The 65,893-nt window shown below is 39.7% G+C and overlaps 2 protein-coding genes across 3 annotated transcripts in view; one reads left to right on the top strand and one right to left on the bottom strand.

Annotated features, from left to right (window-relative positions):
* Positions 1-7,434: 7,434 nt before the first annotated feature.
* On the top strand, positions 7,435-33,982 carry prkcq (protein kinase C, theta). The gene is made up of 17 exons (XM_053314154.1): positions 7,435-7,762; positions 13,878-14,077; positions 15,799-15,859; positions 19,044-19,224; positions 19,314-19,345; positions 20,225-20,310; positions 20,715-20,844; positions 23,677-23,786; positions 24,547-24,682; positions 24,777-24,937; positions 25,652-25,825; positions 25,926-26,017; positions 27,152-27,214; positions 27,351-27,489; positions 29,354-29,542; positions 30,438-30,566; positions 33,452-33,982. Exons 1-17 carry the CDS (start codon positions 7,645-7,647, stop codon positions 33,608-33,610), a joined length of 2,160 nt encoding a protein of 719 aa, XP_053170129.1. The 5' UTR covers positions 7,435-7,644; the 3' UTR covers positions 33,611-33,982.
* A 14,442-nt stretch (positions 33,983-48,424) lies between these two features.
* tbc1d30 (TBC1 domain family, member 30) overlaps positions 48,425-65,893 on the bottom strand; it is a 29,267-nt gene continuing 11,798 nt past the window's right edge. The window contains exons 3-15 of one of the 2 annotated variants that reach the window (XM_053314147.1): positions 61,308-61,369; positions 60,626-60,691; positions 59,708-59,833; positions 58,205-58,390; positions 57,934-58,003; positions 57,557-57,655; positions 56,646-56,814; positions 56,275-56,380; positions 55,375-55,481; positions 55,152-55,291; positions 53,361-53,600; positions 52,754-52,840; positions 48,425-50,638 (exon numbers count right to left, since the gene is read on the bottom strand). In XM_053314147.1, the coding sequence (XP_053170122.1) occupies positions 49,335-50,638; positions 52,754-52,840; positions 53,361-53,600; positions 55,152-55,291; positions 55,375-55,481; positions 56,275-56,380; positions 56,646-56,814; positions 57,557-57,655; positions 57,934-58,003; positions 58,205-58,390; positions 59,708-59,833; positions 60,626-60,691; positions 61,308-61,369 (2,762 nt within the window). In that variant the 3' untranslated portion in view covers positions 48,425-49,334. The remainder of the gene's footprint in view (positions 50,639-52,753; positions 52,841-53,360; positions 53,601-55,151; positions 55,292-55,374; positions 55,482-56,274; positions 56,381-56,645; positions 56,815-57,556; positions 57,656-57,933; positions 58,004-58,204; positions 58,391-59,707; positions 59,834-60,625; positions 60,692-61,307; positions 61,370-65,893) is intronic. The other variant, XM_053314148.1, reaches the window with a different exon arrangement.

Raw genomic sequence — 65,893 nt, 5'->3', positions numbered from 1 at the left:
ACTGCATTTTTATTCAAAGTCATGCTTAAAATATTAAAAGCAAAATGCACTTAAAGTATGAGAAGTAATACTCACTATGCAGCAGAATGGGCTCTGTGTGTTTGTGTTTATGTGTGTTTGTATGTGTTTATATGTGTGTGTGTTTATGTGTGTGTTATTTTATAAGAGTACATTAATGGATTATCGCCACTGATGCATTAAGACTTTAATGTAGTAGCTAGTTCAAGGAAAGGATTTGTGTATGTGGTAAGTACAATAAGGCACATCTTATGACATTTATTTACGTAACTAGGCCAGCAACTTAATCTAATGATCATTTTCATATCATTATCATTATCATATCAAAAAAATGCATGTTATAATTTCTTTAAATAGCATGTCGATGTCTTGTTTTGTCTGATTGACTGTTTAAAATCCAAAGAAATTCAGTTTATTATCATGTAAGAAACAGACGCTTGCATTAGAGAAGCTGCAACCAGCAAATATTTGGCTTTTCTGCTTTTAAAGAATGACATTTAAATAACTTTAAAGCATAGCAGTCCAATAAATATTGCGGATTTAAACATATAATATGTCCATCTGAATTATAGTGGAGTATAACTATAAAGTAGCATATATGGAAATACTATACTTCTAAATACAGTAGTTGATTACACGCACGGCCGCCCACAAATAAACACAACCTGTTGATATAGAAATAATCACATCATTTGAGGTGAATTACCCCTTTCCGCTACCTTAAACTTGTTCCTCTTTTCATTAAGTATTACTTGTAGGTTTTAATACTGTAGCAAGATAATTCATTGGGCGGGAGGAGGAGGAGGGAGGGAGGGAGGGAGGGGGGGGGGGTCACATCTTTGTTTACTACGATCTGTCTTTGAATGAGTGACCACTTCAGGTTCACGTTGAGTGCTTTGGCTTTTTGTCAAAGCCACAGCTGTAGTCAAAGGCTTCTGTCACACACATGGACCTCCTGTCAATAACAACAAAGATACCCCCTTCATCTCTTGGCTATTTCAAAAAAGCTCACACACACACACACACACACACACACACACACACACACACACACACACACACACACACACACACACACACACACACACACACACACACACACACACACACACACACACACACACACACTGGGCTTTGATGGTGCTTGGGTGCAAAGAGTCAGGTGGGAGGCTCGTTTGACTTTACCCAGCCTCATGAAAGGTTTGTGAAAGGTCTCAGGCGTTGGCACACTGATATGTGACCTTCCTGTATCTCCACATGTGTGTGTGTGGGTGTTTATGTGTGGGTGGGTGTGTGTGTGTGTGGGGTTAGGGTGGCATTTGACTGCCCAAGGGTGGTTGCAGTACAGTGAATCCACCGCCTCAGATGGCATCCATAAAAAAATCTATTTATTCTTTCTGTCGGCTGCAGTTGAGGAACAGATAGACGCCTACAGTACCACCGGAGCCGAAAACAGAGATTTGAGTGACTGAAGAATGAAAAAATATGATTACGAAAGCTTGTGTTTACCACCTTACGTGTGGTAAAGCGCTTAAGACTTCATCAGCGGCTTTATTACAGATTTACAGAGTTTGAGCTGCTGTTTATTCCAACAGCAATATAAAGATTAACAGCTCGTTTTAACAATGACCCCCGTGTGTTAGTCGTGTCTAAATCCACTTACACCCTAGTGTATGCTTACAGTGTGAGGAAGAAAGAGGGCATAGACGGTGTAATCCCATTAGGACGTCACCGTGGGCCAGATACTTATCATTACATCAGTTCAAAAGTTTTGCAACCTGTCAAACTTCATGACCTTTTCTTAGCATCACATCAGAAACTGCCAAGATGAATTAAAAAAAAAGGTTTCTACTATACTTCAAACCTGCAGAAGAATGCTGTTAATCTAATATGATCTGTCAGCTAGTAAATGTATTAAAGAATTTATTAGATTGTGCTTAATAGGTTAATTGGTATTAATTAGGTTAATTGCTGAGGTCTGGGGAGTAATATTGGCATCACTATGACGATTAATTGATTAATTGAGTAATTGATTGACCACAAAAATGTACTATTTTGATAATTAGTCCATTGTTTGAGTCATTATTTAAGACAAAAAGTCACAATTCTGTAATTTCAGTTCCTCAAATGTGAATATTTAAACTGAATATATTTGGTTGTGGATTGTTGGTTGGGATGAAAGACGACATTTTTGGACATTTTATAGACTAAACGACTCCTTGGTTTATGACCGATAATGAAAATAATAATTACTTCCAGACTTCAACATCACTACAACAAAAGTCAGACAAGCTATGAAACACGAGAGGCTGAAAACAAGCAGAACAGTCAAATCTTTACCCACGCTGTCTTTTGGAAACATTACTCACAATATGATATAACTTTTGACCTACCGAGGTTACAGTAGCTGCTTTATTTAGGTTTTTACCTCTAAATCAAAGTGGTTTATAACATCTGACTAAACTGTTGGTTTCCTAAGCTGTGTGATATAAGGAGGACAGCTTCTGTTTTTTTTTTTTTTTTTAACCTGTGTGACTTTTGAACAACGTAACAGTTTCTAGTTTAGTCAGCCGTGACAGCATATGAAATTATCCATAAGAAGATTAAGTGTACTTTAGGTGTATCCAATCATGGCTTAGCCTCAGTTTTTATCTTTTATATTTAAGTTAAGGCTTAAGTAACATGTGTCGGACTGTGTGCTCCCACCTTTACACAACATGATTGAGCAAAAAGTCAGAATGGGAAGTGTTTTCTTAAAAAGGTACAATCTGTGAATTACGGGTCATTCAATGCAGAAAATAGACAAGAACTTAATTATAAAGTTATTAAAGCTACTGGAAACCCAAAATCAACAATAACCTTCTAACTATGTAATTTAGTCTCTTATCTATTTAATACTAAGCATCAAAAAAAAGTATGAGTACTTGGTTTCAATCCAAATTTGAAATATTGTAAGTTTTTGTAAACTTTCCCGATACTGGGTTTGAACTGGGCAGGGTTACGTTCGGACATTACGTCATAAATTCCACCAATGAATCATAAATGGTGTGATGTGTTGCGGTAAGAGTGCTGTCTCACTTGTTAGTTGTGTGTGTGTCATCAGTAATATTTCTGCATCTCAACCAGGCGGGGAGTTCTGGTCCTCTGAAATGAGGCCGACGCGGAAGTAACTTAGAGCTGCATTCTATCAAAAGGCCACCAGGGGGCGACCGTTTTTGTGTCAAAAGGACTTCCGTCTCTATACAAGTCAATGGAGAATTCACCAACTTCTCACTTGATTTCTAACCTCAGTAAACGTTTTCAAAATGTGTTTATGGTCTCAATCGCTAGTTTAAAGCCTTCTTCAATGCAGTATGATGTTCATTTGTGAAATTTTAGCCTCCTTGATTTTATATGTGACGATAAAGCAGGGTATGCATTAGGGCGTGGCAACGTCGTGATTGACAGGTTGATTGACCAATGTCCTCGAGATCCAGCCCTCGCAACCATAGCAACCTCTCCACTCCGTCCATGGCCCTTCCTCATGCCCATATAAGTAGAATCTGTGTTTTTATTTTTCCCAGCATGCACCTGAAATTTTCAAGATGGCGCTGCCCAGATTAGAAACTATTGGCTTCCGAGCAGCAGTCCACAAACCAATGGGTGACGTCACGGATGTTACGTCCATTTCTTTTATACAGTCTATGATCTCAACCCAGTTTATTTAGTCAATTTTACTATATTCCTAATTACAGCGCCTAATTACCCACTCTACAATTAAATTACTACTCTAAGCCATCTCCTCCTTTAATGACTTTCTTGCTATAATCACACACACACACTTGCTCACACACTTTTCAAACATGCTGGTTACTTATATTTAGCTGTTACCGATGGCTTCCCTTTCACTCCCCTGCTCGAGTGTGTCATGTTATAGCTATAAATAAATGCAGTATAGTTACCATGTTGGAGATGAGGCTCATTTCCTCACCATGGAAACCCAGTTGTTAGCTACAGCAGTCAGCCAACGCCCTGTATCCTGTGATGGCTATTAAATTAAAACGTGATAAGCCACACCTACAGTCCACAGTCTTGAAAAATGGTCAAAACAGCCAAAATGAGCCAGAACTAGTTATGAATATTTATTTTCAATTTTTCATATAACACATGCAGTTTTACTACGACAAGCCAAATTTCAAGAGGATTTAATGTTTTGGAGGATTTTAATGGTCTGCGTGTGAAATTTTAATGTCTATTTAGTGCTGAGTATGTATATATTAGATGCTTTTTACCTTCACACTACTGTATCTGAAATCTGTTCCTCGTCTCATAGACTAACCTGAATACTGTCAGGCTTTGGCAGTGTTTTCGCATCTCTCTGCCCACCTTTTCAAAGAGCAGCCGTGTTTTGTGTTTGGTGTTTGGTGGTGTGTTTTTCAATCTCTTGTCAGCAACAGTCCCACCTGTGAAGCTTCAAAATGAAAAAAAAACACCCAGATAGAGAGAGAGAGAGAGAGAGAGAGAGAGAGAGAGAGAGAGAGAGAGAGAGAGAGAGAGAGAGAGAGAGAGAGAGAGAGAGAGAGAGAGAGAGAGAGAGAGAGAGAGAGAGAGAGAAGAGAGGAAGTGTGGTTTCATCGTCGTGACTGAGGCACAGGAAGTTTTACTCCTGCATCGACCCAGCTTATTGTATAACAGGTTCAAACTGCAGAAGAGGCTGCAGATCTGCACATTTGAGACGTATGAATCTGTGTTGGGGGCGTGTGTTGGTTTAAGATTGTGCACAATTATATCCTGAAGAAGAGATTGACGATATTTCAATTTAAATATATGAACAGACATTTATATATAGACAAAAAGGTGGTAACTACATATCAACTTAAAGAAACTATTAATCCTATTATATTTGTTTATTTAAATGGGACATTATTTAGTTGTTAATGGAAAAAGCAACAAAAGCAAAACAGCAAAAATAACAACAAAAACCAGATTATAGAAGTGTCCCAGTTGTAAAACCACATGTGGCTATGATGTTGTGGTTATTGGTATGTAGGACATTACCAAATGATACTACTAACATGCTAACATGCTAACACGCTAACAGACAGACAAAAAAATGTGACGCATCACATAACAAAAATAGAGGAGCGACTCACAGCTGGAAAAAGCTAATAAACTGTGAGAGATTACGCAGCAACTCATAAAACAAAACAAATAGAGGAACAAAGAAGTTGGAAGTAACTACGTCAGTTTATTCCAGTACTATTACTTTGGTACTCAACCTGATTTATGCTTAAACTCCACACTTCAGTCAGAAATAATGTTTTTTTTTTTTACATTAATCCAATAAAAGTAGGTATGATTTCATTCATAGCTCATAAAATATTGTTGAAGTGTAATCTACCTAACAGCATAATAACAGTAATCAGACCTAAATAGTCTCCATACATCACATATATATACATTTATGCCTCTTCATACAGGCCCATTTATACATATATAGCTATGTCCATATTCCCCAATACAATACAAACGCATACTTATCCATAGTGTAGCACCTACAACATTAAAATACTTACAATTTAACACATTTATTAACTCTAAATTTTAATTTTCTTTATGAATCTACATTACCAAACTCAGTCTAGGGGTAACATCAAGTTAAATCACTTAGTCCTCCAATATATTAAAGGGGACCTAACACACTTTTTGTGATTTTCTCTTATTTTTATACTGTTATGATGTTGGATGTATGTTAAAAAAAGCTCCAAAATGTCTGCCTCCCTCCCGAGGCTCTTCTACCTCTTCTTTCTCCTCACGATGACGTCAGATTATTCACTCATGTCTCGTCTTTCTGTAGCCTTCGTTGCTGGAACATGTACACGTGTTTGAGAAGTTTTCATTTTGAGTCACTGGTCATTTGTCGCCTGCTCTGAAGTTGTTGTGTGGGAGCGAATGTTGTTGTTTCCTGTCTGTTTATGTGAAGTTGGGCTCGTAGAAACTGAATTGCCCCTCGGGGATAAATAAAGCTGAATCTGAAATCTGAATCTGAAGAAAGAGAAATCCAATGACTAGGTGTTTATTTATGAAACCTACCGAGCTGTTTGAAGTCTGTGGATGGGCGGCATTCAGAAGCTGAGGGGGGGGGGCTTAAAGAGACAAGAGCTAAAACGGCTTGTTAAAAGACAGAGGCTGAACTGAGGGACTGCATAAGGAGCCAGTATAAGATAAATAAGGAGTTTTTAACCCTAAAACATGCAGTCAATAAATTACAGACTGACACAGAAAGAAATATCTCCGTTAAATACATCAAGACCACACATCTAATAAAGTCTTCACCTAAATTTCATAAATAACCTGTCACCTTGTAATCTATATAAGCACTGACTGACCTCTGAAAGTAGGTTAGTATTAGAAAAAGAGGCTTCTGTCTGCATGAAAGGGAGACATCCTCGTCATATGTACTTTCACTTCTCATACTTTAAGGGCTGTAAAATACCTCAAGTTCACGTTTTCCTGTCATCTGTATAGGAAGGAACAACTAGAATCTGACAAGAATCATCTCTGAGTTACGAAATGTTGTCTGAAATATCTCCTACTGTCTGCGTTTCTATGTCTGTCTCTCCACATGACACCACTGACTCAGGGTCAGTAAGGTTTACAGTAAAGAAGGTGACTCGTGCCAATTTCTGACAACAACGACAATGATCATGATGAGTTGTGCGGACTCGGGCACATGCGGTCGCGTATTCCTGTTCTGCGTTTAGTATTTCAGCTCTATTAATAGTCAACCCTCGGGCCACTGGGACTCTCTTCTCTTTCACACACACACACACACACACACACACACACACACACACACACGCACAAACGCGCATACAGCTCTCTCCAACAGGCCTCAAATATCACATCGACCGTCACTAAGTTGAAGACTCTTGCAATCAGAAATGCAGCAGTATAGAAGCAGGAGTTTCTTCTTGTGGTTGATCACATGAAGCGAGTTGAAGAGATTTTTTTTTTAGATTTCTTTGTTTTTACAAGGTGCTCAAAGCTTCTTCTGAGTAACAGCTGGTGTTTACAAGTCCTAAAAAAAGGTATGGGTGGTTTTATTTTAGTTGTGCTGAGGTTCAGAGTATCCTTCTGTCTCCACAAAATAAATACTTGGATCAATTTTTCTTCATCCAGGGAGTCCATACGGGGAAATGATCTGTTGTTTGATTTAGTTTCAAACCTTGCTTTGACAGCCAGCTGGAACACAAAGAGTTTTGAGTGTGCAGGGAAACTCGTTTTTCTCAGCCCGCTCTTGTGGTTATGGTGTCACGGGTGATGAAATACACCTCTCTCTCTCCCTTCTTCGTCTCTGTCTGTGTCTCTGTCTCTTCCTCTCACAGGTTGTTTAAAGCGTCGAGGGCGGAAAACAACAGCAAGCCTCCAAGTTGCCAGCCCATCTTTCCTCTGGAGGAAAAAGGGCAGTCGGATCGTACCGCGGTGGAGGAAGGAAGGTAGCCGTGGTGACAGTGACAGTGACAGTGACATCTCCAAAATCTGAGAAATCTCATCATTGTGAATCGACGTCATCATCAAAGAGTCTTTCTGGATTTTGTTTGGATATCTGCGCCGGGGCTCGGAGAAGTTGAAAAAGCTGCAGCCATGTCGCCTTTCCTGAGGATCGGGTTCTCCCAGTTTGAGATTGATCCCGGTTTGGCGTACCATGAAGAGGTGCTGAACCCGTACTGTGCCGTCCACATGAAGGAGGCCATCGACACAGGTTAGTGAAGGCTTGGGTTGCAACTTATTATCATCAGTCTGTTGATAATTCTGCCTAGGAAATATCAGAAAATGGTGACAATGCCCATCAGGGTTTCCTAAAGCTCTAGGTGTTGAAAAGAACAGATCCTCAAATTTAAGAAGATGGAACCACTAAATGTCTGGTGCTTGCTATCTGGCCTTAACGATTAATCAATCAGAATTGTTGGTGATTAACTTCCTGTTGGTTGACTCATCCTTTAATTGATCAACCAGTGATACCACTAGAGTTAGACCAGCCTCTGTGGTTTGGGTGTTGGGTCAGTGTCATCATATCCCAATATGGTGGTAACTGATTACTTGTTTCCAAAACATCTTTAATGCTGAAATGATCAAGACAGTGCTCGGTTTGTGTATGACGAAACGTAAACCTAAAATAAATGAACTGTACTTCAGCTTCTTTACATCAGCACCAAGCTATTTTTGGTATGTCCTGGTTTGAACTATTCAACAATGAATGAATGAAAACGAATGAGCAACTATTTGGGTAATCAGTCGTCTGAGTCACCTTTCAAGCAAAAATGCCAAACAGTCATTGGTCTCAGGTTTAAACGTGATGTTTAACATATTTTCTTTGATTTATATGATAATAAACTTCCTTTTTGGGGGTTTTTAGACTGTTGGTAAGACAAAAAAAGCTATTTGAATATGACACTTTGGGCTCTGTAATGTAAACCTAAAATAAGTGAAATGCAGCATTTCTGTACTTCAGCTTCTTTACGTCATATCTTGATGAAGATGTTTTTGTGAATATTTGTGGTTTGTCCTGGTTTGAACTACGAATGAATCAGCAACTATTTGGATAATCAGTCGTCTGAGTCACCTTTCAAGCAAAAATGACAAACAGTCATTGGTCTTAGCTTTAAACATGTGATGTTTTACATATTTTCTTTGATTTATATGATAGTAAACTTCCCTTTAGAGGTTTTTTAGACTGTTGGTAAGACATTAAAGCTATTTGAATATGACACTTTGGGCTGTGGGAATTCTGATAATCTCATTTTTATAATCAGTTGTTGGAGAAAATAATCAATAGCTGCATCCTGAATAAATACAGTCAACTTCTAACACCTTAGAGTCTTTGAGCATCAAAATATACAAACATTAAAACAAGTAACTCTACTACTTCTTACTACCTTTGACATACTAATAACTCGACTGCCATTCAGCTTAAAATCCAGTTCATGGAAACTTTTCTATCTGTTCTTGTGAGAAACACATGATCACTGGGTCTTTCCTACAATCAAGAAATTCTTCAGTCAGTCATCCAGGAAATGATGCATTGTGCGTTCAGGAAATCAACCGGGAATAAATATAGAAATGTAGAAGTAGTATCTTTATTTTTGGAGTATTATTTGACAGTAGGTTCAAGGGACAAAATGCATGTATAAAAGAGTTTTCATTATGTGTTTACTTCTCTGCTTTAAATGCTGCTTTGTTACAGAATCAGCTATTTTCACTTTCGTTTTTTAAGCAAACCTCAATGCTGGCAGTTGTATTGTTGCTATAGTAACTGTTCAAATTGATTGATTGGCTCTATTTAATGTATCTAATTATGAGCATTTGATAATCTGAAGTGTTGCCTTCATACAGCTGGACTAGTAGGTGTTGATGAACTCATTATAGCATTTGTGAGTATTTCCATTATATGCTGTTGTTTTTTTTTGAATAAGCCTTAAAATAGTTCAGTTTTTAAGTTCACGCATTGCGGTTGTTGATTCACGTCCAACGTCACTACTTTTGGGCAACTTCCCAGAGCGATAAAGGACTCACACCAGATATCTTTGCTCTGCATCTGGCTATGTTTAACCACTGGGTGAATATGAGGGCAGGATAGAGCTAAAAACAGTGCTACTGCGGGGGAAAGAGGAGGGTTCAGATGTTTCTTTTCCTCTTCTGTAAAAACCACCACACCAGCGCTATGAGGGGGCAGAGTGTGTGTTTTTCTATGTCACTTAGTTTCATTATACTTTACCTTTGTTAAAAAATATTTTTCAAGCATTTCTCAAGCCCTATATTGCAAAACTCATCATTACTGGGCGTTGATATGTCCTCATTGAAGCTGTCTTGACACATAAATGTGATAAACATCTCCAATAATTTAGCATTTATAAGTGAAATATTACTTATTTTCCATTTATTTCTCCTTATTAATAGTGCACAATTCTACATTACATAAGATAAGCTTTGGTGGTTCCAGCGTTTATGATGGATACGATGCTCAGCTTGTGAAATTCAGATCTGATGAAGAGAAACTCTCAAGCTAGTTAAATCAATTTTAATATATATATTTTTTAAAAAAAAGGAAAAGATAGCTCCCACTAGGCACTTTGGCTCAGAGGGGCTGATTTCTGCTTCAAAAGGAAAAGCTGTTTAACAAGGCTTCCATTACTCCATTACATTTATTTGAAGTAGTCTACAAAGTTGAGTGTTCAGGCTCTTTTGGGGTTGTTTTTTTTTTGACTCTGCCAAGCTCAAGTCGTATACTGTACAGAACTGCAGCATTAAAGGGCCAGCGTCATTTCAGGCATAAAGGCATCGAACTTGGAGGAAGGCCAAGTAAACTTACTTCCAGTGCAAATCATATATTTTCCTCTCTATTTCTCTAAATCAATAAAATAATATATAAAATATGGAGCATTGCACTGTGGGAATGTGAGTATAAAGTAGTAAACAAGCCATGAACTTGGAGCCATTTGAGACATTATTCATGCCTTTATGAAATTTATGAGGTAAATATTTACACACTCAGCATTCGGGCATTCAAATGAAACTGTAGAGGGCAGATATAGTGCACTATATAGTAAATATACAAGGCCCTTTAGTTCTGTAGCTACATTTAGAGCATTTAGGTCTAGGGCTACACTTATGAATTGGCTCGGGCAATATTTCAGATGATAAGTGCAGAAACTTGTGTATCTGAAATCTCAGTTCAGAAAGATCAAAGCTAGTAAACAGATTTTATAAACAGTTACAAGTTTTTCTAACTGTAAAATGTAACACTTAGTACATCCTTATCAAACATGTTGCCATATCATATCATTATAAATACATTTTCAAACACTTAAACAATGTTATCGACCTCAAAAGTCAGTTATGTGCTAATTGACAACTTTTAGCCTGGTTGGAAAATAACTATAGTCATTAAACATAGTGATGGATGGATGTGGATGTAAAATAGCTGATTGTACCTGACTGTTCTAAGTAGAAGTATAGTCATAATGTAAATTGATATAAATCCGAGATTGTGATGAAAGACATTATGAAAATGAACTTTTACTAGAAACAGCTACAGGAGCTTCAGTACTGACCTAAAATGACATCTGAGAGACAAATACTTAGCTTGCTACAGATGAGTTAGGTTGAGCCAAACCAAACTAAAATCAGCTTACATGCTACATACATTTCAATCGGATTATCAGACCACTGTAACACAAACCTGTGCATGAGCCTGTGAGCTAAAAGTTACTACTGAACTGCTTGTTTCCTTTTTTTGTTGGTTTTGTTCTGGTAATATGAGATATGTCCTCTTATATATCCTGCAGTCAAACAGGTTAAATTCCACTTTTATAAAATTGTATTCAAATGAGACAAAAACTATGCTGAGTAAAGGTTTTTCTCGTGTTCAGGGACCGCAAACCATGATTCTATGTCAATGCTTTCATCTAAACTGCTGTAAAAACTGCAATAACTAACTAAAATATCTCCACTGAACATATATATGAAGGAAATGTAAGCACCCTCAAAAAGCAATGACAACTCACAGCACTGAGGTCTAAATGCCACATTGGTACTTTTTTCACAGAACAACACAGGAACTCACCAAAACCAAAAACATAGCACCTCTAGAGCTCTGCACAACGCAGCTATAGGAAATGGCTTAACAAACCTGCACAGTGTGATGATGCAGTCTGTGCATTCTGGGGGGAGAAAGACATATTTTTCCTCTCTGTGTGCTTTTAAATCGGCACATACAGCAGCTGGCAGGGTCGACGGACAGGCAGGCGATGAGCCCATGATGGAGAAGATCACTCTGGGAGTAAAAAGCTTAGTGGGTTTTATTGTTGAAGCAGCAGGATGGCATGTGGCTGTTATGTAAGTGGATATATGGGATGTTACTGCAGAGAAAAATCAGCAGATGTCAATTTATGAAAGCCAAGGGGAAGGGTTGTTCTTCTTTTTCTGAGAATGTGAGGCGATCGAAAAAATCACTGTAAGATGATAATCATAAAGATCTGCTATAGCCAGGTTGTCAATATTGAATCTGTAGAGCAGGGGTGTCAAACATGAGGCCCATGGGCCAGAACCGGCCCGCCGAGGGGTGCGATCTGGCCCACTTTCCTTCCTGTGTTCCATACTTCCTCCCTTTCTTCCTTCCTTCCTTCCATCTGTCCTTCCTTCTTTCCTTCCTTCCTTCCGTCCTTCCTTCTTTCCTTCCTTCCTCCCTTCCTTCCATCTGTCCTTCCTTCCGTCCTTCTTTCCGTCCGTCCTTCTTTCCTTCCGTCCTTCCATCTGTCCTTTCTTCCTTCCATCTGTCCTTCCTTCCTTCTGTCTGTCCTACCTTTCTTCCCTCCTTCCTTTTGCCTGACTTTCCTTCCTTCCCTTCTTATTTCCTTCCTTTCTTCCTTCTTCCCTTCCTTCTCTTTAATAATCTGGCCCACATGAGATCAAATTGGTCTGTATGTGGCCCTTGAATGAATATGAGTTTGACACCCCCGCTGTAGAGGAAAGAAAATAGTATCGAACACTTGACCATGACCGTGGTGTAAGATTAACATACTTTCACAGAGAGGAGTCGGGCATATCAGCTTCACATGACAGCTTGAGGCAGTTAAAGAGCATCTAATCTGCTGCGAGTGATACACAATACATTCATCCTATTTGACCAGATTAATACTCGGTGTCGGTTTTCATCACAGGCAGGAAATCTTCCCCATTATCCGATCGTTATTAAATCAGGATAAGGTGGATATCCGCTCTATATTTTTGTTGGTGTCATACAATCTCATGAAAACAAAAACAAACAACATGATGGTCCGACTCTTAAGCCTCCTGTTGTCCTCGAGTCAAGGAAGGAAGGGAGGAAGAAGGAAGGATGGAAGGGAGGAGGGAAGGAGGAAGGAAAGGAGGAGGGAAGAAGGAGGGAAGGACGGAAGGTAGGAGGGAGGGAGGAAGGAAGGAAGGATGGAGGGAGGGAGGGAAGAAGGAAGGAAGGAAGGTAGGAGGGCGGGAGGAAAGAAGGAAGGAGGGAGGGAGGAAAGAAGGAAGGAAGGAGGGAGAAAGGAAAAGGGGAAGGGAGGAAGGAAGGAAGGAAGGATGGAAGGTAGGAGGAAGGGAGGGAGGAAAGAAGGAAGGAAGGAGGGAGAAAGGAAAAGGGGAAGGGAGGAAGGAAGGAAGGAAGGATGGAAGGTAGGAGGAAGGGAGGGAGGAAAGAAGGAAGGAGGGAGGGAGGAAGGCAGGTAGGAGGGAGGGAGAAAGGAAAAGAGGAAGGGAGGAAAGAAGGAAGGGAGGAAGGGAGGGGGAGGAAGGAAAGGAAGGGAGAAAGGACAGAAGGAAGGAAAGGAGGAAAGGAAGGAAGGGAGGACGGAAAGGAGGAAGAAGGAAGGAAAGGAGGGAGGAAGGAAGGGAAGAAAGGACAGAAGGAAGGTAGGAGGGAGGGAGAAAGGAAGGAAGTGAGGACGGAAAGGAGGAAAAAGGAAGGAAAGGAAGGAAGAAGGATGGGAGGAAAGAAGGAACAGTCAAAACAGACGGGGTCAGTTTGACCCGGGAGGACGACAGGAATCCAGAATTAAGCATATTTCTCTTGAATAGACGAACAGATCATGAACATATGGCTTCATTATTTTCTACCATAACTGTGTTCTATAAAAAACCTAAGTTCTCTATCCAGGTAAAAAATGCAAACGGCGGTTTTGATTTATATCTAATTTGCTGACGCAGAGGATTTCTAGGTATTGAAGTGAAAGTCAAAGTGAAAATTGCCCACTGATGGTTTAGTTTCATCTCTGCCAGTAAACCAAAGAGTATCTTCTCATCGTTTCCTGTGGGTGTTTTTTTTTTTTATTAACGCTCTCTAGAGAAAGGCCAAGTCTACAAGCAGAAGAAGCCCACCATGTATCCTCCGTGGAGCACCACGTTCGACGCCCACGTCCACCGCGGCCGTATCATGCACGTGATGGTGAAGGACCGGACGGCAGAGCTGAAGTCTGAAGCCACGGTTGCTCTGGATACGCTAGCCACGCGATGCAAGAAGGAGAACGGCAAGCTGGAGATCTGGGTTAGTGCAGTGCGGACAGGCTGTTTGATATCCAGATGGTCTGACTCACTTTTAGGTTAACATGTTTGAAGTGGTAATCCTCCTTTTAGCACTTTCCCTATTCCTACACCCAGAAAATTCACTAAAAGTCCCTCTGATGTAGACGGTAGACCATAATCCTGCAACTGTGAAATCATTTCTACATAATCATGAAAAACTATATTAGTTATGATGAGATTACAAAATAATTATTTGAGATTTTGCTGGATTACAAGAACATTGGCACACATACTGATGATCTTTGGGATGAAATTGGATGTTTTAAATGAAAAATATGGCACTCTTGTTATTAGTTTACAAGGTACTGACATCATTAAAAAAAAAATTTAACTAAAATTCACTCTGATGTCGACCAGATACGAGTCTTTATCACGGTAGACCAGTGAATTTTTATCCAATTATCACAACAGTATTAGTCATATAATACAACCGTGAAATAATTTCTACATAATCATGAAAAACTAAATTAGTTATGATGAGATTACAAAATAATTATTTGTGATTAAAGTATAATTTTGTGGGATTACATGAACATTTACATTGGCTACGTAAAGGCAAGGCAAGCCAGTTTTTATTGATATAGCGTATTTCATACACAATGGCAACTCAATGTGCTTTACATAAAACAGAAAAACATACAATTAACCCCCCACCCCACACTAATAATAAAAAGAAAGTACAGAAAAATAGAAAGACAGAAATAAAATGCTAGAATAGAGCATTAAATATAAGATTGCAGTATAAAATAATGATTAGCTTTAAAATCATTAAAAGGACATAGAGTGCAAATGAAAAATGTAAAGTGCTTTAAAAGAGCTCAATCATAAGCGCAGGAGAAGAGAAGTGAAGAAGAAGTGTTTTTAACCTGGATTCATAAATGACCTTTATACTCATGATCTTTGGTATGAAATCGGATGTTTTGAATGAAAAACATGGCACTCTTGTTAGTTTACAAGGTACCAACATCATTAAAAAAAAAACCCAAACCTTCTGTTTTCATCTTGAAGTGCACAAAAATGCCTCATTTGCATATTAAAATCAAGAACTGGGGCGTCCTGGTAACCCACGTAGGAGTTGAAAAGGACCAGACCATGCAGGGGAACTTTATTAAGCAATCCTCTCTATATATATACCCTCTAATTTCCTGTTTTCTCTTTTCAGTATGCCATTTGATAGAGGCAACAATACCCTAAAAAGCAACAAACCACAAATGTGTAAATGTATTCTGATGGCAGGGAGCCCACAATCCTCCTCCTACTGAACTTTCAGATCTCGACGCCTTTGTCTTTCCACCTGAATGATATCTATATTATAAAGAGGTCATCGCTGCTCATGCTGATTAAAGTCTTCTTCCTTCATATATTTCTGAACGTTTTGGATCTGTTTCATGCAGATTTACTCTCCTAAACAAATGAAGGGGATGTTTGAACCAAATTAAAACCCATTCTGGGACTAGTCTGTTTTGGTTATGAGCCAGACAGTCTGCCACTTCCACTCCAGCCAAACAATAAGATGTGCATCACCTCTCTGTTTTTACACTTCATGCATCCACATCCTTCCCTTTTCTATCTTACTGTTGTTTTTTTTGTTTTTAAATGAGGTTCTCATTAATATCTGTCGTAATAAATTGCTTTTGTTCCTGTTTTTCTTTCTTTTCGTCCATCTGCGTCATTCTGTCTCAGCTGGACCTGAAGCCACAGGGACGCCTGCTGATGGAGGCCAGATATTATCTAGAGAAAAGTGGTGAGTGGTTTAAACCTTCGTAACCCAACCTGCTGCCTGTTGTAGTTACAGAAATCCACAACATGCTATAGAGTTACACAGCGGGCATCACAGTTATCAAGCACATCAAGCTCTTTGTGAAAACCTCGACCGAAGGAAATAAACTGTACTGACAGAGTTTTTTAAGACTATTCACAAATGTATTCATCTTATCTTTTACATTTCTGCATCTCCAGAAGGTTATTAATCTATCAAATCCTGTTTTATTTATTACAATCTAAAATCTGTTGCAGCCAAAATGAGAAATCGCATCACTCAACATGCACTATAACGTATTTTATGATGAAAATTGTCTGAAATGGCCAGTTAAAAAAGGTTTTTTGCAATATACTTTATGAACATTAAATCACTATTATGTTAGGGAAAGTACTTGTACTATAGGTTTAGCCACTTTGAGTCCAGTCTTCTTCCATTGAACTGCTTTTAAATGCTCTTCTGGCTTGTAATGTGGGATGTTATTGGATTTTTTGTTAAATCTGTGGGGTTAGAAAAGGTCAAATATTGCATAAAGACGCTGAGTACAATTATAAAATACTTGCCATAATTAGTTTCCATCCCAGACTGTTGGCTCACTCTTTCAAAATCCTGTATCGCTGCCACCCTTGTTTGCTTTAATGAGTCTTAATCTACCCGACCTAATTACGTTTTCTTCCAACTGAAAATAAGAGATTTGACCCTTTGCACCCCCCTCCCTCCCTTCCTCCCCTTCTTGCTGATGCTTAAGTGCTGCAAGTGGATATTTGTGGGTATTGTGTTAAGATCCCTTTCACTGGTGCTTTCCTGGCATTAACACCGTGCCAAAGGCCTGAGATGTCACAGAGAACTAATAGCTAGAAACCTTCTCATGTTTCTATAAATACACCTGGCAAATAGGAAATCACTGCTCCGAACAACAGGTGGCACAGCGGCTGGTGCAACTTCCTCCATGACACACTTACAAACACAGAGACATGCATTATTTACTGTGCATGAACGAGCTTAACAATACAACACAATTAATTTATCATTTTAAAGTGAGCAGGCACACACACCTTTAACCCTCCTGTCGTCCTCAAGTCAAGGAAGGAAGTTAGGAAGGAAGTTAGGAAGAAGGAAGGAAAGGAGGGAGGAAGGAAGGAAAGGAGGGAAGGAAGGAGGGGGGAAAGAAGGAAGGAGGGAGGGAGTGAGGGAGGAAAGAAGGAAGGAAGGAAAGAAGGACAGGAGAAAGGAAGGAAGGAGGGAAGGAAAGAAGAAAAGAAGGAAGGAAGGAAGGAAGGAAGGAAGGAAGGGAGGGAGGAAGGGAGGGAGGAAGGGAAGGAAAGAAGGACAGGAGAAAGGAAGGAAGGAGGGAAGGAAAGAAGAACAGAAGGAAGGAAGGAAGGAAGGAAGGGAGGAATGAAGGGGAGGAAGGGAAGAAACAAGGAACAGTCAAAACAGATGGGGTCAATTTGACCCGGGAGGACGACACAAGGGTTAAAGGAATGGCTTGTTGTTTTCCTTCTCTTCAGTAGTTAAATGAGAGGACTTCTATCCGTCTATGCGTGTGAAAATGCAGCTGAAATTCAAATTTGTGGTATTAGCTACGGTTATTTGTTTGTCCTCTGTAGCAACCAAAACCAAAATGAGTGCTCAGTGACTGTGCAGTATCGAGATAGAAGTGTTAACATGTGGATCAACTTAACTTCTGTATCTCAATAAACACCTTTTAACAAACAACACTCTCTATAAAAAAAACCCACCACAAACTGTCACTTGAATTTCTGTTCCTGTACGGGTTAAACAAATGAGTTACACTGTATTAATTAGTGAGCTTTAGAGGTAATGAGGTAGTGAGGTAGTGGTTGTGGCCTATTTTTTAAAGCTGTTTGCACCTGCCGCCAGTCTTTTTATTTGCTTATTGACAGCTCATACATCTCATCAGGTCTCATCAATGAAACATATTCAGACAGAAAATAGGTTAAAAAAGGAAAGACTAGAGAAGAGGGGAAAAAAGAAGACAGTCACATCATTACAAAAGCACCTACACTCTCGATCACAGCCCTCCTGAGCAGGTATACTACCTAAACGTATAGGTAACGTGAATATCCGAAAAATGGGAAATGATAATAATTATAAAATGACAAGACTAGTAATAGTGGGTTTACCTGCTGCCAGTCTTGATGGTAAATCAGGCTAAACTTGTCCTGACTCTATCTCTGTATGTAAAGCACTAACATAAGATTAATATTGATCTTCTCATCTCACAAGCCAGAAAAAAGCAAATGTGTATTTCCAAAGATGTTCCTATTGCTATAATTTAATGCAGATGTTTCCAATTGGTCAATCAACAAAAAGGAATTTCTTTTAGGGGCATTTGTTTTGCTTTTATTAGACAGTAGCTGGCAGGGAATGACCTGCAGCAAAGGTTCATTACTGGATTTGAACTGGTGACGCTGTGTTAATCAGGCATGAGCTCGGCTACCAGGGCTCCAACAAAAAGAAACTTACCATTTAACCCTTGTGTCGTCCTCCCGGGTCAAATTGACCCCATCTGTTTTGACTGGTCCTGGTTTCTTCCCTTCCTCCCTTCCTTCCTTCCCTCCTTCTTTCCTCCCTCCCTACCTCTTTCTCTCTTTCTTTCCTTCCTTCCCTCCCTCCCTCCCTCCCTCCACCCCTTCTTCCTTCTGTCCTTCCATCCTTCCTTCCTTCCTTCCTTCTTTCTCCCTCCTTTCCTTCCTTCTTCCTAACCTCCTTCCTTGACTCGAGGACGACAGGAGGGTTAAAAAAAAAAAAAAAAAAAGATAAAAGTTAGAGTTGCATTTTCTCACAGTTGAAGTATTTCCGCAGTATGCTGAAGCCAGCGAGCGATTTACTGGTAACGCATGGATTTACTCATCATTTCATGATTAATTACGTTTGTTTTTTAAAAAAAATGCAAAATGCAAAGCTCGTAAACTTGAGTGCATCTTCAAAAGAAACAAGTGTTCAATTCCTGCTAGCTGAGCTGGTATAGATGATCACTTTCATCAAAATGAAACTACCAGATGTACAAAGGGTGAAATCGAAACTGAGTGAAATTCAATCCATCTGCAGAGTAATGAGCGATCAATTCTGTCCAAAAAAGAAGAAAAAAAGCATCTTTTGCCTCGACTCTTCTTTTGGTTTAAAAGTGTAATATATATTTCAGACGCCACCGGACAGACTGAGGGAGACCAAGAACCTGAGCAGGAGAGGGAGGGTCTGTTTGCTCTCCACCAACGACGCGGTGCCATCAAACAGGCCAAAGTTCACGTCGTCAAGTGTCATGAGTTCAGCGCCACGTTCTTCCCTCAGCCGACCTTCTGCTCCGTCTGTAAAGAGTTTGTCTGGTACGCAAACCCGACTGACATGTTTTAAAACACCAAATTAGTCATTTGTTTCCAATTACTCACCTGTTTTTTTTTCTCCTCCTCTGCAGGGGTCTAAACAAGCAGGGTTACCAGTGCAGACGTGAGTGTCAGATTATTTTCCATTGATAATATGAACGGCCAAGTCTGAAACCATCTTTATTTATTTTAGAAATGTATTATTCAGTGTTTTTCTAAAGGCTTGTGGTAAAAATCTGGCACCCAAACCTCTGATTGCCATTCTAGGGGCCACACGTGTCCTTTCTTCTGTTAATACATTTGAAAGAAAGGCAGATCAATTTGGTTCAATTTGGGATGGTGATTGCTATAAAAAGCTGATTTTACGAGTGTGGAAAACGGACTCTGTGCCTACTGATAACTTATGGTTGGGAGAATTGTTAAACACTTTACATCTGGAGAGACTGAGATTCTACAGTGAAGATAGAGGGGATACATTTGATAAAACATGGGACCCCCCCCCCAGTACTGAATTACCTTAAAAATGTGAGCCCATAGACTCTGGCTATTGTACAAAGCCTCACGGTGCAAACCGACCTATTTATTCTACTATTATTATTATTATTATTTATTTATTTTTCTCTGCTTTTATATTCTGTCTATAGTAGATACTCATTTTATGACCATGAAATATCATTGTAATGCTTGATGCTTCTTTTTCTTTTTTCTCTTTTTCCTTTTTTCTCTAAATCAATAAAACCTTTTTTGTTTTTATTCTTATTATAGTTTTTAAATTGAGCTCCTACTATTCCTTTATTGTTTTTATTTATTATTATATTGTGTGTGATTACATTGTATTTTAATAACTGTGCAGCACTTTGGTTCAACTGAGGTTGTTTTTAAATGTGCTTTATAAATAAACTTGACTTAAATAAACATATTTCTTAAAAAAAAAAAAAGTCTGAAACCATCGTCCCCAACCATTTTCCCCGTCTCACACTGTCCCTCTTTGTGTCTTTTTCAGAGTGCAATGCAGCTATCCACAAAAAATGCATAGACAAAGTTATTGCCAAATGCACTGGTTCGGCCATTAATAGCAAAGAAACAATGGTAAGTTCTCACTGACTCATTGATTCACATAAACCGCTCCATGACGGGGCATCATTTCTTTCACAGCAGACGTTGCGTTGCGGTCATAAATGCTTACTAATCAACTAGTCACCTCACACACAAAAGTAGTATCATTACTCCTAAAATGTTCTCGTCTCATTTATTGCTTTTATCTTTTTGCTCTTGTTTCACTTCCTCCTCAGCAAAATCATCATGTGCTTGAAAATGTAAAAAACCTCATGTTGAAATAGTATAAAGTGCACACCTGACACCCACTGTTTGGATCCAGGAAGTGTTTTTACTACGAGTGTTTCTACAGAAGTGTTTCCTTGATAAGCTGTGTGATGTGTCCTCTGTGTGTGTGTGTGTGTGTGTGTGTGTGTGTGTGTGTGTGTGTGTTTCAGATCCACAAAGAACGCTTCAAGATCGACATGCCTCACAGGTTCAAAGTCTACAACTACAAAAGCCCCACCTTCTGTGAACACTGTGGGACTCTGCTGTGGGGGTTAGCCAAGCAGGGGCTCAAATGTGAGGGTGAGAAGGGAAAGTTTTACAATTTCTGTGGTTTGACGCGTCTTGTGGTTGGAAGAAATTTGCCTTGTGTTATATGCAGTTTTTACGCTTACACCTCGTAAAACACTAATTTCGTGTTAATACGGCTGACGTAAGAAATTTAAAAGGTGATATAGCATGCTTTTTGAGGTTTTCTGTTATTTTAACCCTTTCACACATAGCGGTCACTGCAGTGGAAAGCTGTTTAAAAGCGGTTTTCTTATGTATGAAAGGATTTTGATGGCATAGTTACACTAGTGCAGGGGAGTCAAACTCATTTTCATTCAAGGGCTACATACAGACCAATTTGATCTCATATGGGCCGGATCATTAAAAAGAAGGAAGGGAGGAAGGAGGGAGGGAAGAAAGGAAGGATAGAATGAAGGAAGGAAGAAAGGACAGGCAGAACGAAGGAAGGAAGAAAGGGAGGAGGGAAAGATGGAAGGAAGGAGGGAAGAAAAGAAGGAAGAAAGGGAGGAGAGAAAACAGGAAGGAAAGATGGAAGGACAGAAGGAAGAATGGGAGAAAGGAAAGATGGAAGGAAGAAAGGGATGAAGGACAGAAGGAAGGAAGGAAGGAAGAAAGGGAAGAAAGGGAGGAAGGAAGGAGGGAAGAAAGGGAGGAAGGAAAGAAGGAAGGACAGACAGAATGAAGGAAGGAAGAAAGGGAGGAAGGAAACAAACACAGGAAGGAAAGTGGGCCGGATCACACCCTTTGGCGGGCCGAACCTCCCCCCCGGGCCGCCTGTTTGACCCCCCCTGCACTAGTGCATCATCCCATACATCACCACTAAACCTGCAGTAATGTCTCTGGTTGTAGATCAGTTGATTTATGTTATTATAATAATGTCATAGTATTTTCATCATTTGGTGGAAGAAAAAATGAAGATCAAATTTTTTTTTCATGCCTAAAGAGAAATGAGAAAACTCCTGATTGAGGTTATCATAATTCATGCATGAAAGGGTTAATGCTGTTATGATATTTATATTACTATATTAAACATAGTCAAAGTTCAACCTCCAAGTCAGAAGTCAGGGTTTTGGGCCTGTTTGCAAAGTTACCTTTAATTCCTTCTCAAGCTTTTCCTAGTGAAACCTTTGTTGCTTAGATTGCTGATTTTGTCCAGTCACATTTTTTTGGATCAGATACAGACTCCAACACATATGGATGTATTTGAGAAGTTTATATTTCAAGTAAAGAAACAGGAAAAAGAGGTGAAAAGCTACAAATACTGTTTATTTATGCAAGCCTCCCAAGCCAGCAGAAGTCTACCGAGGGGCAGCTTCCCGGGGGAGCTAACCAATCAAGGGCTGCATAAAGGGCCAGTGCAAGACAAACAAGGAGGTTTTTTTTTTTTTTTTTTTTTAACTGTAAATCATGCAAAGATATTCCAGTAGAGATCCAGAACATGAATATTAGACCTGGAAATGTGAATGTTATATCCCCTGTGAGTAGAATAAAGTAACATGGTCTAAAAGAAACTGTTGCCATGGGGGACAAGCTCTGGATTTTGCTAGTACGGCTGAGCTTATGTGCAAAATTAAAATGAATACAGCAGATGGTTGCAGCCATGTAAAATCACTGGCTACGAACGGCTACACACAACAAGTATAGTATCAGATATTTGAAATAGTAGTTAATCTACAACATGACATGATATACGACACCATGACAGCTGCAGATATTGAGACATTTCCTGTTAGTGATCGTATTTATTGCATGTGTTAGACCCCTCTACCCAAAACAAACTGCAGCTGCCACAGCTGGAGGCAAATGCAGCATTCCACATCGAATGGATGAAATTTCCGATGCGAGCCCACATACTGATGCAGTCGATGTCTATGGGTCTAAAGCAGGGGAGTCAAACTCATTTTCATTCGAGGGCCACATACAGACCAACTTGATCTCATGTGGGCCGGATCATTAAAAAGATGGAGGGAAAGAAGGAAGGAAGGAAGGAAATAAGAAGGGAAGGAAGGAAAGACAGGCAAAAGGAAAGAAGGAAGAAAGGTAGGAAGGACAGACAGAAGGAAGGAAGGAAGGAAAGAAGGACAGATGGAAGAAACGGAAGAAGGAAGGAAGGAAGGAAGGGAGGAAGGACAGATGGAAGGAAGAAAGGAAAAAAGGAAGGTAAGAAGGACAGATGGAAGGAATGAAAAAAGGAAGGTAGGGAGGAAGGACAGATGGAAGGAAGGACAGAAGGAAGAAAGGAAGGAAGAAATGGAGGAAGGACAGATGGAAGAAACGGAGGAAGGAAGGAAGGAAGGAATGGAGGAAGGAAGGAAGGACAGATGGAAGAAACGGAGGAAGGAAGGAAGGAAGGAAGGAAGGAAGGAAGGAAGGAAGAAAGAAAGGGAGGAAGGACAGATGGAAGGAATGAAAAAAGGAAGGTAGGGAGGAAGGACAGATGGAAGGAAGGACAGAAGGAAGAAAGGTAGGAAGGAAAAGAATACAGGATGGCAAGTGGGCCAGATTGGACCCCTCAGCGGGCCGTATCTGGCCCACGGGCCGCATGTTTGACACCCCTGGTCTAAAGTGTCTAGGTGTCATTGCTGTTACGGACTCTATGTGATGAGTACATGCAACAACACACAACCAAAAATCTCTTTAAAAAAAAAAAAAAAAAAAAATTATTAACAGTAACAACAACAGCCAAATCATTATCTTGCGTTATCTTGCACACACATATCTTAACATCCTGTTTTCAAAGCAGTGTTGCGTTATCTGGTGTGAAAATATGTGAATGTACAGTCAGTGTGAAGTTGTTTCATGGTAAACGGTGGTGGTAACGCTGTGTGTGTGTGTTTCATGCAGAATGCAGCATGAACGTCCACCACAAATGCCAGAAGAAAGTAGCCAACCTCTGTGGGGTCAACCAAAAACTGATGGCTGAAGCTTTGGCCATCATCGAGAGCAAACAGCAGGTCAGAAAATCAATGTTCTCTGTATATATCTTTGAGAAACTGATTTTATGAAACCTTTTACCTTTGATACTGTATGATGGGAGTTTATCTTTATCTCACCCGAGCCTTAACTTACATCTTTGAATCGAAGCACATACCCTTTATTATTACCCTTTGAATGAGTCTGTTTTGTATCAATTTTCCATTTTTTTACCTTTTAAGTGTGAGTCTCCATTTCACTTTCTAAATTTAAGCTGGTTTTAATATCTGACTGTTCTCTACTGTCAGGTTTTGATCGTGTCAATTTGGTTTAAATGCTATTTTAGATGCTTTTACATTGAGAGCAAACAGCAGGTCAGACAATCAATGTTCTCTGTATCTTTGAGAAACTGATTTTATGAAACCTTTTACCTTTGATACTGTATGATGGGAGTTTCTTTTCTTTATCTCACCCGAGCCTTAACTTACTTACCTTGAACATCATTTTAAATATCTCGATCATCTTTGAATCAAAGCACATACCCTTTATTATTACCCTTTGAATCAAATTCTATCCGTTCTGTATCGATTTTCCATGTTTTACCTTTTAAGTGTGAGTATCCATTTCACTTTCATTCCTCATTTAAGATGGTTTTAAGATCTGCTGTTCTCTACTGACAGATTTTGATCGTGTCAATTTGGTTTAAATGCTATTTTAGCTGCTTTTACACCTGATTAAAAATGATGAGCCTGTAAAAAAGTTGAACCCCAAAACCCATTATAGCATACCTTTTATCTTTAGGCCCGAACCACCAGAGAAAGTGAAATCATCGGTCGAGAAGGTCCAGTAGGCGTTGGCCAGCAAGGTGTGGTCCGAGCCCCGTCTGGGTTAATAATGGGTTTACCAGCAACAGCTACGCCTGCACCTGCAGGTAAAGGTACACAACACTTGAAATTTGTATTTTCAACGATGCAATCCTTTCTTATTTGGATTTTTTTTCATGCCTCCCATTCTTTTTGCCTCACCTGCAGATGTGCAAGGTATTTCATGGGACGGACCAACAGGCGTGAGGACGGTCGCTGAAACGTTCGGAGAGGAAGAGCCTCTGTACGCGGTCCCGAGGAAGGAACCCAAATTTACCATTGATGACTTCACACTGCATAAGATGCTCGGGAAAGGCAGCTTTGGCAAGGTGCTGGATTTAAGATATATAAAAAAGACAAATCAGATAAACAGCAAAGCAGACAGCACAAAGAGAAAATACATTAAAAGAACAGTAAAGACATATATTTGTATATTTGACATATATACTGCATTCCTTGTTGTCAATCTTACGTTACAAAATGTACTTATAAATGTACAAACAGGAAGCATAAATGTTTGCAAGAGATTTATTGAAAAAATCTTTTAAGATGGAAGAACAGCGACGTAACACCACAAGGTTCCACATGAAGATAAAATTAGAAAGGTATCGGTTATGGGCAAGGGCAAAAAAAAGAGAAAGAAGATACACACAGCAGTCAAGAGAATGACGAGATATTTCCAGCATTAATGCAAAATTAAATATAGTCACAATATGTTTTTCATACTCGTAGTAAGTGTTCGAAAACACCTTTAGGAAAAGAGCTTTTTCCTTTAGTTTGTCATCAAAGCATGTTTTAGTCATTCTCACAAGCATGAGGCCACCAGCACATTGTGAGGCTTGTGGTCACACTTGTTTGTGCAGCCAGTTTCCACAGAAACCCTCTGACTTCACGTCATTTTCATGTCAGTGGTAGCAAGGGGTATGCACGAGAAGCAGCATGAGAGAGGGGGGTTTTAGAAAATGGGTGGGCAGCATGCAAATTGAATATATAACAACCCAATTTCAACGTTTTTTAGATATACTTGCTTATACGTTTTCTAGGTGTTTTTGGCCGAGTTGAAAAAGAGTGGGAAGTTTTTCGCAGTGAAGGCTTTGAAGAAGGACGTAGTTCTGATGGACGACGATGTGGAGTGTACCATGGTGGAAAGGAGGGTCCTCTCCTTGGCTTGGGAAAACCCCTTCCTCACACACCTTTATTGCACCTTCCAGACCAAGGTTAAAACTTTTACACAGTAATACAAATCAGCAGTGTTCACTTTAACTCTCCTGAGCGAACTCAAATGAACTTTGTGCTTTTGTGCTTTTTTGTGTCCAGGAGAATCTGTTCTTTGTCATGGAGTATCTGAATGGAGGCGATCTCATGTTTCACATCCAGAACTCCCACAAGTTTGACGTGCACAGATCCACGTACGTATCTACACATTTTAGAAGAGGCAATGACTCTTATTTGTCAAACTATTGAATATAAGAATGACATGCCAATACTTGCCAATTGGGGCTCTAGTATTGGAATCTATTAACTCACTCTATCTATCTATCTATCTATCTATCAACTCACTTTATCTATCTATCTACTGTATCAACTCACTCTATCTATCTATCTATCTATCTATCTATCTATTAACTCACTTTATCTATCTATCTATCTATCTATCTATCTATCTATCTACTGTATCAACTCACTCTATCTATCTATCTATCTACTTACTCTATCTGGTGGTCAATGGTGGGGCTAATTTTAAAATTCAGCTGTCCTGTTTAATATAAATTAATCTGCAAAATTACATCACCCTCCAGATAAACATAGGAAGAACGACATGCCAATTCACTTGCCAATTGAAGCTCTAGTATTGGAATTTCCCCATGGGACAATAAAGGCTATCTATCTATCTAGTTTCATGGTAGTATGGGGTGGAGGAAAAACCGGGGGCAGTATGTGCATAGCCTGTGGTCAATGGTGGGGCTAATTTTAAAATTCATCTCATCATTTATATCCATCAGCCTCCAGATGAACATAGTATTTATCTTATAGCATCTAATTTCATTAAAAGGGTTTATTTAACCCACTCCAATTCCATGTGCATAAAAACAAGCCTAAACATTACATGTGTTATTGATTATGCTTAATATATTCCATGAAAGCATTTTAATTCAGCAGCACAGCATCAAAAGTTTTAACGCACTTTAGATGAACTGTAGTGTTTTACTGTTAGAGTATAATAACAGTCACGAGTATCATGGTTTTTTCCTTTTTTTCTATTCAAGTCCGATGAGTCACCAAGTGAGCATCTTTGTTGACTCAGTTTCCATATCTGCGGTGCCTTCTGCCGCTCTGTTCTTCAATTTTAACTCCCGATACAAAAATAAAGAAAAGAAGATTATTTGAGTAACTAAGCAATCCACTTCCCTCCTGTCCTCCAAGTTACTCCCCGGTTGGAGACAATCGGTGGAGATGAAGGCGATAAACAAGCAGGAGGAAAGAAGTCAAACATTCATCCATTCAATTCATTTTATTCTCTTCCTCTTTGTGTCTTCCTGCAGCTTTTATGCAGCGGAGATCATCTGTGGGCTTCAGTTTCTGCACTCCAAAGGAGTCATTTACAGGTACGAGACGCAGCCTGAATGAGACACGGGGGTTTGAATTGATGATAAACAAAGAAACACCCATTTGCCAAACTGGAAACAGCTTTCTGTAAGCTTCCTCTCCCTCTTTTATGTTTGTCTTCCTGTTCCTCTGTAGGGATCTGAAGCTGGATAATGTGCTGTTGGACTCCGAGGGCCATATAAAGATAGCAGACTTTGGCATGTGTAAGGAGAACATGCAGCTCGACTTGCGGACCTCCACTTTCTGTGGGACACCTGACTACATCGCCCCTGAGGTGAACAGCACATTATAATTGAAACAGACACTTTCATTTATACAACACTGTAGACTAAAGGATAAATCAACACAACATCAAACAGGGTATAACAATGCTGATGCACTAATGTCTATGGCCGCAAAACAGTGATGTCACAGCACATATTTTACCTTTGACAGGTGACGGGAAACACCTGGTGTATGAGCTACAAACACTTTTTGTTATTAGGGCCATGTGATACCTGCTGAATAAAGAAAAACACTTCCCTGAGTAGCTCCATTACACATTTAACAGGTTTATCATGTTCAAGTTATAGCCTTAGGAAAGTTCCATGTAATAACTCGGCACAATAGACCTTTTTGTTACGTCATGGCAGGAAAACAACAGGTGTAACTACAGTAATAACATGAATGTTGGCTACAATGCCTATTAATTAAACCTGTATGCCCATCATGCCAAATATTCTGCTGTAGTAGAAGTATAACAGAGAATCCGTCCGATGTTATCAAATAAGCGGATCACAGGGCAGGTGCATCGAGAACATGTGTGGGACGCTAGTTAAATAGTTTTTATAGTTTCTGTTCATTACTAACAAAGAAAGATCATTTCCAGTAGCACTACAGTTTCACACCTGTATAAAGAGAAACATAGATCAGACTATTGCAGAAAGGCAGAAAGGATGTTTTCACGTCCTATAGATATCAACTACAAACAAAGTCATCACATACATTAATGAATTAAAAACCAGGAACAGGAACCTTGTAAATTAAGGTAAAATCGAGGTGGGTGGCTCAATCACAGAATCCGAAAATCAACTTGTGTGTATGTTGGAGAAAAAAAATACAAACCGCTGTGCACGAAAGTTAAATGGTTGTAATGCCCTTTAACATAATGCTACGTCGGCATTAATGTCATATGAGTGTAGAGCTGAGGCTGACAGAATAGTCACACTCCACGGAGCAGATGTTGAGATGTTTCAGTTTCAGAGTTTTACCTTGGCACACACTTTGACTTGTCAAAACAGGAAAAGGAAAAGGTGTGTGACTGATAACATCGACAATAGTTTCATTACATTAATCGGCACCAGTCAGACACCTAAAGGAAGCACAGTAGGGGTGTGACGAGATCTTGTGTCATGCGACGATATTTCTCATCGAAGTAAATTTCATCTCGCTAAGCTATAATTAAGGGGCGCACCCAAAAAAAAAGGAAAGACAATCGGTTTTCTATAGCTCATTAGCACTTCATGTCTTCTTTTTATAATGTCACGTGTGGATCATTAACCTTGTTACAGCTTCTACCTGCTGAGTAGATCTCAGTCAGAAGTATGAGATGAGGAGAGGAGCAGGTTAACCTCAGGTCTCTACACTGAGAGCCTCAGTTGGGAGGAGCTGAGGAATCTAGCGCATCTGTGGAAGCCTAATGATGCCAAAAGTCAAATGAGTCACACTACCAAGTTAGCCGCCGAGCTAGCAGCTGAGTTAGCAGCAGAAAGCTCTCAGACGTAGCGTACATGTTTCTGGTAGAGGTGGTGACTTTGATTGACAGGTGACACTTGGTAGTGACTCACAGCGTTTGGGAGCAGAGAAAGAGGCTGATTTTTACACAACTTTGAAGCCTAATTTCATATATTTGGCGATTTTTTTAATCATTCAAATTTGGCAGGGTGGTTAACAACACACTTTGGTATGTCAAACTCAGAACACATATTTATTACTTACTTTACACGGACTTTAAGGAAAGAAAATCCTACGTTATTATGCAAATCTCATTATGAAAGCAACGCAACGCAATTACAACCCGATTTATCCGAGTCAGATTTTTAAAACTGCTATAAAATCTGCATGTTTTAATAATATCCATTTGTGTGTTTGTTTGTCAGATCCTTCTGGGTCAGAAGTACAACAGCTCGGTAGACTGGTGGTCGTTCGGCGTGCTGCTGTACGAGATGCTGATCGGTCAGTCTCCGTTCCACGGCCGAGACGAAGAGGAGCTGTTTCAGTCTATACGCACCGACAACCCCGTTTATCCCCGCTGGCTGACCAAAGACGCCAGAGACATCCTGGTCAAGGTTGGTTAATGTGTTTAGTCGGAGTTTAAGAGGTACTAAACTCATTAATGAAGTAATTCTGTCATTCAGTTTTTTTGGGGGGATAACCAAACTGGTCACTAAGTAAGTCTAACGATGAATATTTTTGAAGTTACAATGGAATTTATGATTGTTGATAAATCAAGAAAATCAGCTATATTAAAAAAAAACTATGCAGGAGTTTTGTTTTAATCTGATTATATTATTTGAGGACTTTACTTGCAATTAAAGAAGTGTGTGTATATACAATTTCAACAGCTGTAATTTACACTGTACAACAAAACAGAGTATACATTTTTTTTAATAATAAGTGGCAAATAAATAAATAAAAGTGAGAAATTAAAGGAAGCCGTGGTTTAAAACTACAGTTGACATTTTAAAACTGTAACGCTCTATAACCACACGCCACCTAATTATGTCTAAATGTATTACTTTTACAAATCATCTAATTTTAACCTCATGTCTGTATTTACTGTATATTTTCAGCTTTGACCTAGATCCCCTGTATGAAAGGTGCCTTATAAATATGTTTTACTATCATTATTAAGGCCCGAGCGTTGACCAGCGCGAAGCCCTATTGTATCTGTAGACCAACATGCATGGGGGGGGGCGAGGGCCCGTTCATCGCTGCTTGCAGCTTTAATTATTATTATTATTATTCAAAAACTAAAACAAAAACCAAAGGAAGAGGTTGTTTGTTTTTTATTCACCTGCTATATTTTCTTATTGGCAGCTGTGCTCCACTAACAATGGGGTCAAATGTCAAAAGAAACCAAGGTTTTGCCGACAGAGAAGCACCAAAAGATTGTTTATTGCTTATAACTGGTGACTCTCAACACTTTGGGTTAACTTCTGGTGTCTTTATTTTGTGCTGCAGCTGTTTGTTAGAGAGCCTGAGGAACGACTAGGAGTGAAGGGAAACATCAGGCAGCACAGTTTCTTCAGCAGCATCGACTGGGACGCCCTGGAACAACGGGAGGGGGTGCCGCCCTTCAGGCCAACCTTAGTAAGTACAGCAGGGTCTCAAGACTAATCCAAGACATACTCACACAAGACGTGCCTTATCTTATCTTTCATCCTAAGTGATTATGCAATCTACTACTTGGTTAAAAGGTGGAAAAGGTGGAGTTAATGATTGATTTAAAAAAAACACAAGAAAAACAAAAGAAAAACACGTATTAAAGACGAGGAACACTAGAAAGACGAGGAAATAAATTATATCATGAAACTAATGTAAAGTATAGATGCTATTTGCAGTATTTAAAGTGGGAAGCAGCAAATGTAACCCTCCTTGTTGTGCTCAGGAAGGAAGGAAGGAAGGAAGGAAAGGAGGGAGGAAGGAAGGATGGAAAGGAGGATGGGAGGAAGGAAGGAAGGAAGCAAGGGCAGAAGGAAGGAAGGAAGGAAGGAAGAAGGAAAGGAGAGAGGAAGGTAGGGAAGGATGGAGGAAATAAGGAAGGAAGGATGGAAGGGAGGAAGAAAGAAGGAAAGAAAGGAGGAAGGTAGGGAAGGATGGAAGGGAGGAAGAAAGAAGGAAAGGAGGGAGGAAGGAAGGAAGGAAGGAAGGAAGAAGGAAAGGAGGGAGGAAGGTAGGGAAGGATGGAGGAAATAAGGAAGGAAGGATGGAAGGGAGGAAGAAAGAAGGAAAAGAGGGAGGAAGGAAGGAAGGAAGGAAGGAAGAACAGAGGAAGGAAGGAAGAAAGGAGGAAAGAAGGAACGAGGAAAGAAGGAAGGGAGGAAAGAAGGAACAGTCAAAACAGAAGGGGTCAATTTGACCCGGGAGGACGACACGAAGGTTAATACCATGAAAAACTCTTTTATAATAATATGACCCTTGCTGTGCCCCCTTTAAAAGGAATTACACTTAATAAAACAATATGCTTCTTCCGCCACCTTACTAGATTTTTCCAATATTTGGATAGCAGGATCATACTGAACTTTAGATAACTGCTCTTGTAAAGGATAATAAGATGATGACAGTAGAAACAGGTCTAGAAAGGAGCTGGATTAGTGTGTGAAAAGGCAAACACACCATCATAAGCTCATACAGTGAAATATTCATTGAGTCATGTTTTAATATTAACTGAGTACATCCAGTTAAACCAGGAGTGTTGTATGTATAATTATATATCTAAATTCAAAACGCAAAGTCACAATCTAAACACAGGCAAAGGTATTAGGTCTATTAATGCGTCATTTCATTTCCCAGTCTGACAAAGTTTAACCAAAACCATCTGACTTGACTTATCGTAACAAACAGTCGAGCCTTTCATCTAATTATGAACGTGTGAAAATGGCACGGTGACTTCTTGGTATTGCCACAAAATTATCTTTATGGTGGCGGTGAAGACTAGACTCATTATTTTAGCATCGACTGTCCTTCCGGGTCACAATTGACGCAGCGTGGTTTGACTGTTCATACATAAATAATCAATTCTGTGTTAGACCAACTTCTGACCACAGGTTTTACACCTTCTTAGAAACTATAGTCAATAGGCCTCATTTAAATTAAACTATACCTAATCTTTGAGTTAATGCCTGTTGTCCTCCCAGGTCAAAATTGACCCAAAGACAACAGTGTTACCCTTGCTCTTTCGTTTTGGTCTATGAAATCTCAGAAAATGGTATAAAATTGTCCTGATCCTGATCTAGAGTCCACAAGCCAAAGATATTTTGTCATAGAGGACAAAATAAACTAGAAAAAAATCTAATTTAAGAGCCTGGACTCAGGAGTCAGCACTTAATTTCATAAAAATAAAAAATGTAATCAGTCAAAATGATTCACTGATTATAAAACTACTTGGTTCTACAACCCACAATCTGTAAGACAGTGTTTATGTCACAGCAGCTTATGACGGGGGTGTCAAACATGCGGCCCGCGGGCCAGGTACGGCCTGCCAAAGGGTGTGATCCGGCCCACTTGCCATCCTGTGTTCTTGTCCCTCCTTCCTACCTTCCTTCCTTCCATCTGTCCTTCCTACCTTCCCTTTTTCCTTCCTTCTGTCCTTCCTTCCATCTATCATTCCTCCTTTTCTTCCTTCCGTCGGTCTGTCTGTCCTTCACTGTCTGTCTTTCCTACCTTTCTTCCCTCCTTCCTTTTGACTGTCTTTCCTTCCTTCCTTCCCTTCTTATTTCCTTCCTTCCTTCTTTCCCTCCATCTTTTTCATGATCTGGCTCACATTAGATCAAATTGGTCTGTATGTGGCCCTTGAATGAAAATGACTTGCCATCCTGTGTTCTTTTCCTTCCTTCCTACCTTCCCTTTTTCCCTTTCTTCGTTCCTTCTGTCCTTCCTCCCTTTCTTCCTTCCTTCCTCCCTCCCTTCTGTCTGTCTGTCCTTCCTTCTTTCCTTCCTTCTGTCTGTCTGTCTTTCGTACCTTTCTTCCCTCCTTCCTTTTGCCTGTCTTTCCTTCCTTCCCTTCTAATTTCCTTCCTTCTTTCCCTCCATCTTTTTAATGATCTGGCCCACATGAGATCAAATTGGTCTGTATGTGGCCCTTGAATGAAAATGACTTGCCATCCTGTGTTCTTTTCCTTCCTTCCTACCTTCCCTTTTTCCCTTTCTTCGTTCCTTCTGTCCTTCCTTACATCTGTCCTTCCTCCGTTTCTTCCTTCCTCCCTCCCTTCTGTCTGTCCTTCCTTCGTTCCTTCCTTCCGTCTGTCTTTCATACCTTTCTTCCCTCCTTCCTTTTGCCTGTCTTTCCTTCCTTCCCTTCTTATTTCCTTCCTTCTTTCCCTCCATCTTTTTAATGATCCGGCCCACATGAGATCAAATTGGTCTGTATGTGGACCTTGAATGAAAATGAGTTTGACCCCTGTGGCTTATGAGCCTTACAGATCAGTGTTGTGTTGCTTTAATAATATAAACCTTTATCTCCTCTACCCTCGCAGACGTCGCCTAGTGACTGCAGCAACTTCGACAAGGAGTTCATCAACGAGAAGCCGCGGCTGTCGTGTGCCGACCGGACGCTCATCAACAGCGTCGACCAGACAATGTTCAAAAACTTCTCCTTCGTTAACCCGGGAATGGCTCGCATCACTGTCCGCTGACCAGCTGACCGACAACCTACTACCTACAGGAAGACAAGCCGCTCAGTCACAACCAGCACTTAAACTGAACAAACTAACTGCAGAGACTTTAAACCGTGAATGTTGCAACAAAACTCAACTGTATCTGATCGTTTTAATAATAACCACTAAGGGAGGAGTCCTGGGTGAAACGCACATACTGTATAAAGTAAACTGAGATGGGATATTTGGTGCATGAATTTTCTGGATCTCTCCATTTTTAACTTTTAAAGTAAGTAAAACACACACAAAAAAAAAAAAAATCAGCCAGATAACAAAACAAGAAGAAAAAAACCTCTGAGCTAGAGCTGGGCAATTAATGGAAAAATAATCGAAACTGACATTTAGATACTCTAATCGACTTAATCTTGCTCATGTTAATTAACCGTGTTGTTCACTGTTGCCATGACAGCAAAGGTTGCATATCGTTAAAGGAATTTGGAAACTTGTCTCCAGTGATCATTTGAACCCAAACCATGATCTTTACATAGTTCTAATCAAGTAAACTAGACATTAACCACAGCTTCATTCCCCTTTTCCTTTCTTCCTCCCTCCCTCCCTCCTTCTTTCCTCTGTCCATCCTTGCTTCTTTCCTTCCTTCCTTCTTCCTCTCTTCCTTTCCTCTGTCCTTCTTTCCTCTTTATCTTTCTCCCTCCCTCCTTCCTTTCCTTCCTTCTTCCTCCCTCCTACCTTCCTTCTTCCTTCCTCCCTCCCTACCTTCCTTCCTCCCTCCTTCTCTCTTTCGTTCCTTCCTCTCTTTCCTCCCTTCCTTTCTCCCTCCCTCCCTCCCTCCTACCTTCCTTCTTCCTCCCTTCCTTTCCTTCCTTCATTTGAACCCAAACCATGATCTTTACATAGTTCTAATCAAGTAAACTAGACATTAACCACAGCTTCATTCCCCTTTTCCTTTCTTCCTCCCTCCCTCCCTCCTTCTTTCCTCTGTCCATCCTTGCTTCTTTCCTTCCTTCCTTCTTCCTCTCTTCCTTTCCTCTGTCCTTCTTTCCTCTTTATCTTTCTCCCTCCCTCCTTCCTTTCCTTCCTTCTTCCTCCCTCCTACCTTCCTTCTTCCCTCCCTACCTTCCTTCCTCCCTCCTTCTCTCTTTCGTTCCTTCCTCTCTTTCCTCCCTTCCTTTCTCCCTCCCTCCCTCCCTCCTACCTTCCTTCTTCCTCCCTTCCTTTCCTTCCTTCATTTGAACCCAAACCATGATCTTTACATAGTTCTAATCAAGTAAACTAGACATTAACCACAGCTTCACACCTTAAAACATCTTTATTTTCACTCCCTAAAGATCCTCATGTGTGAGGGCAGCAGTGTAAAATACTAAACTAAAGAAACTGTGAAAATACATCATTGTTCATCAAGGGTGGAGATAATCGTTCATTAATCGTAATCGAGGTTAAAAGTTCAATTAATCGTGATTTTGATTTTTGCCATAATCGCCCAGCCCTACTCTGAGCTAAATAAAATTATAACAAATGATAATGCCTCACAGATTGTTATGTACTGTAGTAAGAGGCATAAAAATGTCTAATTCTGTATAAAACATAATTCAGATAATTCTCTCAGTTGAAAAGTATGTAATTTTTACTTCTAGAAATATCCTCCTTTTCAGTATTCAACCCCCCGTTAACTTGGCTTTGTGCTTTTCAGGATGTATTTTGTGATAGAAAATGTGCTCGTAATGAATTTAATGGTGCCTCATAATACTTTATGAAGTTCTTCAAGTAAAGCAAACACTGGATTTACCTGAAGCCAAATTAGATGTTTTATTTCCCCCCCTTCTCTTATTCCACAGTATATTGAGTATTTGGGTACAGATGTTAAAAAATGTCTTTTAATGTAAATAACTGTAATCTGTTGATAATGATATTGCACTGTTTGAATAGAGCTATTAATGTGTAGCAAAAGGCCAATTACAAGGTTTTTTTTGTTTACGTGTGTTTTCTTACTGTACCTCAGGAGTTTTATTGAACATTGTCATTTAGATCCGTGCATATTGTAAGTTTTATTGTTCTCTCCATTGTGAATCATGTACAATAAAATAAGTGTTTTGGGTTTTTTTACACAGTTGTCAATGTTTTTTTTTTTTCACAATAACACAAAATTTTAGTATTAGTCACCACGTATAATAAAAGAGTGAAAGTGGAGGCGTGGATCAAACCATCTCAGATTTTCCACTTGTTGCCATTTACGGCAGATTTTTCCAAGTCTGATGAAATTTACTAAGAAAAGCAGAAAAACGTGTCAAACTGTTTCGTTATTTAAGCAAAAACAAAACAGTCAGCGCGATCCTGAAACCAAACATCATGGTATAATCTGCAAATGGAGAATATATGAAACAACCATCTTTTTATGTTAAATGAATGCCTTAAAAAAGCTACTTTATCAAATGAATGTAATAATGGCAAACACAACTACAGATACTGTACTTAAGATATAAAGGTGCTCTCTAAATATGAAAAGTCACTACAGTTAACACATCTCTATCATGCCATACCACCCAACTTGAGATTTAAAGATTCAAATTAACTTTTAATTATTCAGGCTACAGTTACTAAAACAGCACTAACTACAGCTGCAATGATTAGTTGATCAATAGAAAAATTAAACTCCAACTATTCAGATAATCGATTAATCATTTAAATTCTCAAAATCACTGTTTCCAGATTCATAAATGTGAATATTTTCTGGTTTCTTTCGTCTTTTGACTGTTGTTTTCACCATTTTCTGACTTTTTGTCCACCTTCATTTCTCTTTTTCCATTTCAAAGAACTTTTTATTATTCAAGCTACAATCACTCAAACTGTACCAACTACAGCTGCAATGATAAGTTGATCAGTAGAAAATTAAACTTTGGGTTTTGGACTGTTGGTCTGGTCAAAACTAGACATTTGAGGACATTTTGAGGACCAAACAACTAACCGATCAAGATTAAGAAAATAATTAATAGATTATTTTGAAAAACACTTTTTACATTAATCAACTAGGAAAAACAGCAGTTATCTGAAGAATGATGGAAGCATATAATTATTATTTGAGGTCGTCACTCTGGGCTTTCCACTTTCTCTTTTGCAATAACACCCTGATCATATTTAAATCTGGAAGCTGCCCAGTACTACCAGTCTGATCTGCTGGCCAGTGGCCACTGAGCAGTTGGTATTGGTGGTGGTGGTAGTATAACGAGGGAGGAAGGGCATTTATCCTGATGAACCAACAGGATCAAACCTTTCTGCCACTGTTGCCCCTTTATAGACCAAACAACTAATCAGTTAATCAAGAGAATGATCAACAGATTAATCCATCATGAAAATAATCTGTAGCTGCAGCTGTAATACTGACTATTAAACTGAAAGTAAAGCTGAACTGGACTGAAAGAGAAAGCTAACTCAACATGCCAAATACAGGAAACAGAAACAAGAAACAATTCACTTTAAATTTTGCAACTTGTTACAGAAAAAGAAACTTCAGGAGAACACTTCCAAGAAACTGTGTGTTACTCAAACGTCTTAAAAAGCAAAGTTCAAGAGTATGTGTGATGAAATGCCACGGGAATCTGATAGTCTGGTAATCTGCCACTACTTACTGCCCATCTGTGAGGGGAGCAGCAAAATAAATATACTGGTAACAATAGCAATTTATAATCCAGAAAACTACTACACATGATTAACTGAACATAAAACAGTTTATTTTAATGACGTCTTCTTTATTTGGACTGTGGTAGTGGCCTCAGTTGACCTCAGTTGACATGTTCCTGGTAATAAATGATGATTTGGTATCATTTCCTTTAACATGACTTCAGTCACTCATAGATGTACCACCACCCCCCCATCCCCCCACCCCCTACCCCCCACCCCTCCCTCACACACACAAACACCCACCCACACACACACACAAATATAAATTAAAAGGAACTGCTATTTCAAGTGAAACTACCAAAGGTGTCATATAACATTTTGTGGTGGTACGATGAGTAACAGTGTGGTACATGTTGAAATAACACGCATTTCAATTTTCCACAGATCTGTTAGATAATCATTAAACTAGGGGTCAACCACCTCTACTTTTTTTTCAGTGCATTACAAATGTTCTAATAAAAAATAACAAAATGAGAACAAACACAAGGCAATAAACCTGAACAATCATTTTGTTAATTAACATAACATAGTGGTGACAAATATTTCAATAAGGTTGTAATAAATCATTGTGACAGGTGTAAAAAACTTAATTAAACATTTACACAATCTCCATTCAGAACAATAACAGGCTAAATGTGAATACTAGCATGAGTTATTTATATTATCCATCTCACCAACTGTTTTCATTAATAATTAATCTGTTTTTCTCAAGTAATCAATTACTTTACTCTCCTGTTTCAGCTTATTATTATTTCCAATTTAACACTTTACTACTAAATTGTATTTAAATGTATTTTTATATTGGTTTTACATTCTGTCTCAATGCATTTTATGTTTTGAGTAAAGCAGTTTAAATTCCCTTTGACAATTTCTGTATAGTTTTAGTTTAAAAACGTCTAAAAAAAAAGAGCTGCCCATTAATTCACTGTCAATTGACTAATTTATATTAATTCATATCAGTTTACAGCCATATTCAGCCAGTTGCATTAGACTAAAATGGAAAATATGAGGATTTATAGCTCTCAACTTATCACATTTCAGTTAATAAATCAAGGTATAAACCCAAGATAAAACCTAAAATGCCTTGTTATGTCCCAACACGCAGTACACAACCCAAAAATATTCAATTTACCACCATAAGGGACAAAAGGAGCAAAAAAAGACACATGTAAGAACCTGGATAGTGACATTTTTTAGTTAAAAAATGTCTCAAAACAATTCATTCCTTATCAAAATAGTTGCAGATTAATTTTCTAGCAACTATCAATCACTAAAGCTCCATTTCCAACCATTTTAAACCAGTTGCATTAGATTAAAATTGAGAATATGAGGATTTATAGCTCTCAAATTAACTCCTCTGTAGATTTGAGAATGGCTAAATTAACATTATCTTGCTAAAAGGTGAACTCACCCGCAGCTCATTTCACTTAATAACATCAATATTAATCTCCTGTATAGTATTTGGAAACTAACAGTATATTTTATCCCCAGTTTGTGCCTCTTATATAAAGTTATTTACCATTTCCTACCTTTATATTTTGCATTCACAGATATTACACACACAAGTCAAACTCGAGCTCGACTAACAACACTTACCGGTGTTTGGAGGCTATTTCCACATTTCTCAAAGACTCTTCTAGCCAGCTGGAAACAAAAAAATCAGCTCAGTCTTCCTTTATATTAAAGATGTTTAGCTAAATATCACGACGATAGCGCCCACTTCGTTAGCGTCAACAAAGGTGGCTACCGGAAGTGACATTTCCCTCGCTTTTTCTATTTTTTTATTTTTATATCCTGGCGCTTCTTTAACGTTTTGTATTGAGCAAGAAAAACATCTAAACGGTAATATTTTAATGGTATATTAATTATCATATATTTTATTGATAATATTGTGCATCAATGTGCAATAAAATGTATATTTGTCTCTAATCTTCTTCTCTATACTTCATTCTTCTGAACTTTGACCTTTGTTAACGCCTTTTGTGCCACCTAGTGGTAGAAAAAAACCCCAATACATTGATTTCTGAAATGTATTTATGCCTAATAGTGTCTGTAGTTCAATACGCTACACAAATTTGACCGTTTTTAGCAATAGCATCAAGCTATACTCATATGAGGACATTATTATTGTTCATGCAAAAGTGTAAATGTAAGGAAATAGTTTTATACACACTGGTGATTTGTGTTATACAGTAAAATAAACTGTAACTGTCTCGGAGACAGATTTCATCTTTTATTTTGAAAGTTAAGGTCATAGGTCAGTGTTTGGGGAGGTGTGCTGCATTATGGGTGAGAAGAGATGTAAACGGAGAACGACAACGTGGCTACAAAGAAGACATACAGCCAGAAAGTAATTTGCATGGTTCAAGAGGCGCACACGGTAACTGTTTTGCCTTGTTTTGTGGTTTCAATTGTCATATTTGTGTGGCATTTGTGGGAATTCTTTATAAAAACATTTAGTGTGCCTTTTATTGCCATGCTTGGGCCTGTGTACTGAGAGAAACTTGAGACTGTGGATGATAGAGAGAGATATTTTTTGACTTGTTGTGTTTTGTGTTATTTTTATAGTTTTCACGGTGTCTTGAGAGGATAAGAGATACGAATAAAAACAACTGGAGACATCAGTACGAGACGTGGCCTTATTCATTGGACCAGTGCATTTATAGTGAAAACGTACGCCGTGTGGCCAAGAGTCTACTGTAAAGAGCAGCGCGCGTGTCCGTGAAGAAGAGAGAGAGAAGCATCGCCGGGGCAGTGTATGACCGGACAAGAGGCTAAGGAAGAGGCGTGCTAATCCAAGGAAGACGGTGGGAGAGTCGATCCTGACACCGGGTGGAGAGTGCCGCGATTTCGCCAACATAGGGCAACAATTGTGCGGACTACAGCTCCGCAAATATCCCCTACCGGGTGCAGCGTGCAATGTGTGTGTTTCTCGTCCCACACTGTCAACACAAAGAGGGCATGCTCTACAGAAGGCGTCAGGTTTGACTGTGCTACCCTGAAGTTCTTATGGAACTTTGGATACCTTGAAAGGAAGGACCGGACAAAACTGCTGATTCTTAAAGAGAGAGTAACTCATATTTCCTTATATAAAACAAACAAAACCGTTACAAGAAACTTGTTAAAAACACTAGGTTAATTATTGAGAGAGTAATTTCATTTCTTTATAGACTAATTGCGGTTCCTGATTTATCAGTGTAATTGTTATGAAGGTTTTAATAGCCTAATGTTTTTTTTTTGTTAATGGTTTATCTGAGAGTTTAAATACTGAGTTTAACGAGATTGGGTAAATAGAAATAGCAGTTGATTGTACTGATAACTACATAGTTCTAAAGGGTTATATCTGCACATGCAAATTGAGGTATGCAGTGCCTTTTCAAAAAACCTGTGAAATGTCTGTTAGTGAGGAAAAATCACCAAGTGCCAAATTAAGTGAAAAAATTGAGTCTCTTCAAGAAGACTTAAGTAGTTTGAGAATACAGTTAAAATCTCAAACTGAGGAAGCTGAAAAAGAGAGATTAGAATCACTTATAGGTGATGTCTTTGCTGAAATAGAGATAGTGAAATTAACAGTGGTTGAGCCTACCTCCACAACCTTCCAGACAGACAACCCCAGGAAATCTTCACGCGAGAGAAAGTTAACCCCAAAAATGCTGGAGTTGAAGCAACAAGAGATCTCTCAGAAGGAGAGTAAATTCTTCACAATGTATGAAAAATGGAAAGAGCAGGTAAAAGCTGCACGCACCAATCTTAAACAAGAGTGCTCTGATGGAGATTTGAGTGACATGATGGATGCTGTTGAAGGACTAGAGAAACAAGTGAAAGATGTATATGAAAATGTACGATCTCAATCAGCACCTTCTACTGAGATTAGAAGGAAGATGGATTCCTGCACAGCAGTAACAGGAGATTTGATGGGACTTATGAAGGTACGCATGAGTGAAGTAGGGCAAGAGGACTTTGATGCCAAAGCAGAAAGTGCAAGGCTTCATGTGATGCTGGACAGAGATTATGCCCAATCAGTATTTGGGTCTTCAAGAACTAAATCTACTGTTCGCAGTCACCACTCAAATCATTCTTCACATTCAGCAGAAAGTCAAAGCTTAACAGTCAAGAGAGCAGAGTGTGCTGCGCAGCTGGCTGCAAAAAGAGCTGAAATGAAGATGGAAGAAGCAATTGCTGCACAAAAGCAAGAACTTAAGAAACTAGAAAATCAGAGAGATCTTGATGTGATAGCGGCTAAACTTAAGGCATACTCTGATGCTGACTCAAATGGGGGTGACAGCCAAAGCCAAGCAGCATGTGATGAGGCCAGTTGTCCTCCAATATCATGTAGTCCTCCAGCACCACGTAGAGAAATTAAAAAAGAACAAACGTGTGAGAATAACAATGATCAAGCAACCAGTACAAATAAAGAAGCATCATTAGTACAAGCTCTGCATGACACAATGGTTCTTACAAGACTGCCTACACCTGAGCCCTCAGTCTTCTGTGGAGACCCACTGAAGTTCTTAGAGTGGAGAACAAGTTTCAAGGCACTGATAGAACGTCGATGCATAGACCCAGCAGACAGATTGTTCTACCTGCAGAAATATCTCAGTGGTGAAGCACGATCTGTAGTAGAAGGAAGCTTCTACAGAAAGGACAGTGAAGTTTACAACCAAGCATGGGAAGCCTTGAATGCTCGGTATGGCCACCCCTTTGCAATCCAGTGTGCATACAGAGAAAAACTGAACAACTGGCCAAAGATTGGCTCACGAGAGTCAGTTAAATTAAGACAATTTAGTGATTTTCTGACATCCTGCAACAATGCCATGCCTCACATCAAAGGACTTCAGGTGTTAAATGACTGTGAAGAAAACCGAAAGATGTTGCAGAAGCTCCCAGATTGGTTGACTTCCCGCTGGAATCGCCATGTCACAAAACAGCTGCGACAAACAGAGGAATACCCTAACTTCAAGGCGTTTTCTGATTTCATAGCAAATGAAGCAGATATAGCATGCAATCCTGTGACATCTTTGCAAGCCTTAAGGTCACCTGAAGAAAAGTCACAAAGAGAGGTAAAACGAACAAAGGCGAATGCATTCAGTACAAATGTGAAAGCACATGAGACTGATAAATCAACGACAGTAATGAAAACATACAGTGTTGCAGAGAACAGCTCAAAATATTCAAATGGATCAAAGAAAGTGAGCATGTCAGCATTATCTGCAAACCCAGTAACATGCCTGTGCTGTGGAGAGAGTCACTCCGTCCACAAATGTCAGAAGCTCTCCAGTAAGCCTGTTGAGGAAAAGAAAAGGTTTGTGTTTGAAAATAATCTGTGCTTTGGTTGTCTCAGGCGGGGACACAATTCAAAGGACTGCAAGAATAAAGCTACTTGTGGCGTGTGTAAGAAACCTCATCCAACACCACTTCATGAGGACCGTTCTGCTGCCGCAGACGCATCTTCCTCTCATGCTACAGAAGCGGAAGAAAACACCTCCTCCCTTTCCTGCTGCATTGATAAAGGTGAAGGTGGGAGCACTTCCATGATAGTGCCTGTTTGGATTTCTTCAGCCACCACCCTTGAAACAGAGACTTTAGTGTATGCTCTACTAGATACACAAAGTAGCAACACCTTTGTAGACCAGGGGGTAATTGAGAAGATGGGGGCGGGTACAGAGCCAGTCAAGTTGAAACTTACCACTATGATGGGAAAAGATTCCATTGTTCAGAGTGAAAGAGTCAGTGGTCTTAGAATTAGAGGATTTTCCTCAAAAACTTTTGTCAACTTGCCACCTGCCTATACTAGAGATTTCATCCCACTCGAACATTCTCACATCCCTACCCCTGAAACTGCCAAAAGGTGGAGACATTTGAACCAAATAGCACAGGAAATACCAGAGCTGATGGAGTGTGAAGTTGGACTCCTCATAGGCTATGACTGCCCCAGAGCCTTGGCCCCAAGACAAGTCATAACAGGAGGTGACTATGAGCCATATGGTATCAAAACGGACCTGGGTTGGAGCATCGTTGGCAACTCACCTCAGGTCGCAAAGTCAACAGAAGTGACAGGTCTGTGCCATCGTGTCTCTGTCAAAGAACTTCCACCTTTGACACCAGCCAATGTCATCAGAGCCCTTGAAGCTGACTTTAAAGATACTAACCCTGGGGAAAAGAGTATATCACAAGATGATATACAGTTTATGCAGTTACTGAATGAAAGAATAAAGCAGAATGCAGATGGACACTTGGAGATGCCTCTCCCTTTTAAGACACGCCCACAACTGCCAGAAAATAAGCATCTGGCTCTGGTGCGGCTAAAGCAGCTGAAAAGAAAATTTGAGAAACATCCCAGATTCAAGAATGACTATGTTAAGTTCATGGACAATGTCTTTAAAGACGGGGATGCAGAAAGAGCTGAGAACCAACCCAGAGCAGGATCTGTCTGGTATATTCCTCACCAGGGAGTATATCACCCTAGAAAGCCAGAAAAAATCAGGGTCGTGTTTGATTGTTCCGCCAAGTATGATGGCACAGCTCTGAATGATCACTTGTTAGCCGGACCCGACCTCACAAATGGACTGACAGGAGTACTCTGCAGGTTCCGCAAACACTTAATTGCACTCATCTGTGACGTTGAAAAAATGTTTCATAGGTTTCATGTAAGTTCAGAGGACAGAGACTACTTACGATTCCTGTGGTGGGAAGGCGGTGATTCAAAAACAGAGCCAAAAGAGTATCGCATGCGGGTGCATCTGTTTGGAGCGGCGTCTTCTCCGGGCTGCGCGAATTATGGTATGAAGTACCTTGCAAGCCAGGCGGAGAAAGATTACCCTGCAGCAGCCAATTTCATCAGGAAACATTTTTATGTTGATGACGGGTTGATCAGCGTAGACTCTGTGGACACAGCCATCAAACTAGTCAAAGAAGCGCAAAAGTTGTGTGCAAAGGGCAGACTACACTTACACAAGTTTATCTCTAACAACAGAGAAGTCTTGGAGTCTATTTCTGACAGTGAACGAGCTAGTGGAGTACAGGATGTGGATCTCAGTCGTGAAGAACTCCCAGTACACACTGTGTTGGGAGTGAAGTGGAGTGTGAACAGTGATACATTCTCCTTTAATGTTTCCCTGGATGAGAAGCCAGCAACACGGCGGGGAATTCTCTCCACAGTCGCCTCAGTGTTCGACCCGCTGGGCTTCCTGGCCCCTTTCCTCCTGCTGGGTAAGAAAATCCTGCAGGAAATGTGCCAAAAGGGCATTGGATGGGACGAACAACTGCCTGCAGAATTAAAGCCTCAATGGGAGAACTGGCTGAACGATCTAGAGAATCTGCAGAAACTCCAAATCCCAAGATGCTTTGTCCCTGAAAACCTAGGGAAAGTACAGAGGATGGAATTGCATCACTTTTCGGATGCGAGTAGTCATGGATACGGGCAGTGTTCATACATCCGAGTGGTGACAAAAGACAAAGTGCATTGCGCCTTAGTGATAGGTAAAGCACGGGTTGCACCCACCAGGGTTGTAACCATACCTAGGCTGGAGCTGACAGCTGCAGTGGTCTCCTCAGCAGTTGGCAGTATGTTAAAGGAGGAGCTGGAGCTCAAAATCGACCAAGAATATTTTTGGACAGACTCACAGGTAGTCTTAGCCTACATTAACAATGAAGCACGCAGGTTTCATGTTTTCGTGGCTAATCGAGTCCAAAGAATCAGAGAAACAACAGACCCAGCCCAGTGGTACTACATTGAAACTGACCAAAACCCAGCAGACCACGCTTCTAGAGGGCTGAAGGTGGCAGAATTGATGAGTTCAACGTGGTTCTCTGGACCAAAATTCTTGTGGGAAAGAGAGATTGTCACACCAAAGTCAACTCCACATCTTATGGTGGGAGATCCAGAAATCAAAGTGACACAAGTACTACAGACAAAAGCAGTCGAAGAGGACAATTTTCTAGAGAGATTTGAGCGTTTCGCAAAATGGCATACAGCTTTGAATGTTGTTGCTCATATCCAGAAACTGGCAAAAAGAGCGAAAACAGCAGATCCCATAACTGTAGAAGACAGAAGGACAGCCAGTCTTCTTCTTGTGAAATTAGCACAAAAGGATGCCTTCAAAGAGGAAATACATATGTTGAGTGGTGGTAAGCTGTCACAGAACCATCAGTTGTTCCAGCTTGACCCAGTATTGCAAGATGGTGTTCTCAGAGTGGGTGGGCGATTAAAGAAGGCCTCCTTGCCTCACGACCTGAAACACCCTGTAATCTTACCAAAAAATGGGGTGATCACACGTCTGATCTTAGGTTACTGTCATGAAAAAGGTCAGCATCAAGGCAGAGGACAGACTCTCAATGAACTCAGAGCAAATGGTTACTGGATAGTCGGTGGCAGCAAAATTGTGGCAAACTACATCAAACAATGTGTCACATGCAGAAGAGCTCGCAGGCCAACAGAAACACAAAAGATGGCAGATTTGCCTGCTAACCGTATTGATCCCTCTCCACCATTCTCCTTCTGTGGGATGGATTGTTTTGGGCCCTTTCTGACTAAGCAGGGTCGTAAAGAGAATAAGAGATACGGACTGATATTCACCTGTCTATCCTCAAGAGCAATCCACATTGAGATATTGGACGACCTAACAACGGATGCGTTCATAAATGCACTGCGGTGTTTCATAGCTATTCGTGGAGCTGTAAGACAAATCAGGTCAGACCAAGGGACAAATTTCATGGGAGCAAAAAATGAGCTGACGAAAGCTTTAACAGAAGTTGATAAAGACAGGCTGACATCTTACCTGGCAGAAAAGCATTGTGACTTTATCATGAACGTACCGGATGCCAGTCACATGGGAGGGGTTTGGGAACGGCAGATAAGGACAGTTAGGAGTGTTTTAAGCTGTGTCCTTTCCAAGAGTGCTGGAAGATTAGATGATGCTTCTCTAAGAACATTTTTCTATGAAGCGATGGCAATCGTGAACAGCCGCCCCCTCACTACTGACAGCATCAATGATCCCAAAAGTCTAGAGCCACTTACCCCAAACCACTTGCTGACCATGAAAAGCTCTGTGCCGCTTCCTCCTCCAGGAGAATTTGTTGCGGAAGATGTATACGCCAGGAAAAGGTGGCGCAGGGTACAGTACCTGACAGAGCAATTCTGGAGCAGATGGAGGAAGGAGTATCTAGCAAATATTACCCTCAGGCAATGCTGGCACTCTACAAGACGTAATGTGAAGATTGGAGATATTGTCATTCTCAAAGAGGATGAGGTGCCCCGTCATCAGTGGAGAATTGGGAGGGTGCTAGAGGTCTGCAAAGATGAAGATGGGTTAGTGCGCAAAGCCACAGTACAAATGGGAAACAGAAAGCTCAGTAAAGAAGGACAAAGACTCACCAGTTCATCCATTCTTGAACGACCTATACATAAATTAGTTGTACTTGTAGAAAGTAACTAAAATGTGTGGTAAAGTCACAAATCTTAAAGAATCTACCAGTAAGGAGAGTTTAAAATATCAGTGTTGACATGTGAGGTATAAAATGCCTGTTGTTTATTTCTGAAAATTACCAGATTTATTCATTCATGTTTCTATAAATGTTGTTATAAATCATAGTAATTTGGTGGGAGTGTAACTGTCTCGGAGACAGATTTCATCTTTTATTTTGAAAGTTAAGGTCATAGGTCAGTGTTTGGGGAGGTGTGCTGCATTATGGGTGAGAAGAGATGTAAACGGAGAACGACAACGTGGCTACAAAGAAGACATACAGCCAGAAAGTAATTTGCATGGTTCAAGAGGCGCACACGGTAACTGTTTTGCCTTGTTTTGTGGTTTCAATTGTCATATTTGTGTGGCATTTGTGGGAATTCTTTATAAAAACATTTAGTGTGCCTTTTATTGCCATGCTTGGGCCTGTGTACTGAGAGAAACTTGAGACTGTGGATGATAGAGAGAGATATTTTTTGACTTGTTGTGTTTTGTGTTATTTTTATAGTTTTCACGGTGTCTTGAGAGGATAAGAGATACGAATAAAAACAACTGGAGACATCAGTACGAGACGTGGCCTTATTCATTGGACCAGTGCATTTATATAAACCCAGTGTCTCCCAGTGAACTACTTCCTGTTCGAAGACTGCTCTGACTAATCCCAAATAGCTAGGAGAAATTAAAAATGTATACCAAACAAAAGCTCAGGTCTAAGGAGGTTAAACTCTTAAAGGAGCGGTGTATAGAATTTAATGGCATCTAGCCTAAGGGACTTGGCACAAATTTAATATATTATTCATGTTTTAATGAGTGTATAATCTGAAAATAAGAATCATTTTGTTTTGTTCCCTTAGAATGAACTCTTTATATCTTTATCGATTAACCCCAATACAAAATGCCCCTTTTATGGAGTTTTGGTGGTGTTCTTGTAAGTTTTTTTGTTTTGTTTCTGCCTTTAATCAGGGATAGTGGAAACAGAGAGGAAGTAAAGGAAGAAATGCTATCTTTGGCTCAACAATAACAGCTGCACTTCTGAAAACAAGCTAAATGTTTTTTTATTATACAGCCCACAAAATGTTGTATTGCAGCTGCATAGAAGAGTCTTTCAGGTCTCTGGAAATGGCTTGTTGTCAAATAACGTGGATGGTTTTTCAATGTTTGACTAATATTTTTGAGGGGGATTTTTTTTATGTGTTGTGAGTCTAATGCAATAATCATAGCAAAATCTCAAAAGTAGAAACAATGACTCAACAATGAGAGGTACAAAGTCTGGTTAAATATGGTCAGACATGTCTTTAAATGTTTAAAAATGGTCATAAACTCTGCTTTCTGAAAAGTTCCCTTTGCTACATCTATGCCGGAAGCAGATGTTGTGCCGCAGCTGCTACATGTTTTCACTAAGAGCTGGTTGTTGTTTCTCCAGGCCAAGACTTGACTGACCATACAGCCAAGTGAGACTCAGCAGCTGAGTAGTAAATCTCCCAGTAGTAAGAAACCACTTTTGTACTAATTATAAATGCTGGGAATCAACCTTAAATAAATTCTCAGATGGGGTGGAGGGGTGGGGGGGAGACGACTACCCTTCCAAATGCTGTGCAAGTCTATACTATAATTATTCATTTACAGAGTATTCACAACCAAATGATCAAAAACACAAAAGATCTGTACTCCATTCACACACACTTCATTATTTATCGAGACATTACATTCCTCGTGTTCAACAGTAAATTTGCAAACAAAGATTACACATACAGGAGTGTTTTTTTTTTAACTGTTAGACAAAACAAAAACATTTTAAGTGCTTCAGGACACAGGTTTTAAGATTGGGCCACTTTTCTTGGCACACACTACCTTCATTTGCAAAAATTCTTAGGCATCTGTTGTTTCTCGTGTTATTTTTTTTTACATATACTTGGCATAGAAACAACTGGATGGCTATTGTGTAATCTCATATAGGAACTTTACTTCATTATGTGATTAAATATGGTCCTTGGACCCAGATGGAGACATTTGTCCTGAACAGAATCTCTTTATGTTTCAGTCCTGTTTTTCATCATCACAAACCACCGTAGAAGAAATACAGATGCTGTAACTTCGTGTCTCACCCAAGACACTTTGTAGAGAGACTGTAAAATATGGTTCTGCTTCACATCTGAGGTCTTATTTATTTTATAGTAGACCCATTATGATCAAGAAGGACCTGCATACGCCACTATAAAGGGCTTGATACTGTAATAATTTGTTATTCTTGCGTCCTTCTCCCCTGTTGTACAGTCAAATAGTACCCATGCAGCCGAAACTCTAAACCAAACAAACCACAAGTCGTTTCCTATGCTAGAAATGCCTTCTCGATGATCACTCGTGGTGTCTTAGGTGGCTTGTGTATTTCAGGATGACCCTTTTCTTTTCTTAGGTGAATCACAATTTTAACATTCAAACCGTGATAGCCAGTAAATTCCCCACACATAACTTTATATTTCTAGAAGTCTGAATCTAATTCAAATACTATACAAGTTATTTCCTCAATACGCAGGAGGCAACACGGTGCAATTACAGAATGATTTTTCATATCATGTAACATCTTTGTGTTTCCAGCAGCAGTTTTTTTTTTATCGCCTCCCAGTGGTGCCGGCAGCACTACTACGATTGAGGTTGCGACTCAGCTGGGGAAAGTGTACTGTGGGTGTTCTGGATGTGGGGCCGTAGAGGCCGAGGTTTCTGGCTGCCGCCGATTTCCTGGGCTGCTTTACAGAAGGGAAGGGGGAGTAGATTTGCTGTTTAGACGTGGAGGTGGACGGGAACGCCGGTGTGGACGGGGAGGAGGAAATACGAGATCCAGATGATGAGGCGACAGAGGAGAGTGAACCCGTAGAGGGGGAGGAGGTTTTGTAAAAGGTGGAAGAGGTGGGGGTGGAAAAATTGCACAAACCATTCACCGATAGGGATGTTGGGAGACGGGATGTGGAGTGCGGGGTAGGAGTGGAGGGTGGTGTAGGGGAAGAGGTGCAGGACAGATCAACAGAAGCTGATGTAAGGACCGGGGACGGGGACGGACTCGGAGTGGAAGGTGAGGAAGAAGGGATGCAGGAGCTGGAGGAGGGGTGAGGTGGAGGGAGAGCGATGGAGGAAGAGTGTCTGTCAGAGTCGGTGTTTCTTTCTGAACCAGAGGAGTCAGACTCTTTGTGTCTGTTTGAGGACGGTGGTGGAGGAAGAAGAGGGACGACAGGTGCAGGTGTAGACTCAGGTAGTGTGGGTTGTGTATCTACGTTTGTGTTGCTGGAGGAGGTCTGGTCTGATTCGGACTCAAGATCCAGGGAGCCCAGTCGCACCACTACGTCTCCAACTTCTGCTTCTTTTGTCTCATCTTCAACCTGTGGAGCCTCTTCACATACCGACCCTGTACCAGAGGGATCAGGAGATGGAGGCACAGACGAGTCACACCCTTCTTCGGCCCCCTCTTTCTCCTCCTCATCCTCATCATCTCCCTCCTCTTCCTCAATCTTCCTGTTTGTTTCATCCACTGATTCTTTTTCTCCTTCCTCCTCATCCTCCGCCTCCTCTTCCTCCTCTTCCCTTTCCTCTGAATCTCCAAATCCCAGCTGTGCTCGGGCCCTGGCCACATTCCTCCGATGAACCCGGACATGAGCGCGCCAGGGTGACCCTGTGCCTCCACCACAGCTCCCTGGAGATCCGCTGCTGTTAGAGGGCAATGAGCCATAGCGCTGCCTGCCTGGGGAGCCTTGAGTCTGGGACAGAGAAGTGAGTTGGGCTCCTGGCAGTGTGGACGTGCTTGTTGATGTTGGCCTGGAGCCCCAGGGACCTGCACATGGTTTCCGACCCAGAAGGAGGTGGTTGATCACTGTGCTGGAGGAATTGAGTTGGGAGGCAAGGACACGGGTTGCAGGGCACTTGTCTGGAGGAAAGGTGAGAGGTGAGGGGAGAGACATAAAAACAAGTTAAAATATGCTCATAAAAACTCTTTTACAGTCAAGAGGGTGGCAAAGTTAAGAAAGAGGGATTTAATCATCTTGTGTCATGCTTAACTTTAGTAGACAACAGGTATATAACAGGTATGGCATTAATCTGCAGAGGATTCGGTTCAAGATGACCAAACTTTTGAATGTGAGTTTTTGTGCCACTATAAATGTGGTCATGTGGCCTGCAACGGAAGAGTCAGCAATAGAGTTTCATATTATTTTCTCCTTTTTCAGTTTCATGATGATATGAATCTGAGAAAAATAGGCTAAAACTCACATTTGAGAGGCTGTAAACAATAACTTAGTTGGTATTTTTCTTGATCTAGATTATCTACAGTATGAGAAATTAACCTATATTTCAAAATGTTAAGATTACTTTCCCGTTGAGAGACAAATTGATTAACTTTACCAGCACTTAGTTTATTATAGAAATTGCAAAAAGTTGAGAACCTCCACTGAACACCAGAGGGCGTCTAGAGTTTCTGGATTTATTCATCAGGCCTCTGACAGAATGAGACAGCATTTGGACAACCGACTACTGTACTGCATAATTTATTTTTCTCTGAAAAGTATTATATAATATATACAGTAGAGGTATTTGGGCCTTTCCCCAATATGAAGAGACCAAGTTGATGTAAACATGTCTTTATGAAAGCTGATTATTGGGTTTAGAGGGTATGTTTTTCTGCGGTGATTAGTGTGGATAGAGTGTATGTACAGAGGGGAAAAGATCAAACCACACTTTAATACTGTTACACAAGCCTCACAAATCATATGTCAGCATGAAATATTAGAAGTGACAGAATTAGAGGATGCAAATGAAGGTTAGTGATGGAATGAATCAGAAAAAAACCTCAAACATTTTTCTGAAGAAATATGAATCATTTGCAAAGCTGAGACCAGTTGGAGACACCTGTCACTCAATATATCATTAGCACTGTGAAGACATCTTATTGCAATTAAGCATTAGACTGTAGGTGCATTAAAAACAAATAGGCAATTGTAAATATCATTGTAAAAGTCATGATAAATATATAAATGGTTTAATTGCTTTTAGGATGATGGTATACAGTCGCAACCAGAATTTTTAGGTGTTATTAAGTAGTAAAAAAGTTGTTTTATACATCTGATTGATTTATAATTTACTTACTTGCCATCACAAAGCACTTTAAGTGAGAAGCTACTTTTTCTTTAATCTTTGTCTTTCACAAAAGCATCATTTACATTTACAGTTTTTATCTTATGTACTATAGTGAAAGGTGACTCCAAAAAAGGTATTCAGACTTTAACTTTGCATTTACCACCTGCACCAGAACAAAACCATCACCAGTTGCCCCATTGTAAGTATCCATTAGACTATACCATCCATTTTGTTTCTTGTTAAAGAATTAAAAATTAAAGCAGAACCCGTTTCAGAAACGCTCTCAAAACACCGGTCAGAGGCTGCAGCACTTCATTCATTCGGCTGAGAGAGTTAATAGTTTGTTAGGCTTCTTCTGTTTGCTCAGAGCAACACTGCAGCAATGTGTGCAGCTATACTAAATGAATGATGCATGCATACACCCTTCCAGTGTTTTGAGAGCATGATATGAATTCGAAGTTGGGACAACCATAACATATTTACAGTGTATTGTTCTAAAAACTGGAAAGAAGTCAAGATTTTTCAGCTAGAAGTTCCCTCACCAGATTTCCAATACCCCCCCCCCCCCTGTTCCCCGTTTGTTATAAGCATGAGAGAGGTTGCCTTTTTTAATGACATAAAATACCTCTGTTTAAATCTCAATAATAACTTTTTAAGCTGTACAATGCTAGTTACAGTAAGTGCTTATATCAACTGTGTCTGGTTGATTGCAACAAAGGTTTTTCTTAATTTATCATGAATCCAGTTGGAAATCTGCTTTGGGAACCTCTGGTAGATATAAGTTACGGCTCAAGTCTACAAAAAGATATTATGATACAGCTTTTGTTCAAGCACCAATGAATCATTAGAGACCCTCAAATCAGGCCCAGAACACCCAGTTTGAAAAGCCCTGTAGGTTCAACACCAGTACCGTCAGTTTGATGGTCAGAGCCATCGCTGTGTTTGTTGGAAAGCTCCTGAAGAACTCCTGGACTTGTGGCCACTTCAGGTCCAGGTCCTACGAGTCACACATTGACGTCAAACACCTTGTTTATGTGTCTTCACAAAATTTGCACTTTGCTTTGTTTTTGTTTGCGCTCCTGCTTCTTAAAAGCAACAATCCACCGTTTCATTCACAGAAGAAGAACAACCTTACTGGATTTCTGGGTCTAAATACAGATTTGGATACAAACTGCAGCTGCCAGCAAACAGAGTACCAGTAAAATCAAAGTATACTCAAGTGAAAGCGAGTATTTCTTGTGGCTGTGGTATCTATAAATTCTCAAAAACTGAGTGGGAGCTCACATAACACAGCCTGTGGGTTTCATTCTATAAATGTACAGATGATCTATATGTTATTTATATTAATACAGCTAAAACAATACAGGTTTCTGAAGGACAATATCTCTAAATTAAATGTAATATTGTGCATACAGAAACAATAGTGTGAGGATATTTCCTGTAAAGCCACTTATTAAGCTATAATTATTCTAAAGTTATATTTAATTCTATTATTTCTTATATTAATCTCCTCCTACCTGTGCGTATGTAGAGTTGCATAGCCTGTTGCTGCTGCCGCCTCTTGATTCGAGCGTATTGCTTCTTCAGCGCATGGATGTCTGTGCTCATTCTCTCCATCATCATGCTGTTGATGGCTGCTTGATGCTCTGCCTTGGCACCTCCTCCTGCGCCTCCTGCTCCTCCTCCACTTCCTTGCCCACCAGCACCAACCGCTCCTGGACTCAGCTCTGCGATGTTGCCCGTCTCTGATCGATGGTCTGGAGGTAGGAAGCAGAGACACACGGGGGCATATCTCCATTAAAAATCTAAAGTGTTGGGGTTGAGCATAGCTCAGCGGGTAGCGCACCCGCCCCATATGTTGAGGCTATAGTCCTCGTTGCAGGCGATCCCGGTTCGAATCCCGTGCCGAGCGATCTTATCCTGCGTGTCATTCCCCCTCTCTCTGCCTCCTGTTTCCTGTCTATCTTCACTGTCCTGAACATTAAAGGCAAAAAAAAGCCCGAAAAAATATACTTTAAAAAAAAAAAAAAAAAAAAAAAAAAAAAAAAATCTAAAGTGTTTCTTTTTTTTTATCATCTTTGGTTATTTCCCAACTAAATGACAGTATCAGAGGAAGTGCGAGGTAGTAAGTACATACTGAAGCATGAAAATAGTTGAGAATTAAAGTGTTAATAAAGAGAAATACAGCAATACTTCATTCCAACATAACTTTTTAAGTCTCTCAAGTCTTTTTGTTTGTCCCATAACTGCAATGTTTACTTTAAAATTCACACAGAGAAAACAAAATGATTCAAAGGATTAGACTCGAGGGCTTTGGTTAAACTAAATAAATAAATTAAATAAATAAAAAAGGGCGACATCCTCCTCAGCATTCACCACAAATCTGACAAAATCCAGTGTGACTTTTTCGGGTCTTCATATAAGCTTCTTTTCTTACTTATTTGCTCACCCAGTTTTTTTCTTTCATCAGCTCAAGACATAAAGTCAAACCACATAAAACAACAAGCTTTTTGATGCCATCTAAAGAAAAGTGGAATAAAAGTCTTTGTTGTCTGTATTTTGTTTTTTTGAACATGAATATCACATTAGCTCTTAATGAAACCAGCCAGGAGCAGCACTTCCAGTCAGTCTCTCCTGTTAATTGCATTATCTGCGTCACGCTTTTACACCAAAGCTGCCTTTGAAGATAAGATTAAAAAAAAAACGAACTTTACTGTCAACATCCAGTTTTGATTTTGGTTTTCTTGATGAAAAAGGTCAATTATCTTTCTATCATCTTCCTGCTTTTGTGCTGCAAACCAACACAATGAAAAAATCGCTGCAGTGTAGACGACTGTAGCAGCTGGCGGTTTAGTTTGTTTACTGTAATTACACTGGTGTCTCAGAATGACTGCGGTAAAGATTTATTGATGTTCCTTCGCCACCCACAGCACTTAAGAATGAGCGTTGTTTCGCTTTTGAACTAGGTCAAGTCAGCTGTAATGAGATCTACTTATGAGGTTAAACAGAGCAGTCAGTTTTTATCTGAAGTTTTCATTTTAGATCTTAACCAATGTTTTTTTTTTTTTTTATCCAAATCCCTCAGGCTGCGTACAGTTGTTTTAAAGATTGGACGAGTCGTTAAAAGAGGAGGAAGAGCTGGGATTTGCCTGGAGGAAACAGATCAGAGACGGTTTGTACTTGGGAGTCAAATTGAGGGCAGAACACGAGGATTTAGGGCAGTAGTTTGTCTGGCTGCCGGCCCAGTACCTTCTCCATTGGCTGCCACTGAAATCCCTGTGTGGTGTTACGAGGGTGGCTTCACTGACCTTTGAGATGTTTTTGGTATCTCTGCAGCTCGGGGGCCAGCAAGCCACCCAGAGGCCCCAAACAGCCGAGCGCCGTCACCACAGAGTCTTCATCGTCCATGTCGGCATCGTCGTCGCTCTCCCAGCCGCCCAGACCACCACTGAAACAAGACAGGGGCATCATCATCATCATCATCATCACCTACTCTATACTGAAAGTTACAATGCTAAGTATAGGACAAACCTTCCATTGGATTTGACTGAGGTAGGGAACGGAGTGATGTTGTAGGTGTATTTCTCTCTCAGCTCGGCCAGCTGAGGAAAAGGAAACACCGCCATGGAGTAAACCTCCTAACAGACAGAGAGAAAAATTATGTTAAAACAGCATGTTGACGTGGATGATTCTGCATCAATTCACAAAAATCAAACATCAGTCCTCTAAATGTCAGTCAATAATGTGATGTTGATGAGGACTCAACTAGGAAGGCAGTACTGCACCCACACAGTCTATAGCACACAGTTAGTGTAAAGACTAGCATTAATCTTCACAAAAAGGTGGCGGCTGCAATTGCATTTTTTGATTTAATGACTAAATTATTACCTTTGTAAGATGAATATGAAGTATTACTGTGAATACTTTCTAAGCCGTCACTCAAAAACTGACATTAGTGGAGCAGAGCAGCAGTAATAAAGCACACCAGCTGAAGAAAATAACTCAGTCTGCTCCGTCTGCTCCGTCTGCTTCACCTTAAAACAACCCTGCTGCGCCCACTCAGTGTCTTGGACAACGATATCGATCCCGTAGCTAACAGCGCAGCAGAGAGACTGCTCTCCACTGTGCTTTCGTCTCCCCCTTATTTTATTATTCTCATACAGGCAGGAGACTGTAAGACTGCTTTCAAATTAAATAATTCATTAATTAAGGCTGCAGACTATTCATCTTATCTGCCAGTTAATTGCTATATTTCATTTCAGTGGATTAAGAACAGAGAAAAGAATGACTCATGTATAGAAATAAAACAATTTGATGCATCAATAGTCATTTTATTTTATCATAGTCCTCTGAATCAGAGTTGAATTGCCGAGATGATTCCCACCACTGTAAAAATGGTTAAAAGTAGTTTTATTTTTGCACTGATCTAACCTGCATGAGTTCAGCAGGATCAATGAGGTTGCGCTCCAGCATCTCCTGAGTGAGGCAACCCATCGTGCTGTAAAAGTCATCCGCCGTCTGGCAATACTCAATCCGCCTGGATAGAGACAGAAGAGGAAGGCAGGTACCAGTTAATGGAAATCCAGACAGAAGATGGATAGAAAGAATAGAAGAAGAAGAGCAAGAAATAAAAAGGACAATATAGATATTCACATTTTGATTGCTAATAATGTAACATGAAGATTTCCAATGATACAATATGATAATACAAACCAGTATTTTTTGTAGAATTGATAGACTGAATCTTACAACACATTTCCATAAAACTATGAGATAATTTATGTAAACAACGGCCAACTCACTCTCCCAGTCTCTCCCAGATGGCGAGGGCGGCCCGAAACAGCACCTCCGACCCCTCAAAGAAAACCGAGTCCCAGATCTTCAGCACGGTGGCTGCCGGCAAGCAGGTGGCAAACATGGTGAGAAACCACTGCATAGTGAACACGTTGGTCAGCGGAGGCTCGTAGCTGCCTGAGAGAAGCAGACGCATGTTAGGTGAGTGATTTGTTCGTTCACTACTACAAAATATTGGAAACAGAGAAGGAATCAGGCAATAAGTTTAATATGAAGATCATTTTACAGATAATGCTATTTTCTTAAAGTCTATGTAAAGTAAGAATAAATATGTTCTGAGTTTGACATATCACAGAAAAGTGTGTTGTTAACCACCCTACCAAATTTGAATGATTAAAAAAAAAAAAAAAATCGCCAAATATATGAAATTAGGATTCAAACTCAGTCTCTTTATCTGCCCCCATTCCAAGTGTCACCTGTCAATCAAAATCACCACCTCTACCAGAAACATGGACGCTACGTCTGAGAGCTTTCTGCTGCTAGCTCGGCGGCTAACTCAGCTAACTGGCTAACTGTAGACTGTAGTAGTAGTAGTGTGTGCTGAAAGTATTTATACCTCTACAGCAGCTGGGGCGAGTTTATGCTAATCACTAAATCCTGAACACAGAAATCTTGAAACACAGTTTGTGAAACCTAGCTCCACAATTCAAATCTAAATGGTTGAAATGCTTTTTACACCTTTTTTAGAAATACATTTATGACCTATTTAATGTGTTTAGAGGAAAATGTCTGAATTCACTTTACACAGTCTTTAAACTTGTGACTATATTTTCACCAGCATCATTTAACAGTTAAAGCAGCATCTTTCATACCAGGCTGCAACACTTTGTGCCACTAAATCATTCACAGAGATTCATACCTCCTGCTTCTCTGTTGGCAGCTTTCTGGAGGTGGTGGAGGTGCTGCGACAGCCTGGGCAGCTTCAGACGCAGCACATCTCTGAACACTGCCATGTCCACTGATGGAGAAGGAGATAGTGTGTAAAGTATAAAGTGGGATGTCTGATGGTAACACGGTTAGAGATTTAACAGATTTACCGTAAGTGTAGAGTCATTATGTGACTGTTATTAACTCTTACTCTAAATGAAAGAAAGTCAGTCATTCATGTATTTAGACTAGATCTTTTACTACAAACAGACAACAACTTCAGTTCTGGGCTGAATCTAGGACAGTCTTCAAGCTCATGGATCAGGTTTTTGTGTGTGTGTGTGTGTGTGTGTGTCTCATTGTGTTTACCTGACAATGCTCGAAGGTTGTTGGCAAAATAACTCTCAGGCAGCACTTTGTCAATCAGATAGATCATCACCTGAATACAGAAGAGCAGAAAAAAGACAGAGAAGCTAAATGAGAGGCATAAAGCAGCACAGAAACAAGTTTATGATATAAAAATGATATAAAACTCCCTATTTTTCATACAATATGTAGTGAAATTGAAGCACGTGAGCACAGAGTATTAATATCATTACTCTGTGTGTGTGTGTGTGTGTGTGTGTGTGTGTGTGTATACCTTAAGTGCATCGCTCTCATTTCCCTCTGTAACTTCGAGTATGAGAGCAGCCAGGACGTTAAATCCTTGGCAGTAGCCCACAGCTTTATTCCAGCGGGCGTATGCAAGCAGCACTCTCTTCAACACCACCCGGTCTTGCTCCCCCTCCTGGCCGCAGTAAGAACTGCAGCCCGTCCTGTGCAGGTCCTGAGATGGAGGAAAAAAAGTAGAGTATGGATTTATTGCAGGATAAATCAATTATCACTGGATGCATTGAGGAAAGAGACAGAGACTGGAAGACAATTGGACTTTGCTGTGTTAATGGAAACAGGCATTACTCTGAGTCATAGAGAAATAAAAAAAAAAGAGCTGTGGTGTTTCCATGATGCAGCCAGCGAGCGCTCTGACGCACAGACATAAGCAAACATCCTCCTCCGGACACTAATCTTAACGGTCGCATCAAATGTAATCACAGCAGCTTTCGAGGCACAAGCTGTACTTTGTTAGGAGAATATGTTGAAATGTACTCAGTAGGAAAACATCACTGATGACTCTGGGAAGTTTTCTAGCTCAAAACAACAAAAACAGACACTCAAGGCAAAGTCATCTTCACTCACAACACATAAAAGCTTTTACCAAACTATCATATTCATCATCATTATATTCAGAATCGATCATATTCACAGATAAGGACCAAGAATTATGGCTAAAAGCTCCCAAAACATAGTAAGTTAGTAAGAGTTTTAAAAAAAAATACAGTTTCTTAGATCAAAAATTTACTTTAATCTTTCTGACTGTTACCAAATGTATAATTCTTATAATAAATAATTGACCTTTACTTCACTTACAATCTACATAATGAGAAATCTCTTCAGAAAAATCCTACATACATACATCAAGAAAATCATAACCTTTCACACCCATGATGGAAGTATTATAGTCTGTAAATGAGATCTACGGTCTTTTGATGGCCTTAACCTTCGTGTCGTCCTCCCGGCTGAAATTGACCCCGTCTGTTTTGACTGTTCCTTCCTTTCTTCCTTTCTTTTTATTTTTTCCTTCGTTCTTCCCTTCCTTCCCTCTTTCTTTGCTCCCTCCTCCTTCCTTTTGTCCTTACTTCCTTCCTCTTTTCCTCCCTCCCTTTCTCTTTTCCTCCTTCCTTCCTCCTGTCCTTCCTCTTTTCCCTCCTTACTCCTGTCCTTCCTTCCTTCCTTCCTTCCTCCCTCCCTCTCTTCCTTTCTCCTGTCTTTACTTGACACTGAATACAGTTCCTTAAAACACTGAATACAGTACTAGTAGTATTTTGTAATAAAGTCATTAAAACATTTAGATCTGTTTAGATGAAAAAAACACTTAGAAAGGACAAGACAATATCATCCTCTATGGGCTGCAGTATCATTCATGATGGAAACCTACATGTTTGGAGCTGTATGTAAAAATGCTGAGGCTTCAGTACTGTGCAGAAAACCACTGACTCAGGATGAACCCCCACCCTCCCCCAACATAAAAACACAATCTGGTTACCTTGACGATTTGGATGCCAAGAGAGTCATCGTCTGGGTTGCTGCGCTCGTTAAAAGCAAAACGAAGCGTCTTCTCCCAGTCGATGGAGATACTGTGGAGGTACTGGTCTGCTAGCGTTAGCCACACCTGCAGAAACAATAACAGATAAACAAAGAGCTGAATTACAACATTCATCTTTTGAGTTGCTTTCCCAACTGAGTCATACACGAACAAATATTTAAACTTTCCTCTTTTCACCATTAAGAATATTCTCATGTTTCTCTCTCTCTCCTACTAGAGGCCACTTGTTCAACAGTGATTCATTTTGTTTTGTTGAGTTCACAGAAGAGACAAGATTTCCTTGTTCATCTCCTCCGCTGACAAGATGAATGTAATCACTACCATTTCCCCCTCCGCTCTCTCATCCCCGAGAGATAAAGTTAAGATGCGTGATGAATGGAGCGTTGTAGACAAACTGCCTCTACATATTGTTCTTTTATACAATGACATCTCTCTCTCTCTCTCTCTCCCTCTCGGTCTCTTAAGACTTTAAAACGCTGCTTTCAGGTTGACAATAATGGGAAAGAAAACATCCTTTTCTTGTAATAGCACATCTGGGTCATCACTTTATTTCACTAAATCCCCCGTGGGTTCAAAAACGGACACAAACAGAGAAGATAAATGCAAAAACATCTTATTTATCAACATGTGTTTTTCATATGGAAGATATTTCAAGCCCCAAATAAAGGGAAAATCCAACAGTTGTGGCTCATAGTTCATACAAGTCGACTAAAAATGCAACAAATACAAGGCTGCATTGGGAAGCTAAATTTAGTGGTACCCCCTCAGAACAGTGAAGCAGTTTATTACCAGCAGCTGTGAGAAAGAGATAATCGTCCCATCATAACAATACAATACATGTTAGTTTAAGAGTCGTACCCTTTTCCTCCATTCTTTCGGGATCCCAGTAGGGAGTCGGGCCACTGCTTTAAGGGCGTCGTACCACTGCAGGAGAGAAAACACACACAATTAAGTTTAATTTACAACCTTAATTAACCAGATTACTTCTTCTGAGGCTGTAGATGTCTTTTAAATCAGTGACTTTGCAGCACAATATTAGTAAATCTACATTAGTTAAGGGAAGGGAAGTTTATTTATATAGCATTTCAACAACAAGATAATTCAAAGTGCTGTACGTAAAACAGGATATAATAACCACACACGGCAAAATAAAATAAAAAATCACATTTAAATATGATTAAAGTGCTAAATTGGAAATAAAAATAGAGTAAAACAGATAAAAACAGGTGAATATAAAAGTTACAGCTCAGTGTGAGATATTAACCCTAAAATGTTTGATTTATTAAAAAGCAGTTGTTCAGAGAAAAGTCTTGTCATTGACTACATTGAGATTTCTGACTTGATTTCAGGTTGCTTTTTTTTAACATTAACGATTGAAACTGAGGGCTGACTTTTAAATCGTTCTTCCTTGGCTCCAAAAACATTAACTTCAGCTTTATCTTTGTTTAACTGAAGACAATTCAGACAAAACTACAGCTTATAATGGCTTAAAATTGTTTCTCTCCACCAAAAGGTTGCAGCATATGATCGGAGAGCTCACCTGTTGGAATCCATTCTTTCCCAGCGATGGTTCAATGGTAAATTTCAGCCTTGTGTCAACACCTGAAAACCAACAGAGACACTTGGTTAGACTATACAGTTAGTATTCAATCAGGTATTGAACTAGTGATCCTAAAGTATAAGGCCATGTATAAAATAATTCACATGTATACACGTGGTTGTCAGTTTATTACAGCAGGTCAGTCCGGCTTCAACTAATGCAGTCTAATGTCAAAAGCCTTTCAATAAATCCCACCTTAATAAACATTTGAGAGAAACCTTTTTTTATTTAAGCTGGTTTAGAGAAGTGATTATTCAACTTTATGGTTGCTTTTAAGGCTATTATTTTGGGTTGTTTGTGGTTTGTGGTTTCTGTTAAATTGATATAAATGGGATCAATATCTCTCTTTCTCATTAAACAAGAGGTTAAACAGACAACAGGGTGTAACTGTGAAGCAATAAATACAAGGATAGGCAGAATATATTGTCATAGTGTCACAACTGTTATCGTAAATAAAGCTAAATAGAGTAATTCAAGGATCTCATCAGGCTCAGTTTCTTCCCAGAACAGACTCAAAAAGCTTTATCTGAACAAATATAATGATTGAATAAAATAGCAGCCAGTGACGCATAAGACTAAAGGCAACAGATGGGAATTAATGACACCAAATTAATCATTTACGATTCATAATCATGAGGCGGACAAAAACCACAGAGCAAAACCAACGGCGGGGTTCAAAAGTAAACAAATTAATCTTAAATTGAGGACAAATCCAAAGTCCAGGAGGCTTAATGTGTATACAAAATGACATTAAGCAATTTTATCTAGATAAATATTATAAAAGAAATGTTTGGTCTATAAAACATCAGGAAATGGTGAACATCATCCTCCTCAGTAAGAGATCCCTTGCCAACTTCACAGTCCTCATCCTCGTTTAGTGCAAACATATATCCCAAAGTTAATTTGATGTTAATATAAGGTTTCAGCAAACTCACTTAAATCTTCTTTTTTAGTTTAACTCACATCTTTGTTTCCTGTTTGAGTTGCGATGGAGGACAAGTACCCAAAAGCGTCAATTTCATACCAAAAATACAGCAGATACTCACTTGATTTGGCCTTTATTAAGCTTAAGATTAACTGCAGGCTATGTATATTTAGACAAAATGAGGACAGTGGAGCTTGTCCCTCATCTGTTACTGTTCATGTAAAGTATCACTCTGTCTCTGCATCTCTAATTAAAGTATGAACAGGAGGAATTACCACAACGTGCAAAAACTAGTTTCAGGGATCATGAGCACCTGATTCTTGAAAACTATAGTACTCCCATAACTATTGTAATAACTAGATAATTCTCAAAAACAGTATATATATGGAGGCTAAACTTTCCTATAATTGAGCAAGTCAGTAAACTTCACATATTCAAAATCGGACATTAAAAATCAAATCACTATCACTCAATGAGTTTATGTCCACTACAATACAAAACCTTTGCATAACTTCTTATACAACTTATTTTCTAGATCAAATACTATAAAAACATAATATTTAAGACTACTGTATGTAATATATAATAATATTATGGACATAAACGTGCGCAGGTAATCGAAGCTTCACGGAAAAGGAAGAGTCGCTGTCCATCTCTGTGGTGCTGAATTCGCGTTTCTCGGTAAAAAGAGAGAAATCGGTAAAAATCTCCCTAAAATAAACACACACAATCTACTTCCTTCAGAGGATATTTAGCACAGTATAGCTTTCCACCAGAAGACCAAACGGAAATGAAATTCTGATCTGAAGTTAAGAGGGGGAAAGTCCTGACATGTTTCGGCTCAGGGCCAACAGCACGGCGGACTCTTCCTCTCTGAATCCCGCAGCGTCTCTGGAGGATTTACCGGCCTCTTTAAAAAACCGGCAGCGCACTATGATTGAAGTCATTTTCTCTTAATATTAAAAAGTCAAACTCATTATAGATAAAGATAGATGTTTAACCTGAATGGTCCGCCTCTGTTGTTTTGTCCTGCGCCATTGCTTTTTTCCCCCTCCTCCTCCTCTCAGAGCTTTGGGAGAGGATTAACACGGAAAACCCTCCTCCTACTTCCCTGTCACAGATTAGTGCGACACGACTGACACGGTATGTGTGTTTAACTGAGGTCTGCAACACCCCTGGAGCACAGAAACTATACTCATAATAATGAGAGGGGGATACGTTATTAGTCAGGAGAAGAAAATGCCAGAGGGGGAAAAGGAGAGAAAGAAAGATAAGGAGAAAGGAAGCAGGAAGAAAGAAAAGGTGGGAAATTTGAGATGGAAGAGTTTGGAGAAGCAACCAATGCAATAAAAACACTAAAATAACTTCAGAAAAACTTCAATTTGTGCTTGCTTCCCCTTTCCAGAGGCTCAAATATCTTCCAATCCTCCAATTTCAAAGAAATCAGGACAACTTAACTTCCACTCTCTACCAGATATTAACAAGATTATAGCTTTGTTCAATGTTAATAGAGAAGTTTAAGTGTTTCTCCTTTATAGAAAGTCCATTAGAAGAACAGGAAGTAGATGTTTCCAGTATTTAAACCGCATCCAGCAGCAGAGAAACACCACAATAACTAGGTCTGGGTATCGGTATTCGAAATAAATCTATACCAAGTAGTATCGAAGCGTCTCCCATCAAACTATACCTCGAAATGAATCCTTTTTGCACCCAGAGCTAGAAAATATGACTATTTTGCCTCCTCAGTTGTAATGCAAGCACACACTCATTGCACATTCATGACATGAGTATACTCTACGTCTATGCACGCACGCACACACACACACACACACACACACACACACACGGATTTAAAAGTGTGTGTGTGTGTGGTGTATGCTGTGACCCACATCCTGATTTTGCATTTGTGTAAAAAATCAAATCATTTAGATGTGGAGGAGTGGAGATGCTTCTATTCACATGATGGGTATCAAATTAATTACTCAGTTGGTATTGGTGTCACTTTAAAAAAAAAGGTACTTGGATTTTTTGAATGCATTTACTCATGAATTTATAGCTTTGATGTTTAGTAATGTGAAGGTGTAACTGTTTCCATGTATGTATCCAACAGTAAATAAGGTGAAACACACAGTCACAGCCATTTAACCTAAGAGGAGGGTGATCAAATATAGACACAAAGCACAGACTGTGATGAAAACAGCAGCAAACAAAAGGCCGACAAGCTGCACTGATGTGTGTTTAAAAACTGTGATTTCCATATGAGACTCATGAGGCATAAAAACTGCTGCCAACGAACATCTAACCTACATACCGAGTGCAACAGGGTGTCCTCAAAATGTCCGTGTGAAGAACTGAAGCGGTGACTGATGGCTGACAAGATGTTATCTGGCAGGTATGATACAATTTTAGATGTATGACATCTAACCGGGGCGCTCTGCATGCCCCCATGATTTGATTTTGGAGTCTGTGAAGGTCAGGTTGGTTATTCAGTCAGGGGCCTTTGTTCCCGCTGGTGACTTATAGCTCAGAGCAGATGAAACATTGTGGGCAAATTGGAGTCTGTGCTCATAATAATGGGGCACATGAGTAATATAGCAAGAGAGTCATTTATCAGCTGCAGTTGCCTACAGGCTAATAATATGTTATAGTGTATTATTCCCCCTTATTTTACATATCTGTCAGCTTATAATGAGGGTGAAATGGTTTAAAAACACTATTGTTGTATGTGGTGTGGTCCAAAGTATGCCTATGATACAAACTGTTTGATAATATGATATAAAATACTATAATAATCTAATCAGTTTACATTTGATCATTACACCATGCCAATTGAAATGTATAACAATCAGGCTGGCTTAAGGAAAAGGAAAAGGAAAGTATTTGGGCTTCAATACATTTTTCTTTAAAGTTTTCATTATCAATTATTTTCTCAATAAATCAATTATTTAATTAACTGTACGCATATTAATATATATATATAGGCCTATATGACAAAGGAAGTATTAGATTGTCACATTTGAGAAGCTCTTGTTGCTGGTTTTACTGTCAATTGACTGATTGATTCATCTTAGCAAGATTTTTTTTGGACGTTTTCTTATCGATTAATCAGTCTTATTTTCTCAATAAATCGATTAGTGAAATAAATACTCCTCAGAGGACAAGGTAATGAGTCTAAAAATATGAAGGTGGTCAATTAACTGTCATATATGAAAACGGACGGAAATGGAAAACAGTAGTTAGATTTGAGAAGCTCTTCCTGCTCTATTTTTTCTTGTTAATTGATTAATTGATTAATCGATGCAAGAGAAAGTGTGCACGCGCCTACTATAAAGCCACATACTTATATATATATATACACATGTAAAGCCCAAATGCACTCTTAATGTCAGGCTACCACTTCATTTGCAGTGTATTTCAGCCTCTATGGTGCATTTTCCTGCAGCCCTGTTACTAAACGTCCCATCCGGACATGAGTGTGCATTGGGTTAGGGTGTCACCTGGCTCTAAGGTGCAGAGCAGCCGGGGTGCACTCCTGGAGATCCCGTTTCTTTTCTTCAGGACGTTGCTGATGATGTTACCGACCCCTCCCGACCCCTGCTGC

Source organism: Scomber japonicus, chromosome 23, assembly GCF_027409825.1.
Source record: "Scomber japonicus isolate fScoJap1 chromosome 23, fScoJap1.pri, whole genome shotgun sequence".
NCBI lineage: Eukaryota > Metazoa > Chordata > Actinopteri > Scombriformes > Scombridae > Scomber > Scomber japonicus.
This window is presented reverse-complemented; position numbering and strand designations above follow the sequence as displayed.

Coding starts and splice junctions, on each gene's coding strand:
- prkcq (XM_053314154.1), top strand. CDS start 7,645: ATGTCGCCTTTCCTGAGGATCGGGTTCTCCCAGTTTGAGATTGATCCC. Junction 19,346..20,224: donor GCAGGGTTACCAGTGCAGAC/GTGAGTGTCAGA, acceptor TGTCTTTTTCAG/AGTGCAATGCAGCTATCCAC. Junction 24,683..24,776: donor GCCTGCACCTGCAGGTAAAG/GTACACAACACT, acceptor CCTCACCTGCAG/ATGTGCAAGGTATTTCATGG.